The 71,135-nt window shown below is 46.9% G+C and overlaps 5 protein-coding genes across 5 annotated transcripts; 2 read left to right on the forward strand and 3 right to left on the reverse strand.

Annotated features, from left to right (window-relative positions):
- The first annotated feature begins 3,286 nt into the window (after positions 1-3,286).
- On the forward strand, positions 3,287-4,809 carry LOC142312813 (uncharacterized). Its single transcript, XM_075351798.1, has 3 exons — positions 3,287-3,424; positions 3,505-3,661; positions 3,792-4,809. The coding sequence occupies exons 1-3, from the start codon at positions 3,310-3,312 to the stop codon at positions 4,807-4,809; spliced, it is 1,290 nt and encodes a 429-aa protein (XP_075207913.1). The 5' UTR covers positions 3,287-3,309.
- Positions 4,810-9,305: 4,496 nt separating this feature from the next.
- Positions 9,306-11,571, reverse strand: LOC142311902 (uncharacterized). The gene is made up of 6 exons (XM_075350750.1): positions 11,417-11,571; positions 11,264-11,341; positions 11,106-11,183; positions 10,795-11,008; positions 10,558-10,714; positions 9,306-10,428 (listed from the first exon to the last, which is right to left on the reverse strand). The coding sequence occupies exons 1-6, from the start codon at positions 11,456-11,458 to the stop codon at positions 9,321-9,323; spliced, it is 1,677 nt and encodes a 558-aa protein (XP_075206865.1). The 5' UTR covers positions 11,459-11,571; the 3' UTR covers positions 9,306-9,320.
- Positions 11,572-25,594: 14,023 nt separating this feature from the next.
- On the reverse strand, positions 25,595-27,076 carry LOC142312814 (E3 ubiquitin-protein ligase TRIM39-like). The gene has a single exon (XM_075351799.1). It carries the CDS (start codon positions 27,074-27,076, stop codon positions 25,595-25,597), a length of 1,482 nt encoding a protein of 493 aa, XP_075207914.1.
- Positions 27,077-47,062: 19,986 nt separating this feature from the next.
- LOC142312815 (E3 ubiquitin/ISG15 ligase TRIM25-like) lies at positions 47,063-49,867 on the reverse strand. Its single transcript, XM_075351800.1, has 2 exons — positions 48,491-49,867; positions 47,063-47,250 (listed from the first exon to the last, which is right to left on the reverse strand). The coding sequence occupies exons 1-2, from the start codon at positions 49,863-49,865 to the stop codon at positions 47,063-47,065; spliced, it is 1,563 nt and encodes a 520-aa protein (XP_075207915.1). The 5' UTR covers positions 49,866-49,867.
- A 12,973-nt stretch (positions 49,868-62,840) lies between these two features.
- On the forward strand, positions 62,841-64,576 carry LOC142310402 (nuclear factor 7, brain-like). The gene has a single exon (XM_075347924.1). The coding sequence runs from the start codon at positions 62,901-62,903 to the stop codon at positions 64,452-64,454; it is 1,554 nt and encodes a 517-aa protein (XP_075204039.1). The 5' UTR covers positions 62,841-62,900; the 3' UTR covers positions 64,455-64,576.
- The last annotated feature ends 6,559 nt before the right edge of the window (positions 64,577-71,135 follow it).

The following is a 71,135-nucleotide window of genomic DNA, read 5'->3' on the forward strand; positions in this document are numbered from 1 at the left end:
ATGTCCACAGTACTGTCCACAGATCACTGTTGTGAGCTGCGTACATGTACTTAGACATTTTTTTTCCTTTTTTTACAGGTGCAGTGTTGCGGTCAGAGTTTGGGCCAGCCAGTTGCTGGGTACGTTCGGTTCTGTGCCAGTGTGAATTTCTTTGGAGGAGAGTGTTCCTGAGGTAATGTCCACAGTACTGTCCACAGATCACTGTTGTGAGCTGCGTACATGTACTTAGACATTTTTTTTTCCTTTTTTTACAGGTGCAGTGTTGCGGTCAGAGTTTGGGCCAGCCAGTTGCTGGGTACGTTCGGTTCTGTGCCAGTGTGAATTTCTTTGGAGGAGAGTGTTCCTGAGGTAATGTCCACAGTACTGTCCACAGATCACTGTTGTGAGCTGCGTACATGTACTTAGACATTTTTTTTTCTTTTTTTACAGGTGCAGTGTTGCGGTCAGAGTTTGGGCCAGCCAGTTGCTGGGTACGTTCGGTTCTGTGCCAGTGTGAATTTCTTTGGAGGAGAGTGTTCCTGAGGTAATGTCCACAGTACTGTCCACAGATCACTGTTGTGAGCTGCGTACATGTACTTAGACATTTTTTTTCCTTTTTTTACAGGTGCAGTGTTGCGGTCAGAGTTTGGGCCAGCCAGTTGCTGGGTACGTTCGGTTCTGTGCCAGTGTGAATTTCTTTGGAGGAGAGTGTTCCTGAGGTAATGTCCACAGTACTGTCCACAGATCACTGTTGTGAGCTGCGTACATGTACTTAGACATTTTTTTTCCTTTTTTTACAGGTGCAGTGTTGCGGTCAGAGTTTGGGCCAGCCAGTTGCTGGGTACGTTCGGTTCTGTGCCAGTGTGAATTTCTTTGGAGGAGAGTGTTCCTGAGGTAATGTCCACAGTACTGTCCACAGATCACTGTTGTGAGCTGCGTACATGTACTTAGACATTTTTTTTTCTTTTTTTACAGGTGCAGTGTTGCGGTCAGAGTTTGGGCCAGCCAGTTGCTGGGTACGTTCGGTTCTGTGCCAGTGTGAATTTCTTTGGAGGAGAGTGTTCCTGAGGTAATGTCCACAGTACTGTCCACAGATCACTGTTGTGAGCTGCGTACATGTACTTAGACATTTTTTTTCCTTTTTTTACAGGTGCAGTGTTGCGGTCAGAGTTTGGGCCAGCCAGTTGCTGGGTACGTTCGGTTCTGTGCCAGTGTGAATTTCTTTGGAGGAGAGTGTTCCTGAGGTAATGTCCACAGTACTGTCCACAGATCACTGTTGTGAGCTGCGTACATGTACTTAGACATTTTTTTTCCTTTTTTTACAGGTGCAGTGTTGCGGTCAGAGTTTGGGCCAGCCAGTTGCTGGGTACGTTCGGTTCTGTGCCAGTGTGAATTTCTTTGGAGGAGAGTGTTCCTGAGGTAATGTCCACAGTACTGTCCACAGATCACTGTTGTGAGCTGCGTACATGTACTTAGACATTTTTTTTTCTTTTTTTACAGGTGCAGTGTTGCGGTCAGAGTTTGGGCCAGCCAGTTGCTGGGTACGTTCGGTTCTGTGCCAGTGTGAATTTCTTTGGAGGAGAGTGTTCCTGAGGTAATGTCCACAGTACTGTCCACAGATCACTGTTGTGAGCTGCGTACATGTACTTAGACATTTTTTTTCCTTTTTTTACAGGTGCAGTGTTGCGGTCAGAGTTTGGGCCAGCCAGTTGCTGGGTACGTTCGGTTCTGTGCCAGTGTGAATTTCTTTGGAGGAGAGTGTTCCTGAGGTAATGTCCACAGTACTGTCCACAGATCACTGTTGTGAGCTGCGTACATGTACTTAGACATTTTTTTTTCTTTTTTTACAGGTGCAGTGTTGCGGTCAGAGTTTGGGCCAGCCAGTTGCTGGGTACGTTCGGTTCTGTGCCAGTGTGAATTTCTTTGGAGGAGAGTGTTCCTGAGGTAATGTCCACAGTACTGTCCACAGATCACTGTTGTGAGCTGCGTACATGTACTTAGACATTTTTTTTCCTTTTTTTACAGGTGCAGTGTTGCGGTCAGAGTTTGGGCCAGCCAGTTGCTGGGTACGTTCGGTTCTGTGCCAGTGTGAATTTCTTTGGAGGAGAGTGTTCCTGAGGTAATGTCCACAGTACTGTCCACAGATCACTGTTGTGAGCTGCGTACATGTACTTAGACATTTTTTTTTCTTTTTTTACAGGTGCAGTGTTGCGGTCAGAGTTTGGGCCAGCCAGTTGCTGGGTACGTTCGGTTCTGTGCCAGTGTGAATTTCTTTGGAGGAGAGTGTTCCTGAGGTAATGTCCACAGTACTGTCCACAGATCACTGTTGTGAGCTGCGTACATGTACTTAGACATTTTTTTTCCTTTTTTTACAGGTGCAGTGTTGCGGTCAGAGTTTGGGCCAGCCAGTTGCTGGGTACGTTCGGTTCTGTGCCAGTGTGAATTTCTTTGGAGGAGAGTGTTCCTGAGGTAATGTCCACAGTACTGTCCACAGATCACTGTTGTGAGCTGCGTACATGTACTTAGACATTTTTTTTCCTTTTTTTACAGGTGCAGTGTTGCGGTCAGAGTTTGGGCCAGCCAGTTGCTGGGTACGTTCGGTTCTGTGCCAGTGTGAATTTCTTTGGAGGAGAGTGTTCCTGAGGTAATGTCCACAGTACTGTCCACAGATCACTGTTGTGAGCTGCGTACATGTACTTAGACATTTTTTTTTCTTTTTTTACAGGTGCAGTGTTGCGGTCAGAGTTTGGTCCAGCCAGTTGGTGTGCGAGGCCTGTAATAAAAAAAGATATGTCGTCTTCTGGTAGCCCGCCCTCCGGTTCACAAACTGAGGTATATATTTTTTTTTGGGTGTTTTTTTTTAAAAAAAAAAAAAATTTTTTTAAATAAACGACATTTACACAGGTGGCCGAAACATCACAGGAGATGCTGCCAGAAGAGGACGGAAGGGGTGGAGAAATACACGGAGCGGGCGGTCATAGTGTAAGTTTCATACAGGAATTGTTTACCACAGCACACCAAACACATAAGTAAATAATGTTTTTTTTTTTTTCTTCACTAAAGGCTTCAACTTCTAGGGCTCACGATAGAGCTCCCCCAAGACCGTCCCAGGGTCGTCGTCGAGGTGGCGGTGGTCATAGTGTAAGATTTTTTTTTTTTTTTTATTCATGTCTGTGTGAATTTATGTCTAATTTTTTTTTTTTTTAATTTCTTTTTTCTTTCTTTGAACAGGCATCACAGCGTGCTCCAGATTCTGACGGTGAGGAGGCCGGATTTATCAACATTGACCTCCTCATCGATGAAGTTAGAGAGAGGGAGCCGCTGTGGAACATGGCTGACCGCCGCCACGCTGATTCTATCGTAACCCGTCGACTCTGGGACGAGGTATGCCACGCAGCGATAGAAGGTTGGGGGGAGCTCAATTCTCGTGGCCAGAAGAAAGCGCGTAAGTATTCACAGTTCAGTAGGTTATGCTGCAGGATGTAATGTGTTGTATACTAACCACTTTGTGCTTTCCACTTTCAGGTGACAAACTTCAGAAGCGGTGGCGGTCTATCAGGGATCGCTTCAAAAAGGAGTTGAATCAAGAGATGCAGGCCCCGAGTGGATCCGGAGGACGCAGATCGAAGTACCGTTACTTTAGAGCCTTGTCGTTCCTCCGGACAACTATGGTGTGCAGAAGGTAAATATTCCCCACAATATGTACAAAGTATAATATTTTATGTCTGTTTTTTTTTGCCTTTTTTTTTTTATTCAGTGGCACTGTATAGCAATTAAATTAATTATTGTTTTGTTTTTCCTCTTTTTACCAGCACCGTCTGCAGCACTCAGGAGCCTGCATCGAACCCGACAGGAGCGATCCCTGAACAGTCCGCCACTGGGGAACACAGGCACAGACCCCACCCATCTGAACCTTCCCTTTCATCTACATCTGTCCCATCCACCTGCGCTGGAGCTTCCGGTGAGACTTCATTACCTGAAGCTGCTGGTGACGAGATAGCTTTTCCCCTACCCCACCCCTCTGACACTGCTGCCCTCAGTAGAACACCTTTGGGTTCTGGGCGTCAGCGTCATAGGGGTCAGGAAAGGAACTATGCGCCCGAGTTCTTGCATCTAAATGCAGCCTTCCAGAACGCCATTAAATTATTAGCAGAACAAAATAGTTCTGGTTTTAGCTTCATAAAGGCCAATATGGATAAAAATACACACGAATTGTGCACGCGTCTGGACAGGCTGCATTTAGATGCAAGTAAATCACCCAATCATTGTTTTTTTCAAGCCGTACTCGAGCGCATGGAAAAGCTATCTCCTGACCAGCAGATGCATGTAATGCAAGCCACACGGCAGGCTCTGGCGCAGGTTTCCTCCCAACCACCTCCACCCACCCCTCCTCCAGCACCTGCCCCCCCTCCAGCCATTGTCCCTACTCCCCCTGCTGCCCAGTACCAGCCTGCTGCCCAGTACCAGCCTGCTGCCCAGTACCAGCCTGCTGCCCAGTACCAGCTCCCAACCACATCTGCCCCTACACTTCCTACCCACTACCACCTCTCGCCTTCCACACCCATCATGACCCCAACTCAAGCCTCTAATTCACCCGCCACCTCTTCTGTCTCCCAATCCCTCCACTCCACCCCTCAATCCTTACCAAATCCCATCCCATCTCCTGGTTTCCCTCTTGGTTTCTCAACCACACCTTCACCTTCTGTTACTTCCCCACCACCACCACCAACACCACTTTCCACCCTCAATACTCCAACTGTGCGTGTGTTCCCATCTGTCAGCCCCTCCAGTACTATCTCCACCCCAAGCCCAAGATATACAAATTTATAATTTATTTATGTATGTAATAAAAAATAAAAGATTTTTGTTGAAAAGTATTTATTTGTTCTTGTTTTTTTTGGGGGGGAATATTATTTTGCAAGTTAAGTTAATAATAAGGTAATACAAAAACATAACATGTTGTAATTTGCCGGTGTAAAAATTACAAATTTGTAAAGAGATTCAAAGACTAAAATTAACAAGGTTAACAAGATATTTTTAAATTTATTTTTAACTATTTTTATTTGTTATAAAACTAAAGAAAAATCTTATACCATTTGATCTTGCCAATCTACTCTACCTTCTGGGGACACAAAATAGTCAGCATATTTGTCACGTATTGTTGAACAGGCAACACTACTCCTAAATCCAGGACTGGTGTAGTCAGTCAAAGAGGTGGATTCCAAACTCTGGTCATCCAAGGACAAAGGTTCCTTTGTTAAAACAAAATTGTGTAGTACCACACATGCTTTCACTATTTCATCAACAGTTTCAATGTTTAAATTAATCGCTGTTAACAACACTCGCCATTTGCTGGTTAGTATCCCAAAGGAGCATTCCACCATTCTTCTGGCTCTGGATAATCGGTAATTATATATTTTTTGTGTTTGCGTCAATCCACGGCTTGCATATGGCTTTAATAGATGTTGGGAGAGTTGAAAGGCTTCGTCGGCCACAAAAACAAAGGGCATTGGGGGCTCACATGTGCCAGGAAGAGGTCTTGCAGGAGGGAAATCAAAAGTATTCCCATAGATTCGCCGCCCCATTGGGGACATTTTAAAGACCTGAGAGTCATTGGATCTCCCATATGCGCCAATGTCCACTGAGATAAATTTGTAGTCCGCATCCGTTATTGCCATTAGGACAATTTGAGAAATACTTTTTATAATTGTAGTATTCAGACCCCGAAGCAGCAGGTTTCACAATTCTTATATGTTTGCCGTCCACTGAGCCAAGGCAATTTGGAAACTGACAAATGTTGTAGTATTGTTCGGCAATTGCAAGCCATCTGTCCCTGGTGGGCTGGGGGATGAAATCCTCATGGAGGCAATCCCACAAGGCTTGGCAAGTGTCTCTAATGATTCCCGAGATGGTGGAAATTCCTAGTCGAAACTGGTAGTGGAGGGACGAAAGCGACTCTCCAGTTGCAAGGAATCTGTAAAGGAAAGACAATAATTATAAAAAATAATAGCAAACACATTACAGTTAAAAGTCAATTTACAGGAGGATACAATTTAAAAAAATAACTTACCTAAGCGTAACCAGCAAACGCTCCTCGGGTGTTATAGAGTAACGGCAGAAGGTGTCCGTTTTACGTATGTTGTCCGCAACAAGGCCAAGGAGGACGTCAAAATTATTCACTGCCATCCGGACATAGCTTGTGAATTTTTCATGGTTTCCACGGAGCTCCAGGTATAGGGTTGAAAACACCCCACGTGTCAGTCTCTGGGCAGTCAGGGGATGGATCCAAAAGCGTCGATGTCGCTGACGCCTCAGTCGCTGTCGCTCCTTTTCTCTGACGATGATAGCCAAGCGATTTGCCTCAAATATAAAATCTGCAGTGATCTTTGTGATATTTGCAAGAATAACATCCATGCTTTCTGCTTGTCTCTGTCTTCATTCTGTAATATATGCTTCAAAATACTGTATATATACTATATTTTCCCAATAGCCAATCAGAATACGGAACGCGTTAATTGTTTGTTTAGTGTTTAAAAAACGGATCCGTAAAAAAACGGACATAACGGATGCAAAACGGATGCAAACCGGACCCACCGGATCCGTTTTATTCCGGATCCGTCCCCAACGGATCCGCTTAAAACCGGATCCGGTGGGTCCGGTTTGCACAACAAAACCGGAATTGTTGGATACGGAAAAAAAAAGGACTGTACCTGAATACAGAAAACTGATGTGTGAAAGTAGCCTTAGAGGGAAACATGTTACAGACTATTGCACCATATAGCCACAAGACTCAGACTCTGCCACCTATAATGGCAATAAAACAGCAGGTTTATTTATTAGGCTACTTTCACACATCAGTTTTCTGTATTCAGGCACAGTCCTTTTTTTTCCTGATCCAACGGATCCTGAAAAAAAAGTGAAAACCTTATCCACCGGATCCGTTTTTTTAACGGATCCGTTATGCCGGATCCGTTAAAAAACGGATCCGGTGGATACGGTTTGCATCCGTTTTTGCATCCTTTCCGTCCGTTTTTTGGCTGGATCCGTTTTGTTAATTACATTGGAGCATGCTCAGTTTAGAAAAACGGATCCGGCGGCCGCATCCGTTTTTTACCGCATTACGCCGGATCCGGCGTCCATAGGCTTCTATTGTAAAACACGCCGTATCGCGCCGGATCCGGCGCGATGCGGTTTTTTTGCCGGACAAAAAAACGTTGCAAGCTACGTTGCCTCCGGCCGCCGCTTTCACTAATTTTGCCGCATCCGGAAAAAAAACGGATGCAACGCAAAGCCATCCGGTACAATCCGGTAACAATGCAAGTCTATGGGGAAAAAACGGATGCGGTACCGGATCCGTTTTACCCGTTTTTTTCCGGATTGAACCTGATGGCAAAAAACTGATGTGTGAAAGTAGCCTTAGGCTACTTTCACACATCAGTTTTCTGTATTCAGGCACAGTCCTTTTTTTTGCCGTATCCAACGTTTCCGTTTTTGTTGTGCAAACCGGAGCCAACCGGACCCACCGGATCCGTTTTTTAGCGGATCCGTTTAGGACGGATCCGTTAAAAAACGGATCCGGTGGGTCCGGTTTGCATCCGTTTTGCATCCGTTATGTCCGTTTTTAACGGATCCGTTTTTTAAACACTAAACAAACAATTAACGAGTTCCGTATTCTGATTGGCTATTGGGAACATATAGTATATATACAGTATTTTGAAGCATATATTACAGAATGAAGACAGAGACAAGCAGAAACCATGGATGCTATTCTTGCAAATTACACAAAGATCGCTGCAGATTTTATATTTGAGGCAAATCGCTTGGCTATCATCGTCAGAGAAAAGGAGCGACAGCGACTGAGGCGTCAGCGACATCGACGCTTTTGGATCCATCCCCTGACTGCCCAGAGACTGACACGTGGGGTGTTTTCAACCCTATACCTGGAGCTCCGTGGAAACCATGAAAAATTCACAAGCTATGTCCGGATGGCAGTGAATAATTTTGACGTCCTCCTTGGCCTTGTTGCGGACAACATCCGTAAAACGGACACCTACAGCCGGTTCTCTATAACACCCGAGGAGCGTTTGCTGGTTACGCTTAGGTAAGTTTTTTTTTTTAAATTGTATCCTCCTGTAAATTGACTTTTAACTGTAATGTGTTTGCTATTATTTTTTTATAATTATTGTCTTTCCTTTACAGATTCCTTGCAACTGGAGAGTCGCTTTCATCCCTCCACTACCAGTTTCGACTAGGAATTTCCACCATCTCGGGAATCATTAGAGACACTTGCCAAGCCTTGTGGGATTGCCTCCATGAGGATTTCATCCCCCAGCCCACCAGGGAAAGATGGCTTGCAATTGCTGAACAATACTATAACATTTGTCAGTTTCCAAATTGCCTTGGCTCAGTGGACGGCAAACATATCAGAATTGTGAAACCTGCTGCTTCGGGGTCAGAATACTACAATTATAAAAAGTATTTTTCAATTGTCCTAATGGCAATAACGGATGCGGAATACAAATTCATCTCAGTGGACATTGGCGCATATGGGAGATCCAATGACTCTCAGGTCTTTAAAATGTCCCCAATGGGGCGGCGAATCTATGGGAATACTTTTGATTTCCCTCCTGCAAGACCTCTTCCTGGCACATGTGAGCCCCCAATGCCCTTTGTTTTTGTGGCCGACGAAGCCTTTCAACTATCCCAACATCTATTGAAGCCATATGCAAGCCGTGGATTGACGCAAACACAAAAAATATATAATTACAGATTATCCAGAGCCAGAAGAATGGTGGAATGCTCCTTTGGGATACTAACCAGCAAATGGCGAGTCTTGTTAACAGCCATTAATTTAAACATTGAAACTGTTGATGAAATAGTGAAAGCATGTGTGGTACTGCACAATTTTGTTTTAACAAAGGAACCTTTGTCGTTGGATGACCAGAGTTTGGAATCCACCTCTTTGTCAGACTACACCAGTCCTGGATTTAGGAGTAGTGTTGCCTGTTCAACAATCCGTGACATATATGCTAACTATTTTGTGTCCCCAGAAGGTAGAGTAGATTGGCAAGATCAAATGGTGTAAGATTTTTCTTCAGTTTTATAACAAATAAAAATAATTATAAATAAATTAAATAATATCTTGTTAACCTTGTTAATTTTAATCTTTCACTCGCTTTAAAAATTTGTAATTTTTACCCCGTCAAATTACAACATGTTATGTTTTTGTATTACCTTATTATTAACTTAACTTGCTAAATAATATTCACACCAAAAAAAACAAGAACAAATAAATACTTTTCAACCAAAAACTTTTATTTTTTATTACATAGATAAATAAATTATAAATTTGTAAATCTTGGGCTTGGGGTGGAGATAGTACTGGAGGGGCTGACAGGTGTGAACACACGCACAGTTGGAGTATTGAGGGTGGAAAGTGGTGTTGGTGGTGGTGGTGGGGAAGTAACAGAAGATGAAGGTGTGGTAGAGAAACCAAGAGGGAAACCAGGAGATGGGATGGGATTTGGTAAGGATTGAGGGGTGGAGTGGAGGGATTGGGAGACAGAAGAGGTGGCGGGTGAATTAGTGGTTTGAGTTGGGGTCATGATGGTTGTGGAAGGCGAGATGTGGTAGTGGGTAGGAAGTGTAGGGGCAGATGTGGTTGGGAGCTGGTACTGGCCCGCAGGCTGGTACTGGGCCGCAGGCTGGTACTGGGCAGCAGGCTGGTACTGGGCAGCAGGCTGGTACTGGGCTGCAGGCTGGTACTGGGCTGCAGGCTGGTACTGGGCAGCAGGCTGGTACTGGGCAGCAGGCTGGTACTGGGCAGCAGGGGGAGTAGGGACAATGGCTGGAGGGGGGGCAGGTGGTCTTGTAGGGGTGGGTGGAGGTGGTTGGGAGTCAACCTGCCCCAGAGCCTTCCGTGTGGCTTGCATTACATGCATCTGATGGTCAAGAGATAGCTTTTCCATGCGCTCTAGTACGGCTTGAAAAAAACAATGATTGGGAGATTTACTTGCATCTAAATGCAGCCTGTCCAGACGCGTGCACAATTCGTGTGTATTTTTTTCCATATTTGCATTTAGGAAGCTAAAAGATGCACGATTTTGTTCGGATAATAATTGAATGGCGTTCTGGAAGGCTGCATTTAGATGCAAGAACTCTGGCGCATAGCTCTTTTCCTGACCCCTATGACGCTGACGCCCAGAACCCAAAGGTGTTCTACTGAGGGCAGCAGTGTCAGAGGGGTGGGGTAGGGGAAAAGCTATCTCATCACCAGCAGCTTCAGGTAATGAAGTCTCACGGGAAGCTCCAGCGCAGGTGGATGGGACAGATGTAGATGGAAGGGAAGGTTCAGATGGGTGGGGTCTGTGCGTGTGTTCACCAGTGGCGGACTGTTCAGGGATCGCTCCTGTCGGGTTCGATGCAGGCTCCTGAGTGCTGCAGACGGTGCTGTTAAAAAGAGGAAAAACAAAACAATAATTAATTTAATTGCTATACATTGGCCCTGACTAAAAAAAAAAAGCAAAAAAAAACAGACATAAAATATTATACTTTGTACATATTGTGTGGAATATTTACCTTCTGCACACCATAGTTGTCCGGAGGAACGACAACGCTCTAAAGTAACGGTACTTCGATCTGCGTCCTCCGGATCCACTCGGGGCCTGCATCTCTTGATTTAACTCCTTTTTGAAGCGATCCCTGATAGACCGCCACCGCTTCTGAAGTTTGTCACCTGAAAGTGGAAAGCAGAAAGTGGTTATTATACAACACATTACATCATGCAGCATAACCTACTGAACTGTGAATACTTACGCTGTTTCTTCTGGCCACGAGAATTGAGCTCCCCCCAACCTTCTACCGCTGCGTGGCATACCTCGTCCCAGAGTCGACGGGTTACGATCGAATCAGCGTGGCGGCGGTCAGCCATGTTCCACAGCGGCTCCCTCTCTCTAACTTCATCGATGAGGAGGTCGATGTTGATAAATCCGGCCTCCTCACCGTCAGAATCGGGAGCACGCTGGGATGCCTGTTCAAAGAAAGAAAAAAGAAATTAAAAAAAAAAATAGACAAAAATTCACACTGACATGAAAAAAAAAAAAAATAAAAAAAAAAAAAAACCTTACACTATGACCACCGCCACCTCGACGACGACCCTGGGACGGTCTTGGGGGAGCTCTATCATGAGCCCTAGAAGTTGAAGCCTTTAGTGAAGAAAACAAAAAAAAATTATTTACTTATATGTTTGGTGTGCTGTGGTAAACAATTCCTGTATGAAACTTACACTATGATCGCCCGCTCCGTGTCTTTCTCCACCCCTTCCGTCCTCTTCTGGCAGCATCTCCTGTGATGTTTCGGCCACCTGTGTAAATGTCGTTGATTTAAAAAAATGTTTTTTTTTGTATTTTTTAAAAAAAAACCAAAAAAAAAAAAATACCTCAGTTTGTGAACCGAAGGGCGGGCTACCAGAAGACGACATTTTTTTGATTACAGGCCACGCACAACAGGACCTCAACCTCAGGAACACTCTTGCACTGCCACGGAAGATAAAAGGACCCAGCAACAGGCTGCCCAGAAATGTACCGCAACACTGCACCTGCAAAAAAAGAAAAAAAAATGTCTAAGTACATGTACGCAGCTCACAGCAGTGATCTGTGGACAGTACTGTGGACATTACCTCAGGAACACTCTTGCACTGCCACGGAAGATAAAAGGACCCAGCAACAGGCTGCCCAGAAATGTACCGCAACACTGCACCTGCAAAAAAAGAAAAAAAAATGTCTAAGTACATGTACGCAGCTCACAGCAGTGATCTGTGGACAGTACTGTGGACATTACCTCAGGAACACTCTTGCACTGCCACGGAAGATAAAAGGACCCAGCAACAGGCTGCCCAGAAATGTACCGCAACACTGCACCTGCAAAAAAAGAAAAAAAAATGTCTAAGTACATGTACGCAGCTCACAGCAGTGATCTGTGGACAGTACTGTGGACATTACCTCAGGAACACTCTTGCACTGCCACGGAAGATAAAAGGACCCAGCAACAGGCTGCCCAGAAATGTACCGCAACACTGCACCTGCAAAAAAAGAAAAAAAAATGTCTAAGTACATGTACGCAGCTCACAGCAGTGATCTGTGGACAGTACTGTGGACATTACCTCAGGAACACTCTTGCACTGCCACGGAAGATAAAAGGACCCAGCAACAGGCTGCCCAGAAATGTACCGCAACACTGCACCTGCAAAAAAAGAAAAAAAAATGTCTAAGTACATGTACGCAGCTCACAGCAGTGATCTGTGGACAGTACTGTGGACATTACCTCAGGAACACTCTTGCACTGCCACGGAAGATAAAAGGACCCAGCAACAGGCTGCCCAGAAATGTACCGCAACACTGCACCTGCAAAAAAAGAAAAAAAAATGTCTAAGTACATGTACGCAGCTCACAGCAGTGATCTGTGGACAGTACTGTGGACATTACCTCAGGAACACTCTTGCACTGCCACGGAAGATAAAAGGACCCAGCAACAGGCTGCCCAGAAATGTACCGCAACACTGCAACTGCAAAAAAAGAAAAAAAAATGTCTAAGTACATGTACGCAGCTCACAGCAGTGATCTGTGGACAGTACTGTGGACATTACCTCAGGAACACTCTTGCACTGCCACGGAAGATAAAAGGACCCAGCAACAGGCTGCCCAGAAATGTACCGCAACACTGCACCTGCAAAAAAAGAAAAAAAAATGTCTAAGTACATGTACGCAGCTCACAGCAGTGATCTGTGGACAGTACTGTGGACATTACCTCAGGAACACTCTTGCACTGCCACGGAAGATAAAAGGACCCAGCAACAGGCTGCCCAGAAATGTACCGCAACACTGCACCTGCAAAAAAAGAAAAAAAAATGTCTAAGTACATGTACGCAGCTCACAGCAGTGATCTGTGGACAGTACTGTGGACATTACCTCAGGAACACTCTTGCACTGCCACGGAAGATAAAAGGACCCAGCAACAGGCTGCCCAGAAATGTACCGCAACACTGCACCTGCAAAAAAAGAAAAAAAAATGTCTAAGTACATGTACGCAGCTCACAGCAGTGATCTGTGGACAGTACTGTGGACATTACCTCAGGAACACTCTTGCACTGCCACGGAAGATAAAAGGACCCAGCAACAGGCTGCCCAGAAATGTACCGCAACACTGCACCTGCAAAAAAAGAAAAAAAAATGTCTAAGTACATGTACGCAGCTCACAGCAGTGATCTGTGGACAGTACTGTGGACATTACCTCAGGAACACTCTTGCACTGCCACGGAAGATAAAAGGACCCAGCAACAGGCTGCCCAGAAATGTACCGCAACACTGCACCTGCAAAAAAAGAAAAAAAAATGTCTAAGTACATGTACGCAGCTCACAGCAGTGATCTGTGGACAGTACTGTGGACATTACCTCAGGAACACTCTTGCACTGCCACGGAAGATAAAAGGACCCAGCAACAGGCTGCCCAGAAATGTACCGCAACACTGCACCTGCAAAAAAAGAAAAAAAAATGTCTAAGTACATGTACGCAGCTCACAGCAGTGATCTGTGGACAGTACTGTGGACATTACCTCAGGAACACTCTTGCACTGCCACGGAAGATAAAAGGACCCAGCAACAGGCTGCCCAGAAATGTACCGCAACACTGCACCTGCAAAAAAAGAAAAAAAAATGTCTAAGTACATGTACGCAGCTCACAGCAGTGATCTGTGGACAGTACTGTGGACATTACCTCAGGAACACTCTTGCACTGCCACGGAAGATAAAAGGACCCAGCAACAGGCTGCCCAGAAATGTACCGCAACACTGCACCTGCAAAAAGAAGAAAAAAAAATGTCTAAGTACATGTACGCAGCTCACAGCAGTGATCTGTGGACAGTACTGTGGACATTACCTCAGGAACACTCTTGCACTGCCACGGAAGATAAAAGGACCCAGCAACAGGCTGCCCAGAAATGTACCGCAACACTGCACCTGCAAAAAAAGAAAAAAAAATGTCTAAGTACATGTACGCAGCTCACAGCAGTGATCTGTGGACAGTACTGTGGACATTACCTCAGGAACACTCTTGCACTGCCACGGAAGATAAAAGGACCCAGCAACAGGCTGCCCAGAAATGTACCGCAACACTGCACCTGCAAAAAAAGAAAAAAAAATGTCTAAGTACATGTACGCAGCTCACAGCAGTGATCTGTGGACAGTACTGTGGACATTACCTCAGGAACACTCTTGCACTGCCACGGAAGATAAAAGGACCCAGCAACAGGCTGCCCAGAAATGTACCGCAACACTGCACCTGCAAAAAAAGAAAAAAAAATGTCTAAGTACATGTACGCAGCTCACAGCAGTGATCTGTGGACAGTACTGTGGACATTACCTCAGGAACACTCTTGCACTGCCACGGAAGATAAAAGGACCCAGCAACAGGCTGCCCAGAAATGTACCGCAACACTGCACCTGCAAAAAAAGAAAAAAAAATGTCTAAGTACATGTACGCAGCTCACAGCAGTGATCTGTGGACAGTACTGTGGACATTACCTCAGGAACACTCTTGCACTGCCACGGAAGATAAAAGGACCCAGCAACAGGCTGCCCAGAAATGTACCGCAACACTGCACCTGCAAAAAAAGAAAAAAAAATGTCTAAGTACATGTACGCAGCTCACAGCAGTGATCTGTGGACAGTACTGTGGACATTACCTCAGGAACACTCTTGCACTGCCACGGAAGATAAAAGGACCCAGCAACAGGCTGCCCAGAAATGTACCGCAACACTGCACCTGCAAAAAAAGAAAAAAAAATATCTAAGTACATGTACGCAGCTCACAGCAGTGATCTGTGGACAGTACTGTGGACATTACCTCAGGAACACTCTTGCACTGCCACGGAAGATAAAAGGACCCAGCAACAGGCTGCCCAGAAATGTACCGCAACACTGCACCTGCAAAAAAAGAAAAAAAAATGTCTAAGTACATGTACGCAGCTCACAGCAGTGATCTGTGGACAGTACTGTGGACATTACCTCAGGAACACTCTTGCACTGCCACGGAAGATAAAAGGACCCAGCAACAGGCTGCCCAGAAATGTACCGCAACACTGCACCTGCAAAAAAAGAAAAAAAAATGTCTAAGTACATGTACGCAGCTCACAGCAGTGATCTGTGGACAGTACTGTGGACATTACCTCAGGAACACTCTTGCACTGCCACGGAAGATAAAAGGACCCAGCAACAGGCTGCCCAGAAATGTACCGCAACACTGCACCTGCAAAAAAAGAAAAAAAAATGTCTAAGTACATGTACGCAGCTCACAGCAGTGATCTGTGGACAGTACTGTGGACATTACCTCAGGAACACTCTTGCACTGCCACGGAAGATAAAAGGACCCAGCAACAGGCTGCCCAGAAATGTACCGCAACACTGCACCTGCAAAAAAAGAAAAAAAAATGTCTAAGTACATGTACGCAGCTCACAGCAGTGATCTGTGGACAGTACTGTGGACATTACCTCAGGAACACTCTTGCACTGCCACGGAAGATAAAAGGACCCAGCAACAGGCTGCCCAGAAATGTACCGCAACACTGCACCTGCAAAAAAAGAAAAAAAAATGTCTAAGTACATGTACGCAGCTCACAGCAGTGATCTGTGGACAGTACTGTGGACATTACCTCAGGAACACTCTTGCACTGCCACGGAAGATAAAAGGACCCAGCAACAGGATGCCCAGAAATGTACCGCAACACTGCACCTGCAAAAAAAGAAAAAAAAATGTCTAAGTACATGTACGCAGCTCACAGCAGTGATCTGTGGACAGTACTGTGGACATTACCTCAGGAACACTCTTGCACTGCCACGGAAGATAAAAGGACCCAGCAACAGGCTGCCCAGAAATGTACCGCAACACTGCACCTGCAAAAAAAGAAAAAAAAATGTCTAAGTACATGTACGCAGCTCACAGCAGTGATCTGTGGACAGTACTGTGGACATTACCTCAGGAACACTCTTGCACTGCCACGGAAGATAAAAGGACCCAGCAACAGGATGCCCAGAAATGTACCGCAACACTGCACCTGCAAAAAAAGAAAAAAAAATGTCTAAGTACATGTACGCAGCTCACAGCAGTGATCTGTGGACAGTACTGTGGACATTACCTCAGGAACACTCTTGCACTGCCACGGAAGATAAAAGGACCCAGCAACAGGCTGCCCAGAAATGTACCGCAACACTGCACCTGCAAAAAAAGAAAAAAAAATGTCTAAGTACATGTACGCAGCTCACAGCAGTGATCTGTGGACAGTACTGTGGACATTACCTCAGGAACACTCTTGCACTGCCACGGAAGATAAAAGGACCCAGCAACAGGCTGCCCAGAAATGTACCGCAACACTGCACCTGCAAAAAAAGAAAAAAAAATGTCTAAGTACATGTACGCAGCTCACAGCAGTGATCTGTGGACAGTACTGTGGACATTACCTCAGGAACACTCTTGCACTGCCACGGAAGATAAAAGGACCCAGCAACAGGCTGCCCAGAAATGTACCGCAACACTGCACCTGCAAAAAAAGAAAAAAAAATGTCTAAGTACATGTACGCAGCTCACAGCAGTGATCTGTGGACAGTACTGTGGACATTACCTCAGGAACACTCTTGCACTGCCACGGAAGATAAAAGGACCCAGCAACAGGCTGCCCAGAAATGTACCGCAACACTGCACCTGCAAAAAAAGAAAAAAAAATGTCTAAGTACATGTACGCAGCTCACAGCAGTGATCTGTGGACAGTACTGTGGACATACCTCTTCCCTGGAGCACTGGACTGGAGGACAGCAGAAGTTGAAGTCAGGAGCCGGCAGGAAGTGTGTAGAATGTGCTGGATCCTTTTATAAGTTTTGTGATGAGGAAAAAAAAAAATTTGCGCATGCTCTGTTTAACAAACCGGATGCGGTCACCGCATCCGGTTTAAACCGCATTGCGCCGGATCCGGCATGCATAGACACCCATTGTATACAATGCCGTATTGCGCCGGATCCGGCAGAATGCGGTTTTTTTAAGGGGACAAAAAACGTTACATGATACGTTCTATCCGGCCGCCGCATTCAATTATTTTGCCGCATCCGGAAAAAAACGGATGCAACGCAAAGCCATCCGGTACAATCCGGTAACAATGCAAGTCTATGGGGAAAAAACGGATGCGGTACCGGATCCGTTTTACCCGTTTTTTTCCGGATTGAACCTGATGGCAAAAAACTGATGTGTGAAAGTAGCCTTAGCCAGCCACATTGATTGAGGCAACCAATCAGCTTGCAGCTTTCATGTTCTAGACTCTGGCTAAATAAATGAGACCTCGTATGTCATTGGTTGCCATGAGCAACTGTTTCACTTTGTCAGAAATGAGACCTCGTATGTCATTGGTTGCCATGAGCAACTGTTTCACTTTGTCAGGACCACTGTTTTATCATTATTAATGGCTCTCTAAGGCTACTTTCACACATCAGTTTTTTGCCATCAGGTTCAATCCGGAAAAAAACGGGTAAAACGGATCCGGTACCGCATCCGTTTTTTCCCCATAGACTTGCATTGTTACCGGATTGTACCGGATGGCTTTGCGTTGCATCCGTTTTTTTCCGGATGCGGCAAAATTAGTTAAAGCGGCGGCCGGAGGCAACGTAGCTTGCAACGTTTTTTTGTCCGGCAAAAAAAACGCATCGCGCCGGATCCGGCGCGATACGTCGTGTTTTACAATAGAAGCCTATGGACGCCGGATCCGGCGTAATGCGGTAAAAAACGGATGCGGCCGCCGGATCCGTTTTTCTAAACTGAGCATGCTCCAATGTAATTAACAAAACGGATCCAGCCAAAAAACGGACGGAAAGGATGCAAAAACGGATGCAAACCGTATCCACCGGATCCGTTTTTTAACGGATCCGGCATAACGGATCCGTTAAAAAAACGGATCTGGTGGATACGGTTTTCACTTTTTTTTCAGGATCCGTTGGATCAGGAAAAAAAGGACTGTGCCTGAATACAGAAAACTGATGTGTGAAAGTAGCCTAGGGGTACTTTCACACATCCGGATTTTTGCTCTGCGGCACAATACGGCGTTGTGCATAAAAACCGCAACCGGCTTTTGTAACGCCGATTGCGGTTTTTTTTGCATTGACTTACATTAGTGCCGCATTGTGCCGCAGGGGCTTGCGTTCGGTCCGGTTTTTGCCGCATGCGGCAGATTTAGCCGATGCGGCGGCCGGATCGAACGTACCCTGCAACGTTTTTTGCTCCGGCAAAAAACACCGCATCGCGCCGCATCCGGCCGCTGCGGCGCATTTTTCAATGCATCCCTATGGAGGCCGGATGCGGCGCGATGCGGAAAAAACCGCATCCGGTCGCCGCATGCGGTATTTTCCACTGCGCATGCTCAGTAGCATGCCGCAACCGGAAAAAACCGGACCGGCCGCATGTAAAAACGTATGCAAAGGATGCGGTGTTTTCACCGCATCCGTTGCATAGTTTTCACAGCCGGATTGAACCGCAGGGCTCAAACCGGATGTGTGAAAGTAGCCTAACACATTGCATGAAGGTGTGAGCTGATTGGTTGCTACAGCCAGAGTTTAGAACAATGAAAGCAGCCAACTGATTGTTTACTAAGGCCAATTTCTTGATCATGACAGCAGATTGGTTGCCATTGCTGCACATACCATGAGATATGTGAGCTGATTGGTCATGATGGCCAAGACACAAACATGAAAGCTGTGAGCTGATTGGTTGCTATGATCAAGGTGCAAAGAAGTTGTGATCTGATTGGTTAATTCTACATACACCTGCTCTCACGCAGATGAAGGCTGACTTGGCCACCTGAGGCCTAGCACCTGGTAGTGATTGTCTGCAGCCTGTGTGGTCAGGACAATTCCTAGAGAGGAGCACGGTAAGAAGCTTCTGGCTGCCATGTTGTACTTCTACTGCTTGTGTCCACCATTGTTTTCCCGCTTCTGTGAGGAAATACCTGAGGTAATGAGTTTGCAGTATATATACCGGTATTTGTGCACACTGCAACCTTCTAATACACTTGTGAGCTCTCTGCTTGCTGTCAGTGAATGGAAACCTTCATATTAATATCCATGTAAACTGTTTAATGGTAATACCTCTCACAGCGGAGGGTTTGTTACAATCGGCTGCAGCTGTGTATTCGTATTACTGCAGTGCTTGCCACGTCTGCCTGTATTATGCAGAGTGGCCACTGATGGCCATGTTGTGGCCGCACAATGGTCCAGTGTGTGGGACGGGGCTCTGGGCTATTCATGTCTGCCAGATGCCAGCGATGTGAGAATCTCGAGTTCTCCAGTCTCAAGATCTCTGAAACCTCCCATTGTGATCATGAGAGGACTATTGTCTGTGTGTGGGGACACGGCGACCCCCACATCAGTGTCATTACCGTCCTCATATCATATCGCCCTGTATTGTGCATCCAAAAGCGGTTATATTCTTGTATATAGGAGCAGTATTGTAGTGGTTATATCCTTGTACATAGGGGGGCAGTATTGCAGTGGTTATATCCCTGTACATAGGGGGGGGCAGTATTGCAGTGGTGTTATCCCTGTACATGGGGGGGGCAGTATTGCAGTGGTGTTATCCCTGTACATAGGGGGGGGGCAGTATTGCAGTGGTGTTATCCCTGTACATAGGGGGGGGCAGTATTGCAGTGGTGTTATCCCTGTACATAGGGGGGGGCAGTATTGCAGTGGTGTTATCCCTGTACATAGGGGGGGGCAGTATTGCAGTGGTGTTATCCCTGTACATAGGGGGGGGCAGTATTGCAGTGGTGTTATCCCTGTACATGGGGGGGGCAGTATTGCAGTGGTGTTATCCCTGTACATAGGGGGGGGCAGTATTGCAGTGGTGTTATCCCTGTACATAGGGGGGGGCAGTATTGCAGTGGTGTTATCCCTGTACATAGGGGGGGGCAGTATTGCAGTGGTGTTATCCCTGTACATAGGGGGGGGCAGTATTGCAGTGGTGTTATCCCTGTACATAGGGGGGGGCAGTATTGCAGTGGTGTTATCCCTGTACATAGGGGGGGGCAGTATTGCAGTGGTGTTATCCCTGTACATAGGGGGGGGCAGTATTGCAGTGGTGTTATCCCTGTACATAGGGGGGGGCAGTATTGCAGTGGTGTTATCCCTGTACATAGGGGGGGGCAGTATTGCAGTGGTGTTATCCCTGTACATAGGGGGGGGCAGTATTGCAGTGGTGTTATCCCTGTACATAGGGGGGGGCAGTATTGCAGTGGTGTTATCCCTGTACATAGGGGGGGGGCAGTATTGCAGTGGTGTTATCCCTGTACATAGGGGGGGGCAGTATTGCAGTGGTGTTATCCCTGTACATAGGGGGGGGCAGTATTGCAGTGGTGTTATCCCTGTACATAGGGGGGGGCAGTATTGCAGTGGTGTTATCCCTGTACATAGGGGGGGCAGTATTAGGCCTCGGTTCTACTTGCATTTTGCATGGACGCGTGCAATCTGATAAAACATCGGACTGCACTTGCACCAGTGCAAAAGTATGGGGCAATGTCCATCTGCGATTGATTTCTCATGCCATAGCGGAATGAATCACAGCATGCTGCGTTTGGCAGGGAGTCTCGGCTTGCATGCACCCAAACAAGTATATGGGAGCGTGTGAAACTTTGCAGTACACTCGGATGTCATCAGAGGGCAGTGCGATGCACGCAGAGACAGAAAGTGCTCCCTACCTCTTTTCTGTAGCTGTGGTCCGATTGCATCAGAGGGTCATTAGCATATCGCTTCTGATGCTCTTGCATGGGAAGCAATGTGCAAGTGGAACTGAGGCCTTATAGTAGTTATATTCTTGTACATTGAGGGCAGTATTAGGCTATGTTCACACAGTGTTTTTTACCTGCGTTTTTGGTCCGTTTTTGCTGCAGAATTTTCTTGAGAAATTCTTGTAACCTTTCTGCAGACATTCCCCAGCAAAACCTATGGCAAAAAAAATTAGCTGTGCACACACTGCGTTTTTTTCTTAAGAAAATTCTTTCAGTAGATTTTCTTAAGAAAAAGAATGAGCATGTCACTTCTTTTCTGCAGCTAACTGCGTTATTTGCCATAGATAATTGGCACAATAACGCAGGGAGCAATCAGCCAGCGGTAAAAACGCACCGAAAACGCGTCAAAAACGCAGGTGCGTTTTTGGTGCGTTTTTTTAATGCAGGTGCACTAATCCTTCACTCTTAAGAAATTTCTTAAGAAAAATCATTTTTCTAGTGTGAACATAGCCTTATAGTAGTTATATTCTTGTACATAGGGGGCAGTATTATAGTAGTTATATTCTTGTACATAGGGGGCAGTATTATAGTAGAAGTAGTTATATTACTCTAGTAAGTAGCAAATTGTAGAGTAAACTGTAAATTTATAGTGATTCTTTCATACCTGATCTGACAATATAAGTACATGATCAGACTTGACCTGTGATATAATGTATGCAGTCCCATCTTGGATATCTGCCGAGTTATAAGTAAATTTGCCAAAGAAAGAGCTTAAACCATAATGGCATGTCATACAATGCACACATCTGTCATTTCTGGATGTATAGCGCCATCTAGTGTTCATTTTATAAAAAGTACGCATGTGCACGTCTTGCAAGTTGAAATAAATTTTCATGTGTGTATCATAATATATATGTCCCTTTTGAAAATTACATTGCTCTCATAGCTGGGATGGTCACATTTCAGTCTGGTTATAGGAACATAAAAGTATGTCCAAAACACATCCATTGCTGTTTGGGTTGCATGTTGTCAGTTTCTAGAACAGATTGAGAAAAAAAAAAAATCTTCTATATCCCTTTTTGTATGTATGTATATATTTTTCACTCTGGTGCTTTAAATTTAAGTGTCCTGACCCCTGTCTTATACTCACCTGCTGCTGTCTTCATCTTTTTCCAGTCAGTCTCCTGTGATTTGTGACCTGCTGGCAGCCCAAGTGTTTTATAGAGAGCCGGAGGTAACAGCTCAATACAAGTCTATGCGAGCCTTAATCTGGCTCTCATAGACTTGTATTGGGAGTGTGTGATGGAACTTCTGACCAGTCAGAAGATGCAGGACCTGAGTGACCTCTCGAAAGGATGAAAACCTGGAAAGTGAGACTATAGCAGGGGGCTACATGTAAAGTTTGTCTCCAGTGTTGGGAAAAAAATATATGTGCGCGCGCGCTGGAGTGGTGCTTTAGGTCCAGACAGTCCCGCCCCCACCTTATAAACAAAGGGTTCCTTCTGCTTCAGTTATGCTACAGATCCATTTTGTTCCAATGACAGAACAAACGGAAATTCCTGGATCCTACCTGCTCATATATGTCTAGACTATTAGTCCAGTAGAGGCAAGCCGGTTGGATATGGTGCCATCAAGAAAAGTCGCCTTGCTGTGGTTGATGGGCTCACAAGAATTGGCCAGTTTTTGTGTGAAGAACCTCCATTTTTCTAAGTACAGTATATTCTACATATCATTAATGCAGTTTACATTTCATATATTGTATGGTTGCAGAAGTCTTGGCGCTTAGAGAGGTGTGTGTGTGTGTGTCCATGCTTGCGTGCTACCCATAGACAAGATTGGGCCATGGGGACCTTGTTCTCATGGTCAGTGGACTCTACCGATTTATACATTTGGAGTAGTGATGAGTGAGAGCTTCCACATCTGGGTGCTCAATACTTGTAACGAGTAGTGATGAGCGAGCACCACCATGCTCCATACTCGTCATGAGCAGTCGAACGATCCGTACCAGAGTATAATGGAAGTCAATGGAGAACTTAAGCATTTTTCTTGAAGATCTTTCCCATTGACTTTTATTATACACTGTACACGAGTTGTGCCCATCCGAGCTTCTGACCGGATTGTTACGAGAACATGGTAGTGCACGCTCATCACTAGTCCCACGTTTTTCCCTATCTATAGAATAGAGGTTAACTTGTTGGGGGTTCAACTGTTAGGAACATCGGAAGTAGCCTTGGTGCATTGCTACATAGCAATATTGAGTATACAGGGTGTCCACCCATATACTGTCCACCGCCATTAACTTGAGAATGGCGGCAGCTATAGGCATAGAAGTGGTGTCTAGGTATAGTAAAGTAGCCATGCGCTACGCAATGAAACCACCTATAGCGCCACCTGGTGGAAAACAGTTATCATTTTTATCTTGAAAACGGAACGAGATAGATAAAAAAATAGTGAATTACAAAGTTGTAGGGCATCATCAATTCAATACGAATCGACACCTTGCATACAGAAATGCTATGGTTAGAACGTGTAAAACTCACAAGGCTGCGGACGTGAAGCGATACCTCATGGAGACCTTCCTACAAGTCATTGGGTATGGTGGCTGCATGGAGTGGCCTCCACTCTCACCTGACCTGACCCCATTGGACTTCATTCTGTGAGGTCACATCAAACAGCAGGTGTATGCGACCCCTCCACCAACATTGCAGGACCTACGACGACGTATCACAGATGCTTGTGCAAACGTGTCACCTGCCATATTACACAACGTGCAGCAAGATACAGTATGCTGTCCAGAGTCCAGATGTGCATTGCAGCTGACGGTGGCAACTGTGAGCATCAAAGTTAAATGAGCGCCACATGTGTGACCAGCATTCAATGTTTTGGGGGGGGTCCTCTCTCGTTCCGTTTTTGAAATAAAAATGCTAACTGTTGTTTTCCACCAGGTGGCGCTATAGGTGGTTTCAATGCGTAGTGCATCGCTACTTTACTATACCTAGACCCCACTTCTATTCCTATAGCTGCCGCCGTTCTCAAGTTAATGGCGGTGGACAGGACATGGGTGGACACACTGTATTATGTAATAGAGGAGTATATTAGGAAAAATATTACCGGTATTGGGAAGCACTAGATCATATGAGAAGGGGTTTGATTAGTAGTGTGAAAACCTATTTAATGCAATAAGAAGATGAACAGACACATCCAGCACCACCAGTAGTCATTTATTTATTTTTCTTAGCATTATTATTCTAGAAAAACAGGACTTCAAAATGGCTATAGATCGTTTGTACACAGGCGTCCGTTGCACTGGCTCCCTGAAGATTTAGAGATCCAGAGAGAAGGGCGCTCTCTTAACACTAGAAGTCCCAGGAATTTCAAGCTCCATAGGTTCCAATGGTAGAAATGTTAAATGACCCCTCTCTGGGACTTCTAGTGTTAGTTTGTCTGAGTTTAGGAAAACATGACTGCTTTCTTTTTAATTTTCTTAAAAATAGCCCCATATCTGCCATGAGTTGTATTGTGTACTGCAATTGGTCTGTGTAGATGGATCCAAAATGACAACTCCTGTACAAGTAGCCGAATGTGCAGTTCTAAACCTATCTCCTATAGCAATGCTGGCCTTGTGTAACGCTGCAAAATAATTGGAATCAGAATGTGATACAACCTCTGTACCCCATATCTCTTGACACTAAAATAATCTTTTATCATATGGAACAGTCTTGGGCCAAGTTCAGATGTTTTATATTTCACGGTCCATTTACAGACCACTGTGCCCGGACTGACCACTGGTCTCATGACACTGCGAGTTCAGATCAGTTTGGACATTGGGGTCTGTGTATGGACCGTGAACCATATCCAGCCTACTGGACGATCCCTGCGTAAAATTATTTTGCCACTTCCTGAAATTTTAAAGGGGTTGTCCAACTCATTGGAAAAAAAAGTCATGAAAGAAGCTCTAACCCTGTTGCTTCTGCACGTGCCGCTCCTACAGTCCCAACTAGGACAAGAAACAACCATTTCCTATTGGTGATGAGCGAGCACTACCATGCTCAGGTGCTCTATAATCGTTAAGAGCAGTTGGATGCTTGGATGGCCACGACTCGAGTTCACGAGTACAATGAAAGTCAATGGGATCTCGCAAATTTTTCCTGGAAATATGCTTGTCTTACATTATATTCGAGCATCCAACTGCTCTTGAGTATCTTGCACCTGAGCATGGTAGTGATCACTCATCACTACTTTCTATTCTTCACTCTCTGGGATGCTGATGCCTGTAAATGGTTGTGGTAATCAGGTGCTCACAAAGCTACAACTTGCCTACTTTGGCTACATTTATACAAAGAGAGCAGAAGGACATAATTGTCGTAACAATAGAAGGAACAAGGCGAAGAAGACCAGCAACCTAATGGCTTGATACAATTAAGAATGGCAGAGAAGACCCTGGTGGACCTATCTAAGGCTTGTACAAGATCGATCTACCTACAGAGTGTTCTTCCATCAAATCTCCATGGTTTGTGATCTATCTATAGGCCATTAAAGTCAGATGACGAGCAAAATGTAATTAGGTGTGCATGAGCACTTTTCCACCAGGATTAGAGACAATATGTTCCTTATAGCTCTTACTTTGAAAGGCTGCAAATGATTTTGACAAGTATTGTGCAGTCTAGTTGCGATGGATGACCAGTCTCAAATTGCTCTGCTTGCTCAATACACCTTTTTGTACAAAAACATTTTAAAAACCTTTTGAAATATATATATATTTTTTTTTTACATGACTTCAAGCAGATTAAATGGGTCCTATTGGTATACCTAGCTTCTAATCCTTACCCAGCCTGTATACACACCAAGTATAAGATGAAGGCTTTCAATAAAGGTGGTGCTGTAGGTATACAGGTGTCTTATCGGCTCACACAACTCATAAAAGCTTATTTGTCCAGCCTCGTAATTGAGGAATATCCCCAACCTCTGAGATGATGGCTTGTGGAGAACAGGGATGACCTTTCTGTGGTGTATAACAAAATATTGATTCAAGTATCTGCACAGACCCCACGACTTGTCACTGTGTCCAATCAGCGAGTGGTAGCCTTTCCTGGCAACACTGGGATAGGTTATTCCCAACCTCCAATTCCCGGTGGGACAGGTCTCCAATTCCAAAAAATGTCGACCAGAAGAGAAACTCCTGGTGCTTAAAACCTGGTTGTACTGAAACCTCTGTGGTAGTTTTGGGTGGCTCTGCTTGGATTCTGAAGCATACACGCTTTTAAGGTCCCCAGTAATATGTAGATCATGAGATGCCGTGCTAAGGTCCAGCACAACATCCGGTGTCTGCTCAACATAGAAATCCTTTTTCGTACTGGTAACGATAGCTGAAAGGGCTGTGTGTAGTGTCGCTGAAATCACACCTACATCCAGAGCACTTCTGTCCTGATCAAGGACCTTCTCAATATCCCCCAAGTTATGTTTGACGGACTCCCATCTATGAAACACTGGCAAAGGCTCCATCATGGAACCCAGCTCCTCCATGTCCTTTATATCTCTGGACAGATTTAATATCTTGATCTCCAGCTCATGGATGAGATGACAGACTGACTCTTTGACCTGCTCCTCTTGGTTGGAGATGTCCTTTAGGATTTTGTGTTCCAGGGCATCTAGCTGTCTTCTGGTGTCTCTAAACAGTGCAACAACACTCCCGGTTAGTCCAGATGCTTTTTCTTGGGTTTCTGTTAGATGTTTCTGAAGGTCCTCGACTCTTTCCTCTGCAGCCTTTTTGTTTTCGGACAGTCTCTCAAGAACGTTTCTTAGGTTTTCTTTCCACTTTTCTGAGGCTTCAGTTAATGGCTCATCCTGGTGTCCTTCATGTTCCTCAGAGCAGATGAAAGCTGTGTCTTCTTCAGAGCCGTAATGTCTCACACACTTCTTGGGAGTGGAACATGTGAAGTTGAGTTTAGTGAAGACGTGCTCCTCAGACTTACTGTGGCCTCGCAAGTGGTTATCGCATAGAGAAGCGTTACAAGTCAAACAGGATATAACAGCTTGTAGAGGAGAAAAGGTGCAATCCGTACAGAAGATCTGATCTTCTTCACTCACAGGCTGTGCTGTCGGGAACACCTGATGTTCGGGAGACTCCACTCTGCACTCCGGACAGATAGAATCTCCAGATTCCTCCAGGGTGTCCTGCACATCGATACAATCCTGGCAGAAATTGTGTCCACATCTCAGCCTTATCGGATCCTTGCAGATACTGAGACAAACGGAGCAAATGAGCTTATCTGCCAGATCAGCAGACTCCATTCTCGAAAATATTGAAGACGAGTTAAAAACGTCTCAGAAATCTAGTGGAGTGTGTTTTACCTTATTCCTATTCGGGGCGAGTCTGAAATGTCAGACCTCACCTTTTATGAATTATTATTAACTGGTTCTGCCCCTGGCTATAGTAGACTATAAATGTTTAATTGAATACACAAGCAGAAGGAGAAAACTTTCATGTTCTCCTGTATAAACTTCCTATGTAGGATCTTTTTGGAATCCTATTAGCAATTGAGTTCAGAACAGTAGCAAGCAGAGAACGGAATAGTCCTGCAGACAAAGCTTGTGGGCCTTCTCCACAATCGTGATACATGTCAACAGTTACTCATGCTGTCCCTATAGATGTGTACCTGTACCGCCCCGCGCTCGGCGGCAGCCGAGCCGCTCGGATCCGGGCTCGTTGGTGGGTGGCTCAAGCGCCTTCTGACCCGAGGTTACTTTGCTCTGAAAGGGTGCTGGCGCTACTTAGGGGGGTGGTAGGTAGGTGTACGGCCGGAGCCGTGTTTAAGTTCGTGACGCCGCCCACGGGTTGTGGTGAAGGTAGACACCACTGCTGCAGTTGCCGGGCACCCGGGGTAGATGGTTATGCAGCAAGATGTTAACCCCCTCCATGGGCAGGGATGATGGCCCCCGGACCCGTTGGGGAGAGTAGCTGGGTGGTGCGTGGCCGGATGGCACTGTTGTACTCACTGTTATTGACACACAAGTCTCTGGTAAACAAAGTTGATGGTGGTCGGTGCCCACAGCCGGCTGCGTTTGGTCCCCAACCCGGTTCGGTGGTCTTGGCCTTTCTCCTGCACCGTGTATTGTATGTGTAGACTGCCTGCGCTTCAGCGACGGGAGTCTGCTCCCCGGCTGTGTGTATGTCTGGAGAGCCCGTTTGACCGCAGACGCTGGCCCATGGGATCTCTGTCTGTGCGGTGGCTTTCTATCCCCCTCGGTGGGCTGTTGTCTTCAGTTAGGACTTGGTTGTGGTCTGGACTTTAGGTTCTTTCCCAATCAGTCTATTAACTCCGTCCAGTTGGTTCTGGACCTCGTTTCAGGGTCTGAGTAAACACCACCCCCCCCCCCCCCTACTCCCCTCTGTGTGCTCCGGTTTCTGAGTCGGTTCCCCGGGTCGGTACCGGCGGGCCACTACCCTGTCCCGTTCCACCAAGCAGTCTTCCCGACTCCTGCAGGCTAGGCCACCGTCTGCCTCCTAGCCCAAGGCACCAGGGCTCCAACCCCGGCACCTGTCACTGTCACAGGCCTGTCCTACAGGCCTGACCTCCTCTACTGCTCAACGCTCAAACTCCACTCTACTCTCATCTGTGTTTCCTGCCTCAGGCCCTCTGGACTCCTCGGTGGGCGTGGCCAACCGCCTGGCTCTGCCCCCCCCCCCCTGGTGTGTCCATCAAGCTCTGAGGGAGGTGACTAGGTTTTATGGTTTGCCTGGTGCTACCTTATTGGGGGACATGTGTTGTGCGGGGGTCTCTGTGACTACCTGGCTAGTCCAGGGTGTCACATACCGCCCCCGTGTCAGCGGCCGAGCCGCTCTGATCCGGAGCCGCGGTGGCTCGAGGGGTCTCCAGACCCGGGACGGGAGGAGGGGGTCGCGCGGACACTCGAAGTGAAGAGGGGGCTATGTACAGGGGATTTGGAAGTTCGTGACGCCACCCACGGTGCATGGTAAGATGGAGTACCACAGCTGCTGTTGGGGTGCCTGGTGGCGGCGATATGGCAGCAAGGTGTTTAACCCCTCCATGGGTAGGGGATTGTGCCCCGGGGCCTGGTGATGGTAGCGAAGGGGTGCTGTTGGGGAGGAAAGGGTTTCTGCGTACTCGGTCCAAGAATACTGACACTGACAGCTTGTAAACCAGAATTCTGAGCACCGCTGCAGCCAGGAGGGAGCACGTTTTAGATCCGTGCCCTTGGTGTGGTTTGTTAGCCTGTGACCTTTTCCGTGGCACCTTCTTCTCTGTTTGGACCCTATAGTGTGGAACTAGTCAGGTCCCGCTCCCCTGCATGGCTAATGGAGTGAGCTTGCTCTCAGGGTTCACGCTTGGGATTTGATGGACTGTCTGGGGAAAGTCCTATCCCATCGGTGAGCTAGTACCCCGATTTTGGAGCGGGTGAGGGATGAATCTTGAAGACTTCACCCCCGTCGGGTAAATTACCAGGACGCTTGAAGCTACTTCCCGGCCTTGGGTCCACGTACCCCCGTCGTGCCCTGGGTCCTGCCCGGAGATGGCTCAAGGCCGCCGGCTACCCTCCTTGGTAATCCGTGCCCCTTGACACAATCCCCTGCGACCGGGGTTCCAGCTCCTACCAGGCCCAGACCAACGTCTGCCACCTAGTAGTCCAAAGGAGCCCTGCTCCAACATGGTGACCTCTCCCTCTGAGTCACCAGTCCACACTCCTACTCCTTCCACTCCTTTTCCACTTCTCCTCTCTACACTTTTCACTTTCCCCTTACCAACCCCAAAGTGGGCGGCCCTATTCCCTTCAGCCCCCCCCAATGGTGTCTGGTGGGTGTGGTGCAGAGTGTTCCTAGGGTTTTGACTGGCTCTGATCTTGGCAACACCAAATAACAGGGATCCGTAACCAAGGAGGATGCGGATACTGTCCAGAAGGGCAGATTGCACAATACCCTGTGACGACCTGATAGGCCAGGGCGTCACAGATGCCTTAGCTTGTGGCTTTGGCCAGTGATTGATCACCATTCTCACCATTGCAGAGGGTACAGGTATAGTGGTTATCCCGCTGCAGCTCAAGAGGAAAGGTTCGGGAATTGCCTAAACCTGCAGAAAGATCTTGTACATGGACTGTCGGCCATGTTATTTGGAAACAATTAGAACTCTTTTAACCACTGACAAAGCCGTACCTAAATCATTGAGCCCAACTACAAATAGCCGATTTAGCCCCCTCTCCCTCCCCAAAAAATTGTTGTTTGGAGTAGGTGGGCTCATGGCGCATGTGTAGGGCCCCTGAAGCAATCAGGGAGCTACAAGGTACTGCATCCCTCACCAGGATGCAGGGCCTACCCCCTAAGGACCCAGAAGCCCAGTGCCGGTAACACACAAACCAGGTAATCCCAGTTTTCCCCAACAATCCCCCATAGAATGGTACAAGGCTAGGGTTGGACCAATGGATGGCCGCCTAGAGCTGGAGCCAGTCCAGTCCACTAGTTGACTAGGTGGGAGGGGCAGACGGACAGTCAGGAAGACAGTAGTCAGTCTAGGGGAGACAGTGGAGTGTGAGCAGTGACTGAAAGTGAGCAGACGCACTGACTAGGAGTTAACAGTAACCTGGTGCCCACAGGGTTCACGCTACCGTTATACGGACTGCAGTGGAAGACCACCAGACGGGGACCCCAGCTGCTCTATGCCACGGGGACCCACCAACCAGAGACAGGTGCAGGGGAAGAAGCTACCAGGTTACTAAACTGGCACTGGGACTAAGGGGACCTGAAGGTGAAACCAGCCAGCCTCGGGTGACCAGTTACCACCAGAAAGTGAGTACAGAACCAGTTGCACTGAACCCCCTTGTGTGGACTATCTTCTTCTGATGCCTGTCACATGTCCTACCCTCTGGTGCCCGGCCCTGCTTGCGGAGGGCCTAACATCCAGGTTGCCGTTAACACCAGCCCCAGTAGTGGACATTGTGCAGCGGCAGCTCAATCTACGTAGCCACAAACCACAAGTGGCATCACGTGTTAATATTATTCTAATCCCCTGTAAATATTCCCCTTTTAAAAAAAAAAAAAAACCCAGGGCACAGGACCGGGAAACGGCCACCAAAGTGACATTCCCCAGTTGTACAACGTCCGGGACAGAGTACCCCATAACCCTGGGCGACACATATGCACAGTCCATCTTTTATGGCACGTGCCTACAATCAGTGTCGGCAGTATTTTGGAAACGGGTCTTTTTTGCTGCATCCAAAACGTTGCGGCGTACAGTACCAGCACAGTGGATAGGATGTATAGAATTCCCATGCCTAGTATGCTTCTTTTTAGTGCTTTGTAAACCGACCTGCAGTGCTGGTTTCCGAGCCACAGCATGTTAACTTATTCTTGTGGAGATGAGTGTTCTAGGCAGGAGAACACAGCGAAAACACGTGGCCAGTAATCTTGATCATGGGCACGTACAGCGTGTTCTCCCGCACAGGACAAGAGAGCAAGCATCCTGCATCCAGAACACCAGGAAGCCTGATGGTGGGGGCACAGCCTTAGGCCCCATTCACACGCATGTGAAAAACACGTGCGTGTCTTACGTTCCGTTTTTTGCGTCGGTGAACTGTATTTTATGTCCGTTTCTCCGGTACGTGTGACATCCGTGTGGTGGTGTATGCTAGCCGTGTGTGCGTGATACGTACGTGTAATGTCCGTGTGAAATGTTCCATGTGATGCACAATGACGTTGCTACATGCCCGCTGACAGCAGACAGACAGCGGCGCGTGATGAGAATGAACTCTGGTGAACTTCACCTGACTTTATTGTCATACTACGGCTCTGTCTGTGTCGCATACTGATTAGCGGCCACCCGTGAAGGACTCACCGGTGACCGCTAATCCCCTGAGTGACTGAAGTGAGCAGCCCGATTTAGCACTGCTGTCACTCAGGCTACCCACGGCCAGCTGGAGTCCGAGACCGCAACTCGCCTGTGACTTCATTGCTGATCGCGCAGCTCACTTCAGTTACTCGGGCGACTTGCTGTCACAGTTGGAGGATCCAGTGGTGGCCGCGAGTAACCTGACTGACGTCATAGCTGATCGTGCGACTCACTTCAGTTGCTGTGTGGTGCTGGCAGGAGCGGCGGTGTTCTACTGCAGCTCTTGTCAGCTTCACGTAGCTGTGCTGAGAGCGTCGCAGGACCTCTGTGGATTACACCGGACATGGAGGGGTTTTTGGGGCTTAATAAAGTGGTGAACAAGGGTGTGTGTTTTTTTTTTTTTTTGTTTTTTTTTTTGTTTCAAATAAAGGATTTTTTGACTGTGTTTATTTACTTTAACTTACAGGTTAATCATGGAAGGTGTCTCAGGGAGACGCCTGCCATGATTAATCTTGGACTTAGTGGCAGCTATGGGCTGCTGCCATTAACTCCTTTATTACCCCGATTGCCACCGCACCAGGGCAATTCGGGATGAGTCGGGTACAGTCCCGGAACTGTCGCATCTAATGGATGCGAAAATTCTGGGCGGCTGCTGGCTGATATTGTTAGGCTGGGGGGCTCCCCATAATGTGGAGCTCCCCATCCTGAGAATACCAGCCTTCAGCCGTATGGCTTTACCCTGGCTGGTATACAAATTGTGAGGAACCAAACGTCGTGGGTGTTTTGGTTTTTTTTTTTTTTTTTCTTAACTGCTCGATATTGACATGCCCACTGGCGGCTGTGATTAATTGCAGTGAGACAACTGTCACTCAGCGTGTGGGCGTGTCTCACTGCAACCAATCATAGGCGCCGGTGGGCGGGGAAAGCAGTGAATACGAGATTGAATAATGGGCGGCCGGCATTTTCAAAATAGTAAAAGCCGCCGGAGCTTTTTTTTAAGCAGCTGTGCAGTGGCGCGCCCGTGATCGGGGAATGGTGAGTATGAGAGGGGGGGGAGAGACAGACTGAGAGAGATTGACTGACATACACAGAAAAAAAGTGAGTGACATCGCTTCAAATAAGCACAAAACGGACCATACGGAGATGCATCCGTGTCACGTACGTGTGCTCACGGACCATTGAGTTAAATGGGTGCGTGTTCCGTGAGGAAAACTGACATGCCTCCATGTTTTACGGACAAACAAACGTATCATGCACACGGACACGTGCACCGTATAGAATAACGCACGTGTAATTCCATACATTGATTCACATTGGAGTACGTGCAGGAACGGACCTAACACGTACCGGAGACACGTGCGTGTGAAGGGGGCCTTAAAGACAGGGAGAGAAACATGTTGCACAGTAATTATGCCCCTTAATTTTCTCACATACTGCAAAACCCCTCTTATGGCACACACAGAGTATGATTTTCCCCACCCAAGTCCACACAACACAGTATGGTGCCTCCTACAAGTGCTGAGGGCTGAAATTAAAAACTACTCACCTAGCCCCATTTCCCCCCCCCCCACCCCCCCCCTCCCTTTCACCTGAGGGGTGACTAGTCGCAGATTGGATACTCACCAGAGCCTGATGGTGGGGTTGGGTTTGCCTGCCGATGGCTACCAGGTGCTGCTCGGTTAGACACTGTACCGCCACAGCTGGCCCCAGGGTCATGGGTACGGCTACGGACAGTCTTTATAAGCCCCCCTCCCCCCATTTTCTTAAGATGGTTGGATTGTCATTGTAAGTAAGCACTTGTACTTTGCACTTTGACACCCCATCCCATCTCATTGTAGATTGTAAGCTCTCATGAGCAGGGTTGTCTTTCTTTTTTTTTTTTTTTTTCCCCCCCCCCCCCTTTTAAATATTGTATTTTCTAGAACTGTTACTTGTTTGTATATGATCCTCATGAACTGTAAAGCGCTGCGGAATATGTTGGCGCTATCGCACTATACCCAGTGCTTCTCAGCCATAAGCTGAGACATCTCCAGGTCAAGGCACGCTGGCCCCTTTTTAGGGCATGCGCACCTATTCAGTGCTGGGAGTCGGTGGCACGAACCAGGGACAAAGGAGCTACCACTGAGCGACCGGTAAGGTGTGTGCTGGCGTGCTCTCCGGTTGGAGGAGACAGGACAGTGCGGGGACTCCGGTAACGGTATACATCATGTCATATAATAGAATTTTTTTTTTTTTTTTTTTTTTTTTTTTTTTTTCCCTCCCTCCCATCTTTACTGGCAGCCAGGGATGTAACAGGCGCAGAGCGATCAGGTCTGTGCTGGAGGGAGGCCTACCAGCGTCTATTTCAGCTGACTGTGTGTCCAAGGAAGCACATTCAGCTGAAATGCATTGCGGCACAGAGACCCACTGGATTCCTGCATTGGATTCCATATACTATACCCAGGTAAACCAGTAGACCTCAGCTGGACCTATGCAATTTGGCGTTTAGCCTTAGGCTATGGGCGCACTAGGCCGTTTTACCTGCGGTTTTTCTGCGGAAATTTCTTGAGAAATCTTTTAAATCTTTCTGCAGACATTTTCCAGCAAAACCTATGGGAAAAAAAATAGCTGTGCGCACACTGCGGTGTTTTTTTTTTGTTTTTTTTTTTTTTTGTTTTCCCCCCCCAAGAAAATTCTTTGAAGATTTTCTTGAGAAAATTTATTGAGAAAATGTGCATGTCACTACTTTTCCGCAGGTAGCTGCGGTATACCCCCGGTATTTTGTGATTTACATTACAGTGAATGGAGTGAAATACCGGGATGTAATCACGAAATACTGGGGGTATACCCCCGGTATAGCCGCGATTTACCTGCGGTAATGTTCATCGCTGCCTGCGGTTTTGCAGGGAGTGATGTCATTATGCCAGGAAGAGGAAGCGGAGCAGAGTAAACACAGACGTCACACTCCTCCCTGGACGCCGCACAGAAGCACTTCCGTGTGACCTCCAGGTGCCCGTGCAGTCTGTGTCCTGCTCTGGCCCCGCAGCTGCCTGCCCTGCAGTGTGTCAGTGTCTGCCCGCAGTATCAGCAGCTTGTCACCCTGCAGCGCAGGCAGACACTGACACACAGCAGTGCGTGCAGCCGCGGGGATGATGGGCGCTGCTGTCAGGAGATGAGATCATTCCCTGCTGTGACGATCTCCTCCCTCCTGACGTCACTGCTGTCTATGCCCGCAGCCCGAGACTGTCACTAGCGGTGACATCACGGGCTCTCGCGATACTGCTGACAACGCGGCGGGCATAGAAGTCAGTGACAGCACTGATGGCAGGACTGCAGGAGATCATCACAGCAGGTAATGATCTCATCTATCCTCCTGACAGCAGCGCTCGTCATCCCCTGCAGTGACCTGGGCTATTGATGTGAGCTCAGGTCACTGCACTGCTCTCCCAGACAATGGGGAACCTTCTGTTCTTCACTTACTGGGACAGTGCCAGCTTAGAATATGCAGGGAGGTGGTATATTATATAGGTCTTTCTCATCTATCTAATAATCTTTCACTCTATCCATTATCTATCTATTATTTATATTATTTATTGCAGTTACAGCATAAAAAACCCACAGGGACCAACCTGCGGCAAATCCACGGCAAAAACGCATGTGTTTTTCCCGTGGATTTGGTGCGGTTTTTTGGTTTTTTTTTTTTTACAGCAGGTGCGGTAATCTTCAACTCCCAGAAGTTTCTCAAGAAATTTTCTTGAGAAAAATCACTTTTCTAGTGCGCACATAGTCTCTTTAAGGCTATCACCAGGTGTCTGCTCCCCATCTGAGAGCAGCATAATATAGACAGAGAGATCCTGGTTCCAGTGATGTCACTTACTGAGCTATTTGCGGTAATTTTTATAAAATCAAATAAAAAATCAATCTATTTGTTTTCTGCTGCAGATATAGCAGTTATGAGTGTAGAGCAGGGTAATAACGAGCTCATGCATCTGCTGGACTACCTAGCAACATGCCAAGTAGTCCTCTGATCTCCTGCTGCATTGATTTCAAAAAGCACCACTACACAGCCTAGTAAGTGACACATTGCTGGAATCGGGGTCTCTTTCCTTCATCATGCTGCTATTAGATCAGGTGGCAAAAACCTGGTGACAGTCTCTTTTTGATCATGGTTAAGTTCTACACACATGAACATGCATATAACCAAATTACATAAGTCCTGCTGAGGTCTAGCGGTTTACTTGTGAATAGTTTTTATGAATTTCAAATAAAAATGATTATTCATTATTTCCCTGCCTTTCTGCAGGAGACTCCTTTGCCTGTACCAATCTTCTAAAGTACCGTAAATAGATTTCTAAAGGTCATCTACCGTGCTTTAAAGTGTAGAAATAGTACCAAAATATAATTAAAAACCAAATATATTGTATGTATGTAATATATATTATATATATTTTACACATTATATATATTTTACACATTATATATATTTTACACATTATATATATTTTACAGTGTGTGTGTGTGTAATTTTGCTTTAATCAGTTCTTTTAGCCTGTAAAATTACATGAATTGCACATTTGGTCTTACGGTAGCACAGTAACCTATTCTAGTTTGCTCATTAATCAGGTGTTCTATGAAGAACTGTGCTTTGTAATATCTTATAGCATTTTGCCTGCTGACATTTATGTAATATTTTGCTATTTAATTGACAGTCTTTATTTTCATTTGATTTTTAATTATATCTTGTTACTATTTCTACACTTTCAACTCGGTACATGTTCTATATTTCTATTTATGTAATCCTTGACAGGTTAGCACACAACTGGTCTTTCTACCAGCAGCTATACCATTTTAGAAGGAGCGCCAGTGTTTTATTGTTTGGGTTTTTTCTTTTTCATATCTCTAAAAGGTGCTATTGACAACTTTCTCGCCAAATGTCTCTAACAACCTTATCCAATCCACACAGACAAAGAAATAAAACCATAGATGTCCATAAATTTAAGTATAATTATAAAAAATTACACCAGGAAAGTATTGAACACATGAAGAAAGATGTAAAAACCCATGGAAAATTGACACCAGTTTAAATCTTCTAGTAAATTAGAAAGCAATCCTGCCACTTAGTGAAAAATATCAGCTGGCTCAATTGGTGGTCTATAAAAAGGTCTCATTACCAAGATGTCACACAAGAAACCTCTCATGATGGGTAAAACCAGTGAGCTGTCTCAAGACCTTCTCAATCTTATTGTTGCAAAACAAACTGATGGCATTGGCGACAGAAGAATTTTCTAAACTACTGAAGACTCCAGTGAGCACGGTTGGAGGCCATAATCCGGAAGTGGAAAGAACATGGTTTCACCATAAATGATCCACGACCAGGTGCTTTCCACAAGAATTCAGACAGCAGTGAAAAGAAATATCAGAATAGTTGTTAAAGAGCCAAGGATGTGGATAGCTACAGAAAGACCTGGAATCGGCAGGTACAATTGTTTCAAAGAAAACGATAAGTAATGCACTTATCCTCCATGACCCTTAGCATAGTTTTTGTATATATCGACAAGGGGGTAGGATAGGGGGGGAGGTAGGTTGGTTTATGTTTGATATAACTGTACTTTTAAAAAGTTATCTGATTTCGTAATTAAAAAAAAAAACAAAACAAAAAAACACAACAAGATTTAAACAAGCCATTGAAATACTGAGAATATAGTCTGGTCAGATGAGACCAAAATGTAACTCCATAATAAACGCCATGCTTGAAGGCCAAAAGGCCGTGCATATCACTATTTCCCCCCCCCCCCCCCCCCCCACCCCCCAAACACCATGCTAACTGTGAAGTTTGGAGTTGGGAACATCATGGTGTGGGGCTGTTTTCCAGCATACGGCATGGGCAAACTTCACATAAATGAAGAGGGGATGAATGGAAAAATGTACCATCTACCAGGATGATGAAGATAAAACGAGCGTGGACCTTTCAGCAAGACAATGATCCCAAACACAAAGCCAAGGAAACTCTCAATTGGGTTCAGAGAGACAAAAATTAAAGCTGCTAGAATGGTCCATCAGTCACCAGACCTGAATCCAATAGAAAATGTATGGAAGGAATTAATGCTTAGAGTTCATTGAAGGAGCTAATGAGACCTTCAGGATTTGAAGTGTGGTTGTGTGTAAGGCTATGTTCGCACGTTGCGTTTTTTACCGCGTTTCTGCAGCGTTTTTGGCAGCAGCGTTTTTGTGCAAAAACGCATGCGATTTGGATTTCCAGCAAAGTCTATGGGAAAAGCATCCTGTCTGCACTTTGCTTTTTTTTTCTGCAGCGTTTAATTTGCATATTTGTGGTCAAAAACCATGCTGAAAAAGAAGCAGCATGTCAGTTGTTTTTGCCATTTCTGCAGCGTTTCCTTAACATTGGAGTCAATGAGAAATGGCAAAAAGCAACCAAAATCACAATTCCTGCGTTTTTCATGCTTTTTACCTGCTTTTCAACTGCGTTTTTGGCTCCAAAAACGCATGCTTTTCTGGCCAAAAATTAATGGGTTCTAATGTTCCTTTACACACACACAATAACCGAAAATTAAAATGTAAAAAAATAATAAACTTTAGCTATTTTTCTGTTAAAATGTGCATAACCACTATTATTACATTAAAATTGATAATTTCCCATATAGTTTTATTAAAACTTAATTTTATACTTTTTTTCTCTTTTTTCATTCTTTTTGACTAATTCAACTTTATTTCTCAGTGTCTTGATCTCAAAAACGCATCTGCAGAAACGCAGGTGAAAACGCAGGTAAAAACACATGCGTTTTTAGCGCTAAAAAATGGTCAAAAGCCATTTGGTCAAAAACCAAGGGAAGAAAAACGTGCAGAATAAACTGCAGGTACTCCGACGCAACGTGCGGACATAGCCTAAGAATGACCCAAAGTCAAACTTGAGCAATGCATGCCACTAGTTTCTCAATACAGGAGGACTCTTGATGCTTCATCACCAACAAAGGCGCTTCTATGAAGTATTAAATTTTAGTTAGCGTGTTCAATACTTTTTTTCCCTGTCTCATTTCTTATAATTACACCACTGAATGTATGATGTATGGACATCTATGCTTTGATTTCTTTGCTTGTGTGGATTGGATTTGCTGTTACTGATATCTGGTGAAAAATTCAAGTCAACAGTACCTTTTTAAAAATATATATTTATTTAGAAAATAGATGTGTTTGACTATTTTACCCGCTGTGTAATAATAATAAAAAAAAAGTTAGCTGTAAGGCATCGAATGTTCTCATACTCTACTTTGAGATAGGCCTCGGTTCCTCTTGCATTTTGCATGGACAAGTGCAATCTGATAAAACATTGGACTGCATTCGTGCCAGTGCAAAACTATGGGACAGTGTCCATCTGCAATTGATTTCTCATACCCTATCAGCATGAGAAGAATTGCAGCATGCTGCATTTAGCAGCAATATCTCGGCTCACGTGCCCCTATACAAGTCTATGGGCGCGTGTGAAACCTCGCACTGCACTCACATGTCATCCAACCGCAGTGCAATGTACACAGACAGACCAGGGAGAAGAGGAAGAGAGTGTGTGTGTATATATATATATATATATATATATACACACACACACCCGCCGTCCCTTCAGTTGTAACCCGATCGCAAATGTTAAGTGTGCGAATAGACCTTGTTCACTGCCTAAAAAAGACAGACAAATATTCTTAGTGAACCTGTCAGGTCCAATATACACCCAGAACCACGAGCAGTTGTGGGTGGATATTGCTAATCCCTGCCTAACCCTCCCTGTATACACTAGCATAGATAAAGGGATCTTTAGAAAAGTATTTCCAGTATTTCTAAAGATCTTTTACCGTATGCTAATGAGCGAGGGGGCTTTAGTTCCCCTTGCCAGTCGGCTGCATTAGCATGTTAGCAAGCCCACAGGGGAGTACCAACATGCTACTGAAAACGCAGCGTCACAGGATTATCTCACTCACCTCTCCGCTACCATCGCGTTCGCTGGATTTCGGCTCAGTGTGCATGACCCCGGAGTTTGGGTCATGTGCACTACTTCAGTTTGAAGCCAGGATGTGTACACCCAGCTTCATAGTGCACATGACCCAAACTCCGGGGTCATGCGCACTGAGCCGAAATCCCCTGTCGGACGCGATGGCGACAGAGGGGATTGAGATTATCCTGACACTGCGCGTTCATTAGCATATTGGCATACTAGGGCATAAATTACATGCTAATGGAGCCGACTAGCCAGGGGAACTAACGCCCAGGGGACTAGTCCCCGCGCTCATTAAAGATCTTTAGAAATCCTTTTTCTAGAGATCCCTTTATGTATGCTAGTGTACACAGGCACAGTTAGGCAGGGATTAGCAATATGCACCCAAAACTGCTCCTGGTTCTGTGTGCATATTGGACCTGACAGGTTCCCTTTTAAGATTAAATGATACAAAGGGACAATGGAAAAACTGCAAATAATTGCACAAGATTGTTTAGTTCACATAAAAAGAAATGCATAGGAAAAAGCAAATATAGCCACATTGAAGTCAAAATCATAGATGATACTGGTTCATCAGATCAGCATGCAAAATACAGGAATAAGTTAACAATACATCGAGACATGACCCTTTTCCCACATTTGGGTCGCAGCCGGTGCTCCAATATTCTGAAGGGTGACCAGGTCACGCATCCACATACTGGCAAAATTTACTACATCAAGGAATTTCTATACATGTGATTCGTCATTTGTCGTATACGCTAAGTGTCCTTGTGGCCTCATGTATGTGGGTGAAACCACCCAACGAATACGTGATCGAATACACACAAGTATACCATTAGATGTAAAATGATGGAGTTACCCCATCATTTTAACGCCATTACGTTTTCAGATACTTAAACAAATATCATTGCCCAGACAAGGAGGTAATCTCATTAACAAATTCAGATCACAAGTGTTTCTCGATTTCATAAACTGCAAACTCGTTCAACAGAAGGTCTTAATCTTGAGTTTGACCTTCATTTTTAGGTTTTGAAACTCCATTCACAACTGCAGTATTATTCTATACTGGTGACACACCATTATGCGGCACTATTGCGGGAAACATTGTTTTCTTTAGTACTCTAAAGCTGTGGTGTGACTAGCGTTTGATGGGCCCCGATGCACAGTTTGGATCTAGGCACCCCCCAACCATGCACAGACACTCTGGGTACGGAATAATGATGCCGACACTCTGGGTACAGGACAGTCGCTGACACAGGGCTCTTTCCCTCAGCACTAATGTTTCCCATGATCTGAAATCCATCTTTCTATCAGCACCCAGATTTCCTATGTTCTGATATCCAGCTTGTCCTTAGCACGCACCTTCCTCACGCTCTGCCATACAGCTTTCCCTCAGCACACAGCTTTCCCATGATATCAGAGCAAGGGAAAGCTGAGTGCCGAGGGAAAGATGCTCTTTCTCTCAGCATATAACTTTCCCATCCCATGCTTTTATCTTTGTCCCCCCTCGTATATAGCTCTCCAAATACTGTAATGGCCCCACACTGCCTTCCATATAGTATAATGGGTCCCACATAACCCTTCATATGAGGGGGGACCAGCTCACGGGTCCCATGGCGGTCACGTGGTCTGCCACTGAGAGGAGCCAGCTGCTTCTCTGTAGGGTGCCCCTTCTGGTCACATGGGTATGACTTCACACAGGTCCTGCTAGTGAAAAAGTAAATCGATGGTATAATTAGAATTAGCATAACAGGGGAAGGGGATGACTATGCATACCCTCCCCCCAGCTATTATCTGATCCTCAGCTGCTGTCACTCAAGTAGCTGCTGATTTTTATAAACTTTACTTACTTGAATTTCAAAACTTAAACATCCGAGTTGACCACTACAGGTATGTATAGAATCAGCCTGATAGTGCCAGTATAGCACTGGCTTTAGGTTATATACAAAAATCCTGGTCACTTGATCCCTTTTAATCTGAAAATTGTGATAATATATATTTGTGGAAGAAGCAGGTGGTCTGTTCAGATGAGACCAATGTAGAACACTATGTGCGGCAGAAAACTAACCCTGCATGTCACTCTAAAAACCTCGTCCCTACTATTGCACATGGTAGTGGCAGAATCGTGCTGTGGGGAGGCTTTTCTTCAGCAGGGGCAGGGAAGCCGTTCAGAGTTGTTTGTGAAGATGTACAGAGCTAAATACAGGGAAATCCTGGTGGGGAAAACCTGTTTAGAGGCAGCAAAATACTTGAGACTGGGATATAGGTTCACCTTCCAGCACAACTTCAACCCTAAACTTCCTGCCAGTGCTACAATAAATGGTTTGGATCAAAGCGTATTCATTTGTGTGAATGGCCCAGTCACAGTCCACACTGAAATCCCAGTGAGAATCTGTGATCAGACTTGAAAATTGGTCAGACGTCTCATCCAATCTCATGGAGTTAAAGGGGTGGTTCATATTTTTTATTGTCTAGATCGATATTATATTGAGAAACAATGTTTCTCTCAAATACCTTGTGTTGTAAATAGTGCCTGTGAGAGGCGCTATTGCAGACCGCTGCTCCCCGTCCAGTGACGTACCCGTTCAATGCTGCCACGTCACATCCGTGCGGCCGGCTACAGTCTTCCAGACTCTGAGCTGTGAGCGGTGTTTCACTGCTGTCACAGCCCATTTGCTCCCCCCCCTCCTCCTTCCCCCTAGCACGGCTCGTCTCCTGCTCCCCCCTCTCTCCTCCCTCCTAGCACAGCACGGCGCGTCTCCTGCTGCCCCCCTCCCTCCTAGCACAGCATGGTGCGTCTCCTGCTGCCCCCCTCCCTCCTAGCACAGCACGGCGCGTCTCCTGCTGCCCCCCTCCCTCCTAGCACAGCACGGCGCGTCTCCTGCTGCCCCCCTCCCTCCTAGCACAGCACGGCGCGTCTCCTGCTGCCCCCCTCCCTCCTAGCACAGCACGGCGCGTCTCCTGCTGCCCCCCTCCCTCCTAGCACAGCACGGCGCGTCTCCTGCTGCCCCCCTCCCTCCTAGCACAGCACGGCGCGTCTCCTGCTGCCCCCCTCCCTCCTAGCACAGCACGGCGCGTCTCCTGCTACCCCCCTCCCTCCTAGCACAGCACGGCGCGTCTCCTGCTGCCCCCCTCCCTCCTAGCACAGCACGGCGCGTCTCCTGCTGCCCCCCCCTCCCTCCTAGCACGGCGCATCTCCTGCTGCCCCCCCTCCCTCCTAGCACGGCGCATCTCCTGCTGCCCCCCCTCCCTCCTAGCACGGCGCGTCTCCTGCTGCCCCCCCTCCCTCCTAGCACGGCGCGTCTCCTGCTGCCCCCCCCCTCCCTCCTAGCACGGCGCGTCTCCTGCTCCCCCTCCCCCCTCGCAGAATGCTGCAAGCAAGAGACGTGCTAGGAGGGAGGAGGAGCAGGGAGCAGATGGGCTCAGAATGTAGCCGGCTGCACGGATGTGACGTGTGCGGCACTTAACGGTGACGTCACTGGAGCGGGAACAGCGGTCTGCAATAGCGCCTCTCACAGGCACTATTGACACCACAAGGTATTTGAGAGAAACATTGTTTCTCAATATAATATCGATCATTCTAGACAATAAAAAATATGGGTGAACCACCCCTTTAAAGCTAGTGTACAAAGAATTAACAAACATTTCAGTCTCTGATATGCAAAACTAGTAGAGACATCCCCAAAAAGACAAGTATCCGTTATTGCAGCGAACGCTGGTCCTGCTAAGGATTGACTTGGTGTTGAACAATGGACATCACAATGTTCCTTTCACGACCGATGATGTACCTGTATGACCCTTAAATACGGTCTCTCGTATCGTCGCGTTCAGAAATGCCCAATCTATCAAAATCAATTAATTTGATCGGTACACTGTGTACCGAGGATAAAAAAATTTAAACGCCAAAATTAGATTATTTTTTTTTTTCTTTTAATTGTTTTGGTCGCCACAACATGACATTAAAATGCAATAACAGACAATCAAAACATAGCATCTATCCAAAAATTGTACAATTAAAAATACCAGCTCAAAACGCAAAAAATAAGCAGTCTCTGAGCCTCAGATCCTAAAAAAATAATAATGGAATAATGGAAAATGGCGACAAAAGCGCAATTCTTAGATGTGTGTATGTGTTTGGTATCTACCAACTCGTACTGAACTGGGAAATCCGAATGCCTGGTGAGTTTTTAAAAATACAGTACATAGCAAATTGTGCAATTGCAGGGGTTTGTTTTTGTTTGCGATTTCACAGCACTTGGAATATTTTTTGCTTGTTTTCTGGTACAATCTTGGGCAGAATGAATCATGTCATTCAAAATTATAACTCTTCCCTCAAAATAAAAAAAAGTCCTCATGGCTATATTGATTGGAAAATAAAGTTATGGCTCATGAAAGAAGGGGAGAAAAAACAAAAACGGGAAATCGCCAGGTTTTTGCTACCTCATCTGAGAGCAGCATAATGTAGAGCCAGAGACCGTGATTCCAAGGATGTATCTCTTATTGAGCGGTTTGCTGTCATTTTGATAAAATCAATGTTTTCTCTGCTGCAGATCTAGCAGTTATACAGAGCTGGACTACCTGACTGCACTCCTAGTAGTCCTGTTATGATCTACTGCTGATTAATCAGTGATTTTATCAAAACTACACTAAGCAGCCCATAAGTGACACATTGCTGTAGTAAGGAAATCTGCCCTCATGTTATACTGCTCTCAGATTAGGTGGCAAAAACCTGATGACAGATTCCCTTTAAGTGCTTTACTCAGACTTGTACTTTATCACAGATCCACAGCATGTGGCCAGTACTAAATGTAGGTGAAGGATAATTTGCTTGTGGAGTATAAGGCTAAGTTCACATTTCCGTTGATTTGTATCAGTCACATGCGTCCCTTGACGCATGTGACTGATGCGCTGTTCAACGCTGTACAACGGATGACAAAGAACAGAATTCTTTGTCGGATTCCGTTGTGTGCGGGGGGCGGAGTTCGGGGGCAGAGCCGAGCGGGGGGCGGGGCCAGGCGCTGAGGATGTCAGTGGAAGTGCTGCGGTCTGCATGGCTGGGGACAGGTGAGTGTATGTGTGAGTGAGTGAGTGTATGTGCATGTATGTATGTATGTATGTATGTGTGTGTGTGTGCACATGCAAAGTGCGGGAGGGGGCGGAGCAGAGCAGGGGGCGGGGCCAGACGAGGGTGTCAGTGGCAGTGCTTGTCTGCATGGCTGGGGACGTGTGTGTGTGTGTGTGTGTGTGTGTGTGTGTGTGTGTGTGTGTGTGTGTACATACATGTGCGGAGTGCGGGAGGGGGTGGGGCCGAGCGGGGAAGTGTCGGCCTCCCTGCACACGTAACCAGCCTAAATATCGGGTATAACAGCAAAGCACCCGATGTTTACCTTGGTTACCCGATATTTACCTTGGTTACGGGCCTACACCGCTTAGCGCTGGCTCCTTGCACCGTAACCAGGGTAAATATCGGGTAACCAACCAAAGCTGGTGACGTGTGCAGGGAGCCAGAGAGCATGCGCAGCGAAATCCGACGGATCTCGCTGCTCAAAAAACGTTACATGCTGCGTTCCCCCCGCCCGGCGGTCAGTCGTTCCACGACTGATCAGTCGGGCGGAGGGTGCAACGCAGCATCATCAGTCACAATCCACTGCTCATACAAGTCTATGGGAGCAGCGGAATCCGCTAAACGGATTCCGCTGTTTACAAGAGCAGCGGATTGTGACTGATAGATTTTAGCGGAAATGTGAACTTAGCCTAAGCGAAAGTAAACTATTGGATTATGGTTGTATCCAGTGATGAGCAAGCTCTAGTGCTCGGGTCCTCGGTACTCATAATGAGCAGACCAGCTGGATGGTCGGACAGGCTCGACTCTTCTACAAAGTATAATGGAAGTCAATGGGGAACTGGAGTATTTTTCCAGTCAGAGGAATGCGTGCGTTCCCCAAGGACTTCCACTATACACAGTAGAAGAGTTGCGGCTGTCCGAACAGTGTGTGTGTCTGTGTGTGTCTGTGTGTGTCTGTGTGTGTCTGTGTGTGTCTGTGTGTGTCTGTGTGTGTCTGTGTGTGTCTGTGTGTGTCTGTGTGTGTCTGTGTGTGTCTGTGTGTGTCTGTGTGTGTCTGTGTGTGTCTGTGTGTGTCTGTGTGTGTCTGTGTGTGTCTGTGTGTGTCTGTGTGTGTCTGTGTGTGTCTGTGTGTGTCTGTGTGTGTCTGTGTGTGTCTGTGTGTGTCTGTGTGTGTCTGTGTGTGTCTGTGTGTGTCTGTGTGTGTCTGTGTGTGTCTGTGTGTGTCTGTGTGTGTCTGTGTGTGTCTGTGTGTGTCTGTGTGTGTCTGTGTGTGTCTGTGTGTGTCTGTGTGTGTCTGTGTGTGTCTGTGTGTGTCTGTGTGTGTCTGTGTGTGTCTGTGTGTGTCTGTGTGTGTCTGTGTGTGTCTGTGTGTGTCTGTGTGTGTCTGTGTGTGTCTGTGTGTGTCTGTGTGTGTCTGTGTGTGTCTGTCTTATTTTTTGGATTATAAGACGCACTTTTCCTCCCAAAAATTTGGGAGGAAAGTGAGGGGTGGGTCTTAAAATCCAAATATATATAGCTTTACCAGGGAGGCTTCTGTGTGGGCGGCAGCCAGGTGCCTGTCGGTGCCAGCTGCCTCTCTGGGCGGGCGGCCTGCTGGCTGCCACTCTGTGCGTGCAGGTGGCTGTGCGGCAGGTCTGAGGTTTCCCAGTGTGTCCGCGGTTCCAGTTTCAAATGATGGCGCTGGGAGCGGGCGCGTGCGCAGATGGAGCACTTGGATGATGGCTCCATCTGCGCATCTGCCGCTCCAGGCGCCATCATTTGAACTAGTGATGGGCAGTCTCTTTTTGGTGGTCCGGTTCCCATGTCTCCGCTCACCAAAAAGAGCTGGCTCATTCGAATCGTTCTTGGCTCCCCATTAAATGTGTTCACCGCAAGTGAACACCTATTTAAAATTATAGTAACGCTGCTGAAACCCTGCCCACCCGTGGCTAAATCCCGCCCACTTACAAGGGACCAATTAGATTGAGTGGGCAGGAGTTAGCAGCGGGTGGGCGGGGTTTCCGTGGCGAAAAGAGCCATTTGGAAAGTTTAGTTTCTCACTGAGGATCCGGCTCCTGTCAGTCACAGCATGGAGCCGGATCTTTGCGTCGGATCATTCACGACCGACACATCACTAATTTGAACCAGGACCGCGGACACTGGGACACTCACTGCACCGGCCTGCTGCACCACTCGCCCGTCACGGACGCCGCCGCGCCTGCCACCTCCGTGCCTGCTGCCACTGACCCGTCGCACCTGCCAGCACGACCTCTGCCTCCTGTGACCCCCTGCTTCACCACCACTGATGCCCCCCTCTGGTAAGACAACACCGGACTATAAGACGGACCCCATTTTTATTTTTACCTTTTTTTTTTTCTCTAAATTTGGGGTGCATCTACGATATATTTTTCTTTCTCTTAATTGAGAATTCTTAGCCAGCAGTCCTCACAAATGAGAAAGGCAGGATACACTGGCTTGGTGAAGGTTGTTTTTACTGTGTGTATGTGTATAATGGGGTCACTCAAGTCATAAAAAGACAAGTGTCCAGCCTCATAATCCAGATATATGGCTATTGTCTGACTGGAGGGTATGTGAGTTATCATTATGTCGCGGGCGGGGAGGAGGGTGTCAGCACACCGCGCTCACCCCTTCTGCTCGGGTCCGGCAGTTGCTCCTGGTGGCTCGAGCTGCGGGCCGGATCCCGGGGTGTCTCGAGCGACACTCCTCGCCCGTGAGTGAAAGGGGGTTGTTTGTTGGGGTTATAGTTCGTGACGCCACCCACGGTTGTGGTGACTGCACCACCGCTGCTTCAGATGGGGATCCCGGGGATGGTGATGGGAGCAGCCGGGTGTTGTATTGCCCCTCCGTGGGTAGGGGTTGGTGATCCCGGGGCCCGGTGATGAGATGTGGAGTGTAGGGCCTGGAGGGCACAGGGACGCGGGGGCAGCGCTGTGCCTTGCGGCACTATGGTACTCACTCAGCCTGACACGGACACAGTTTGTACGGTAAACAAACGGCTGGTAGGACGGTCCCACAGACGGCTGCACCTGCACTCCCGGTAAGTGACGGTGACGGTTCTCTTCCTTGCACCTATGTTGTCTGATGGTATCGGTGGATTCCCTCCGGTTACCCGCTCCCCGACTGCAATCTGGGCCGGAGGAGCTCTACACTTTGCCCGCAGGCGCTGGCCCTGAGGAAACTGGTGCCTTGGCGGTGGCGGCGTCTCCTCGGTACTGGTCGGGCTGTTGCCGTCAATCGGGACTTTATTGCTGGGAGAATCTACGTCCCCTTCACTAACGGATTTAGCAGATCCGACGACTCCTAGCCCTGCTGGGGTCCGAAAAGCCCCTGTCCTGGTGCTGACTGTCCTTTGTATCCGCTCCAGACCACCGGGCACACAGCCAACGGGGTCCTTTCAGTAACCTCCAGACAGTCCCACTTCAGACCTTCACTGTCGTTGCCAACCTTGCTGGTTCCGTCCGGACACACAGTCACGGACCTTCAGGCTTCTCTGTCACTTTCACTCTGCTCTTTACTTTTACTGCTCTCCTCACACTTGCCCTGCCTGGGCTTCACTCCTCACTCCTGCTCCTCCCTGAGCTTTCTGCTGTTCACTCTTTCATGTCCCTCACTGGACTCTAACTGCCTGGTTACTTCCCGCCTCCAGAGTTGTGAGCTCCTTGGTGGGCGGAGCCAACCGCCTGGCCCACCCCCTGGTGTGCATCATCAACCTCTGGAGGAAGGCAACAAGGGTTTGTGTTTTGACTGAGGTGTTCCTACCTGGAGTGTGGGGTGTGGTGGTGTTGTTACCCGTGTCCCCTGGCTTGCCCAGGGCGACACAATTACACTTCTATTGTCATAATGAATGGAATACTTATTCTTAAACCTACGGAAACTCCAGGAATTCTTGTTATTTCCAATGAAAGATGTTTGGCCTTGTCTCTCTATAGTGGCGTAAGCCACTCCTAACCTATAGGTTCCAGTTTTTCCTGTTTCTACTTCCCAATAATGTTGCCCTGTAGAAAAACCTTTAGTACATAAAACTTGAGGTGACTGAAATCTTGTTGGTGTCTCGGGGAGATTGTTCTGAACTACACAAGATGCAAATCTTAAGTCTACAGAAACATCTAAAGAGTTTGCTGCTGTCTCAACATCCAGGAAAATGTGCGGGTCCACCGGGATATAGGATCTCCTCTTTATACTGGTCACAATTTCCGCTAAGCCCTTGTACAAGGTGGCCGCGATCAGACCTTCATCAAAACCTTTTATAGCCTGTAGGATGTCCATTTTCTCGCTCTTGTCACTTATCTCTCCTGTGGACGAACTTGAAGATCCTGCTTGTAAAAGAGATAGTGGATCAGTCATACGGCACAGCTCCTCAAGATGATGTATCTCTCTGGACAACTCGTCCTTCTTAATCTCCAGCTGACCAATCAAGTCAGAGACTGAGAGTGACGCTCGTTCCTCTTGACTGGAAATCTCACAAACTACTTTCTTCTCTATTAAATCTAACTGCCTTCTGACATCTCTGAACACAGTGGTGATTTTATCCTTTAAGCAAGCTGCTTTTTCAGACATATCTGTTTTTAGGTCTTTCAACGTCTCCAAACTTCTCTTCATCTCCTGTCTCTTTGAGGTCAAGTGTCCAAGATGTTGCTTCAGGCTTTCCTTCTTCTTTTTGGAGGCTTCTGTCAGGGATTCAATTTGGTGTCCCTTGTGTTCTCCAGCCAGGCCACAAGAGAAACAAACACAGGTGGCATCCTTAGTACAATAATACATGAGCACTTTCTCATGGGTGGAGCACTTTCGGTTCACCGTTGATGTGATGGGTTCTATCAGGATGTGGTCCGCTGACTTGCTGTGTACCTTAAGGTGGTCCTCACACAATGAAGCTTCGCACAGGAGGCATGACTTAACAGCTGCTACACTGGAATGAATGCAGTAAGTGCAAAAGATGTCCGCTGTCTTTCGTTCCTGCTGAGCGGAGAGGAAATGCTTGGATATGTTACTCAGACTCACATTCTTCTGCAGCGATGGTAATTCCTGAACCTCCTCTCTGCATTCAGGACATGTAAGACTTGAAGATCCAAGTTGTGCTTTACGCACATTCTCGATACACTCCCAGCAGAAGCTGTGTCCACATTTCAGACTTACAGGATCGGTATAGATGTTCAGACAGACGGAACAGGTCAACTCTTCTTTCATAGAAGCGGACGCCATATCCGAAGGTGTAGAAATGGGAATGTAGGGTACGACCTCTTTCACATATAGCTCCTCGAGGATAGAACTCCACCTCCTGTAAAGCATAAGTTTCGATTTCCTCCAAAAGGGTGTGGAGAGCTTAGACTACTTTCACACATCCGGATTTTTGCTCTGCAGCACAATACGGCGTTTTGCAGAAAAACCGCAACCGGCTTTTGTAACGCCGGTTGCGGGTTTTTTTGCATAGACTTACATTAGTGCCGTATTGTGCCGCAGGGGCTTGCGTTCGGTCCGGTTTTTGCCGCATGCGGCAGATTTAGCCGATGCCGCGGCCGGATCGAACGTTCCCTGCAACGTTTTTTGCTCCGGCAAAAAACACTGCATCGCGCCGCATCCGGCCGCTGCGGCGCATTTTTCAATGCATACCTATGGAGGCCGGATGCGGCGCGATGCGGAAAAAAACGCATCTGCTCGCCGCATGCGTTTTTTTCCACTGCGCATGCTCAGTAGCATGCCGCAACCGGAAAAAAACGGACGGGCCGCATATAAAAACTTATGCAAAGGATGCGGTGTTTTCGCCGCATCCGTTGCATAGTTTTCACAGCCGGATTGAGCCGCACTGCTCAAACCGGATGTGTGAAAGTAGCCTTAGGCAGTGTAATTTTTTTCTTTTAACTCTTTGTTACTTGTACCTGTGGCATAATGGCTGAAAAAAAAATAGAACAGGCAGTTTATGAATTTTATCTGTTGTATTTTGGTTACCGTAGTCAACAAGTACAATGTTGTGACTGGAGTCGGCAATATATCAGCGTTTGTGGCAAATATCTATCCTTTTGTAGTAAATATCGGTACTTGTATGGTTGTGACTGACTTAATGGTAACCTGTCACCAGGTTTTCCCCTATAAGCTGTGGCCACCACCATTGATCCCATATATACAGCATTCTAGAATGCTGTATAGAAGAGCCCAGGCCGCTCTGTATAATGTAGTGCCCCTGAAGCCAACAGGGAGCTACAAGGCACTGCATCCCCACCAGGATGCAGGACCTACCCCCAAGGACCCAGAAGACCAGTGCCAGTAACAGACATTCCAGTTAATCTGTTTTTCCCCAAATTCCCCATAGGCTATGTGCGCACAGTGCGTTTTTCGTGGCGTTTTTGCGCGTTTTTCGGGTGCGGTTTTGGCCTCAAAACTGCAGGACTTTGCTTCCCCAGCAAAGTCTGAGTTTTCATTTTTGCTGTCTGCACACAGCGTTTTTTTTCAGCTGCGTTTTTGTGGTGACCACAAAAGCGCAGCATGTCAATTATTCCCGCGTTTTTCACTGCGCTTTTCATCCATTGAGTTCAATGGGATGTTGAAAGACGCAATGAGAAACGCAAATAGCTGCGTTTTGGTGCGTTTCTAAGACCAAAAACGCAGGAGGTGGGTAGTAAAGTGACGTGTACAGGAAGAGGATTCCTTCTGTCAGTATATACAGAAGCGTGAATCCTCCCGATACCGTCACCGTCGCTTCCATCTCCCGTCCTGTGCATGTATGCTGCCGTGCGGCGCCATGTCTGGGCGGGAGGTGGAAGCGGCTGCGAAAACAAAAGTTAACAGTAGGAAAAAAAAAAAAGTTATACTCACCTGTCTGCAGACTCCCGGTGCCATGCCCGCTCCCATCTCCTCTCACGGTATCGCCACCCCCGCTCCGGCTGTGTGCAGACGGCCGGGAAAGCTCCGATGTATGCAGGACCTGGCGATGGATCACCTGATGCAGTCACCTGACGCATCAGGTGATCGTAAGTATCGCGGTGACGCGGGCGCCCGGCCGGTATCAGCGGATGCGTCAGGAGACTTCATCCCTGATTACCGGCAGCTGCTGCAGCGATCGGACGGGATCAGACTCCCGCCCCATCGCTGCAGGACCTGCCGGTAATCAGCACATAAGTGAGTATTTATTTATTTATTTTTTTTTTTGCACCGATGCATCTGCTGATTGTATAAACGGCTTTTATACAATCAGCTGATGTGTGATGGGATTCAGGCACTTGATCCTGACACATTATCTGATCGCTTTGCCTTCCAGCAAACCGATCAGATGATATTAGATCCGGATTGGATGGCGCGGGACCCTGACCCAGGATTACTGCGGAGGGGGGTTCTTTATTTCAATAAAGATGGAGTCACTAATTGTGTTGTGTTTTATTTCTAATAAAAATATTTTTCTGTGTTGTTTTTTTTTTTTATCATTACTAGAAATTCATGGTGGCCATGTCTAATATTGGCGTGACACCATGAATTTCGGGCTTAGGGCCAGCTATACAGCTAGCCCTAACCTCATTATTACCCGGCGAGCCACCCGGCATCAGGGCAGCTGGGAGAGTTGGATACAGCGCCAGAAGATGGCGCTTCTATGAAAGCGCCATTTTCTGGGGTGGCTGCGGGACTGCAATTCACAGCAGGGGTGCCCAGAAAGCTTGGGCACCCTGCATTGTGGATTCCAATCCCCAGCTGCCTAGTTGTACCCGGCTGGACTCAAAAATTGGGCGAAGCTCACGTCATTTTTTTTTTTTTTTTTTAAATTATTTCATGAAATTTATGAAATTTAAAAAAAAAAAAAGGGCTTCCCTATATTTTTGGTTCCCAGCCGGGTACAAATAGGCAGCTGGGGGTTGGGGGCAGCCCGTACCTGCCTGCTGTACCCGGCTAGCATACAAAAATATGGCGAAGCCCACGTCATTTTTTTTGTTTGGGGGGGGCAAAGAAATCCTGCATACAGTCCTGGAAGGAGGATGCTGAGCCTTGTAGTTCGACAGCTGCTGTCTGCTCTCCTGCATACACTATTGGATGGAGGATGCTGAGCCTTGTAGTTCTGCAGCTGTCTGCTCTTCTGCATACACTAGTGGAGAATGAAGAACACATTGAAGAAGGAAATGACATCAGACCTTTTTTTTTTTTTTTTGTTCACAGATAAACGCATAAGGACGCAGTGAGCAAAAACGCAGCAAAACACAGCAAAAAAACGCACCAAATCGCGGCAAAACGCGTGCGTTTTTGCCGCGTTTTTTCGACGCAGGTGCGTTTTTGTGCGTTTTTAGCGGCCAAAAACGCACAAACGCAGCGTCAAAAAAACGCACTGTGTGCACATAGCCATAGACTGGTACCATGCTAGGGTTGGACCAATGGATGTGTGACGCCCTGGGCAAGCCAGGGGTCACAGGTCATGCACCAACACACCCTACACCCCAGTTAGGAACACCAAAGCTAAACCAAAATCCTTGTTGCCTTCCTCCAGCGGCTGATGTTCACACCAGGGGGTGGGCCAGGCGGTTGGCTCCGCCCACCGAGGAGTTCACGGGAAGAACCAAGCAGTTTAGTTTAGGAGGAGGAAGTGGAAGGAGTAACAAGAAGTTAAGCTAGGGAAGTGAAGTGGTAAAGGAGGAGTAAGGGAAAGTGAAGGAAGGTGAAAGGTGACTGAAAGAAAGCCTGAAGTGAGTCCAGCTGTGTGCAGGACAGGGTCAGCAAGGTCAGCAACGGCGGTGACTGTCCAGAGGAGTGACTGTTCGGGAGTTCCTGGAAGGACCGCGGACGGGTGGTGACCCGGCGGTCTGGAGCAGTGTGCAAAGGACAGTCAGCACCAGGGCAGGGGCCTCTCGGACCCCGGCAAGGCTAGGAGTCGCCATAATTTGCCGAATCTGTCAGTGAAGGGGACGTAGATCCCCCCCAACAACAAAGTCCCGATTGAAGGCAACAGTCCAACCATTAAGGAGGAACACCGCCACCGCCAGGGCACCAGTTCCTCAGGGCCAGCGTCTGCGGGCGAAGGAGAGCTCCTCCGGTCCAGCTTGAAGCCGGGGAGCGGGTTACCGGTGGGGACCCATCGCTACCAACACAGAAACACTAGGTGCAGGTCAAAGGGACATCACCGTTACCTACTGGGAGAGCAAGTGCAGCCGTCCGTGGGAACAGTCTTTCCAGCCGTGTGGTTTATCGTAAAACTGTGTCAACGTCTCAGGCTGAGTGAGTACCACAGTGCCGCAAGGCACAGCGCTGCCCCCGCGTCCCTGCGCCCACCAGGCCAAGCATCTAACCCCGTTACCGGGCCCCGGGATCACCAACCCCTACCCACGGAGGGGCAACGCAGGGCAGATCAAAGTGCGCCTGCGCAAGACCGCAATACCGCCTGTGTGGATGACTTGGGGAAAAAGTCATCCACAGTGGACTGGGTAGAAGGAGAACGGCGATTGCCGCAGAGAGGAGGTGCCGGACCAGAGACTAGCGTCACCCATCAGACCGGACTGCCCCCACCAGGTATTATAAGTGATTTTTTTTTTTTTTTTTTACATTCTACAGTATGGCCTGGGCTCTTGTATACAGTATTCCAGAATACTGTATGTAAGAGCTCACTGGTGATGGCCGCAGTCTATAGTCGCCAAATCTGGTGACTGGTTCCCATTAAGGCGTTGTCTCATGCAGAATTGAGAAGTGAGGCGCAGCTTTGACGTCCTCTTAATTACTTATTAGTCTGAAGACTGGGATAGTGAAGCCGGCGGTGATTGGGATATATATATATATATATATATATATAATTATATATAAATAAATATAAATAAATATAAATAAATATAAATATATATATATAATATATTATAGAATATTTCTCCCAAAGTCCCCTAAATTTACTATGCAGCCTGTGCATGCTCTTGCACCAGCAGAGCGCTCCTGCTTGCTGAGCTATGTGCTTCCGAACAGTATCTTCGGTGTTTGAGGGTGGGGGGGGAGGGGGGGGGTAGAATATTGAAGTTTAAATTGATTGAGAAAGGGTTGTTCTAGTAGTGGACAATCCAATTAAAAGGAACCTGTCATGTCCTATTCCCTGCTACCCTGCAGCATTCAAAGCTGTATGCCCAAATTCCCTGCTTAACCAGCCCTGTATACTGTTATTCAATAATATGAATGTTTAAAAAAAACAAACTTGTAAAATTCGCTCTCTATGCTAATTATGCCCTTGACTAGTCAGAGGGGCGTTATTTCCCAGACTAGTCGACCCTCTTTCTGTGTTATCACGCCCTTGATTGTGAACATACACTGCTTTTGAACTTCTGGTTATGCGCAGAGCAGCTAATGAAGCCAGGTAGAGTCCACCCAGCTTCAAAGGTGCACTGGCGTGGCCGAAATTAGCTGTGTGTGTGCGCGATATGTCCGTGAGCTAGCGGTGATGCAGGTCGTGGAAATAATGTTATGCCCACAGGGTGTAGCATTCAACAGGGCTGGTTTGGGAAGGAAATTTGGGCATGTAGATACGAATGCTTCTGGGTTGGAGGCCATAGAGGACCTGGTAGATTCCCTTTTTAAAGTGTACCTGAGTGTTTGCCCCATTTAAAATGAAAACTCCTATACTTGCCTCCGGTGCCGGCGCAATTCCAGTGGTGTTGACACTTACTCTCATGGGGCTTATGCGAGGTTATGTCACGCGAGGCCTGCACCTACTCGGCACTAGCTTCCCTCTCCCAGTCTCCGTGTCACGGCTGGGTAACCAGCCGAGGAGGAAGTGGGTCCACTGATCCGTGATACAGTTTGCTGACCTAGAGGAGCAGACCCGAGTGGCTACCGAGACTTCACCACAACCACAGGAGGGTGGAATTAAACAGAATGCTGGTAAGTAACCGCCAGGAGGCAGCCCCAGCGGATCCTGATCCCACGGCAGCTGGCTCCAGAAGACGAAGACCAGGGAGCTGGAGTAAACTAGTAGACAGTAGTAGACAGAAACTGGTGCAGGCTGGTTCCAGAGGCCATTGGAGTACGGAAAGTGCAGGCAGGGTCTGGAGGACACAGGATATACACAGACTGGTGCATAGACCATGCCAAGCAGGAACAAAAAAAGGTCACGGGACAGTACAGAGAGGGGGTAAAGCACAGGAACCTGACTACTAGGACGAGCAGACTAGCTCCGGGGACACATTGAATAGGCATTTCCCAATAGCGGAGGATACTTTGTAGATGGATAATATACACTGTGCAAAACCGTTGGTTGGGAAGCACTTCTGAGTTAGGTCGTGCTGGCCCTTTTTAAAAAAAAAAAAGTGGCGCCGCTGTGCCGCAAGCACGCTCCCAAGAGCCCTACTGTGCGGGCTTCAGGAGCCAGGGGAAGGATCAGGAAGCGTGGAGGAGGAGGAACGTCTGCATCTCTGACACATGGCGGGCGGGCTGACGGAGGGACAGGGGGACCACGGGACTGGACAAAGGCTGCGGAGGTGAGCAGAGAAGAGCGTTGGCGCTCCTGGGCTGGGAGCACCAACGATGTGACACTCCGGACGTATCAAACATGAATAGGATGTTCCAGAAGGCGGGGACAGTGAAGCCAGCTCTGAGTGGGCACAGGATTCGCGTGACACCACCTCACATGAGCCCTGGGAGAGCAAGTGCTGACACCACTGGAACAGCGCTGGCACGGGAGGGGTTTTTATTTTAACTGAGGGCAAACAACCCCTTTTAAAGAGACAACCCCCTATAAAGGGAACCAATCACAAAGATTTTTGTATATATCAAAGCTGATACCAGGAAGCAACATTTTCTGTTGGTTGAGGCCCTGCCCCTTCTGGTCACATGGGCATGACCTCACCACAGGTCCTGCAAGTCAAAGTAAATCAATTGTATAATACTTATGCTGATTCTAATAGGAGGAGGGGGGGGATAACTATGCATACCCCCCCCCCCCCCCCATCCCTGATATTATCTGATCCTCAGCTGCTGTCACTCAAGAAGCTGATGATTTTATAAACTTTACTTTCTTGGATTTCATAACCTAAACATCCGATCTGACCACTAAAGGTATGTATATGTCGCACCCAGGGATATGGGGTACTCCGTTCCGGGCAGTGTATATCTTGAGAATGTCACTCTGGTGGCCGTTGCCTGGTTCAGTGCCCTGGGCCCTTTTTTGTAAAGGGGAATAGAGTAGTGTTCACACGTGACACCACTTGCGGTGTTGCGGCTATGTGGATGGAGCCGCCGCTGCACAATGTCCACTACTGGGGCTGGTGTTCATGGCAGCTTGGATGGTAGGCCCACCACATGCAGGGCCGGGCCCCAGAGGGTAGGTGTAATGATTGGTGCCGGAAGAAGGTAGTCCACACAAAGGTTCAGTGCAACTGGTCTCTACTCACTTTTGCTGGTGGTAACTGGTCACCTGAGGCCGGCTGGTTTCACCTTCAGGTCCCCTTTGTGCCAGTGTAGTAATCTGGTACCTTCTTTCCCTGCACCTGTCTCTGGTTAATGGGTCCCCGTGGCCTAAAGCAACTGGGGGTCCCCGTCCGGTGTTTCTTTCCACTTCTGTCCGTATGACGGTAGCGTGAACCCTGTGGGGTGGGAGTCTCTGGTCCTGTCCCCGGCTCTTTGCTACTGAGTTACGGATTTATAGGGTCAGCGAGGTCCTTGATGGTCCCCTCGCGGTGCAGGTGTTAACAGCTTCTGCCTGTCCTAGGGTCCTGTACCCCGTCGGTGCGTAGTTCCGAGAGTACTCCCCCAGCAACTACCCTCATGGGTACGAGGTTACGGTCAACCCCGTGTCAGTGCGTCTCCTCCTGTCAACTTTTTAACTACTCAACACTCAGACTATCTGACTCTGTCCTCAGTCCGCCCCTCCCCTGTCAACTAGTGGACTGGACTGGCTCCACCTCTAGGCGGCCATCCATGGGTCCGACCCTAGCCCTGTACTATTATATGGGGGATTGTTGGGGAAAACTGGGATTACCTGGATTTTTTTGAGAGACATTGGCCTTCCAGGCCCAAGGGGTAGGCCCTACATCCTGGTGGGGATGCAGAATCTTGTAGCTCCCTGATGGCTTCAGGGGGCGCTACATACAGAATCAGCCTGATAGTGCTACTATAGCACTGGCTATTTAGGTTATATATGAAAATCCTGGTGATTTAGTTCCCTTAAAGTCAAAATCGTTTCCTGGTATGTCAGATACAAGTGGTAAAAAAAAAAAAAATTGGATGTGGACTACCAGGCAGTGGCGTAGCTAGTGGTTCAGCTCGGGGGCGAAAGATCTGAATGGGCCCCCTAACCTGGTAACAACTATAGTATCACACCTTTAATAATGGGTATAGAGAAACCTCAGCAGATGACCGAGCTGTTACTGAAAATAAATATACACAAAGGCCAACACTGATATTACCGCCATATGGTGACCATATAGTGGTAGATATCAGTCCTGCAGTACATGTGAGAGATTATAGTACAGTTATAGGTGGTGACTTAAAGCTGATCTTTTTGATGGAGTCATTCACTTTTCTCGTCTTTTCTTTCTGGCCCAGACATGACGACTTCTCCAGCCAGGGCTCATCTGCAGAAATTACAACACTCATCTGACTTCTCACATTTCCAGCCCCGACCCCCATCTATTCCCGACCCGCACAAACCCCTCATCCTCCTGATACCCCAATACTGAGCCACTGCTGCCATGTGACCCTATTACTGCACCTGCTGTGTAGTACAATAACAGTGCTCCTCTTACCAACTCACATACTAATGCCCCCACTGTACCCCCACATAGTAATGCCTCATTTGTGCCCTCTAGATGGTAAAATTGCACCCTCAAAATTATTATTGCCCTTGGAAAGTGCCCTAGAAAAGTGTCCACATTTTGCCCCTATAATGTAATAATGCCCCCAGTGTGCCTGTGATGGTCACAATACCCTGAGTGCCCCTATAACAATAATGCTTAAGTGTCCACTACTTAACATTGAAAAATGTCTCCTGAGTCACTCTCCTAGGTACACATGATGGTCCCCATAGCTATCTATACAAAGTGTGATGTCCCCACAGTTCTCTATACAGCTCCCTATAAAGTATAATGGACCCACAACTTCCCTATACACTGTATAATGGGCCCATAGATCTCCTATACACAGTATGATGGGTCCACAGCTCCCTATACACTGATGAGCCCACAGCTCCCTATACACGGTATGATGAGCCCACAGCTCCCTATACACTGTATGATGAGCCCACAGCTCCCTATACACGGTATGATGAGCCCACAGCTCCCTATACACGGTATGATGAGCCCACAGCTCCCTATACACGGTATGATGAGCCCACAGCTCCCTATACACGGTATGATGAGCCCACAGCTCCCTATACACGGTATGATGAGCCCACAGCTCCCTATACACGGTATGATGAGCCCACAGCTCCCTATACACGGTATGATGAGCCCACAGCTCCCTATACACGGTATGATGAGCCCACAGCTCCCTATACACTGTATGATGAGCCCACAGCTCCCTATACACTGTATGATGAGCCCACAGCTCCCTATACACTGTATGATGAGCCCACAGCTCCCTATACACTGTATGATGAGCCCACAGCTCCCTATACACTGTATGATGAGCCCACAGCTCCCTATACACTGTATGATGAGCCCACAGCTCCCTATACACTGTATGATGAGCCCACAGCTCCCTATACACTGTATGATGAGCCCACAGCTCCCTATACACTGTATGATGAGCCCACAGCTCCCTATACACTGTATGATGAGCCCACAGCTCCCTATACACTGTATGATGAGCCCACAGCTCCCTATACACTGTATGATGAGCCCACAGCTCCCTATACACTGTATGATGAGCCCACAGCTCCCTATACACTGTATGATGAGCCCACAGCTCCCTATACACGGTATGATGAGCCCACAGCTCCCTATACACTGTATGATGAGCCCACAGCTCATGTTATCAGGCCCTTATAATATGTAACCCCCTCCCACACACACACACACACACACACACACACACACACACACACACACACACACACACACACACACACACACACACACACACACACACACACACACACACACACACACACACACACATCCCCTTATTATATGCATAGCATCAGGCCCCTACATTGCAGTGTAACACACACACACACATCCCCTCATTACATATATGGTATCGGGCCCAAACACTGCACAGTAATGAACTCTCTGCCACCTGTCACCACGGTAACTTACGTCCCTTCCTCACTGCACACAATCATAGATCTTCCCTGCGTCTTAACATCAGCCCAGAGTTCAGTGTGCAGAAGAGGAAGAGGGAGGCGGAGCCGGCACAGGTCCTGGAAGGGCAGCAGGGAATCCTCTGCACACAGTGTGCTGCTGTATGATGGGACCAGGGCCGTATTTACCATTAGGCACCCATGGTCCCGTGCCTGGGGCGGCACCTTCTAGCAGTAAAAAAAAATTTATTTATTTATTTTTATTTTTTTTTACATAACCATTAAATCCGCTGCATTTTCCGAGGGGGGAGAGGCGCACCTCCATTTATTTGTATCCGCATCAATTAAGACGTGAATGCAGACAAACTGCGGCGGCCGGGCACAGAGAGCTGATTGGCGCGCCTGCGACCCCGGAAGTGCAGGCGCCGGAACTGCCGGCGCCTATCAGCTCCTTCCTCTGTGCTGCGTCCAATGTTGTGTGGATTTCACATGCAGAGCTCACAGCAGGACGCCGCAGAGGACGCCGCGATGGAAGCCGGTGTCAGAAGAGGATACTCACGTGAGCCAGGAAGATGACAGCGGGCCCTGGAGCAGAGAGGCTGATGCTGGGAGGAGGGAGGCTGATGCTGGGAGGAGGGAGGCTGATGCTGGGAGGAGGGAGGCTGATGCTGGGAGGAGGGAGGCTGATGCTGGGAGGAGGGAGGCTGATGCTGGGAGGAGGGAGGCTGATGCTGGGAGAGGCTGGGAGGAGGGAGGCTGATGCTGGGGGAGGCTGGGAGGAGAGAGGCTGATGCTGGGGGAGGCTGGGAGGAGAGAGGCTGATGCTGGGGGAGGCTGGGAGGAGAGAGGCTGATGCTGGGGGAGGCTGGGAGGAGGGAGGCTGATGCTGGGGGAAGAGGTTGATGCTGCTGGGGGGGCTGGGGAAGAGGTTGATGCTGCTGGGGGGCTGGGGAAGAGGTTGATGCTGCTGGGGGGGCTGGGGAAGAGGTTGATGCTGCTGGGGGGGCTGGGGAAGAGGTTGATGCTGCTGAAGGCGGGGGAGAGAGGCTGCTGCTGGGGGAATGGGAGAGAGGGGCCAATGCTAGAGACAGAGGACAAGGGTTTAGGGATAGTGCAATGACAATCGATGGGGGGAGTGTAAGGACTCAGAATGAGAGGGGGGGCAGCATTGGGAGCTCATGGAGAGGGGCAGCATGCATGGGACATTGTGAGGAGGGGGCAGCATGCATGGGACATTGTGAGGAGGGGGCAGCATGCATGGGACATTGTGAGGAGGGGGCAGCATGCATGGGACATTGTGAGGAGGGGGCAACATGTGAGGTCAATGTACAGATCATATTTCATAATTGAGGAAGGTGTGGTGGGTATAATTTATAAGGGGGGGCAGTGTGACAGTCACAGTATATAAGTGGGGACGGTGTGGTGGGAATATTTTATACTCATGCTATCTTTTGATGTGCCTGTGGTGATCTCCATTGGGGGGGGGGGGGTTAGTGCCCTTCGTTTCTCATTGATACTTTTTCAAGTGTTTTACAGAGTAGATCTGCCTTAAACAGATGTCGTGTGCGAAAACTCAGTGTTACATTGTCACTAAGGGGCGCGACCACTTAAAGTGCCTAGGGCAGCACGAAGGCAAAATACAGCCCTGGATAGGACCCAAACCTCGTGACTCGGCCAAGCCGATACATTTAAAGGTGCAGTGTCACTGATATAGTTAGCTGTATTGTAGCTCCGAAAGGGCCCCCCCCCCCCGCTAGCTATGCTACTGCTACAAGGGTTAAGAACACCAAATTATTGGCCCAATCACAGTAGTGCTAACTCTAGAATCCAGAAAAACCAATGAAATAACCAGAGTAAATAGCAAGAATAAAATCCTAATTTTATTGAGAACATTATTTTTAAAAAAATTTTTTTAAAAAAAACATTATGAATATATAGAACAATACAGGGGATGTCTGCCAAAAAACAACCAATCCAATCACTGCTTCACTTTACGTATGTGTGTAACACAGATGAACCACTGATATTCACTTATAAATGTGCATCAAAAAAGAGGGGAATTAAATAACATGCTCCACGCAAGAAAATCTCCCATAATGTATTGCACTATCCCAGAGAAAGTTATTGCACAGCCCCAGGAAACGTGAATAACAGTGGTTTAAATAACCTCAGAATGACAATAAATGAATTAATATTGCACTCTCCCATCAATACAGCAAAAATTCACAAACCAGTGCATATTATCATTTCCGATGTAACTTCCTTTATGGACAGAAATTATAAGGATCATAGTTCACTTGCCCACATAAACAAAGATAAGAATGCCCAAAGGGGATATATAAATAAGAGGGTAGTGATAACACAATTCATAAAGAAATAATCCTGTCCAAAAAAGAAGTACCAAGTAGAAAAGTGTATGGAAAAAATACCAGCCAAGGATAAATGCAGAAAGGAGAGAGCAGGATACACAGTCAATATAGAACAGATGCCTGACTGCCATATACCATACTGGAAGCGGATGAAAAGGACAAATACCCTGCTACAAGGGTTAGACTTAATCACCAGGTCTGATGCCATAATGAGCGTTATGGTTTAGCAGTTTCCCAAACTCCAATCCTCATGGTACCGAACAGGTTGTTTTCTGGCTCTCCTTAGGATTACAGAGGTGATGGAATAATTCAAGGAATCACCTGTCCAATACTAAGAAAATCCTGAAAATGACCTGTTGGGGGAACCATCAGGATTGGAATTTGGGAACCACTGGGTTAGCAGAATAATCAGTTGTGATTGTTCTTCAACCTGCTGCAACAGTGGAACAACCAGTCTATTGGGCTCCAGAGTATGCTGGTGATAGTATTGCAACAGCTGAGTAACTGCAGATTGGAGACCACTACTGTGATAACCAGCTTGCTTGTTTTTCAGTGTTTTTACCTGTCTTCGTATCTGATAATAGAACAATTTTGTTTATTCTACTTCTAGAGTCACGGACAAAAAAACCATAGAGCACCCTCCTCCACGGAAGCTTTCAGTCTGCGCCCTCCCATCACCATACAACAATGGCTTCTACCAATGTGAGAAACGAAATGATTTGTTGCATCTGCCTGAACCTGTACACCGATCCTGTAACATTAATTTGTGGACACAACTTCTGCCGGGAGTGTATCGCTAATGTGCTCAATGCTGATTACAGGTGTCCTCAATGCAGAGCAAACTTTGGGCAACGTCCCGTGCTGCAGAGGAACATTACGCTGAATAACATAGCGGATCATCTCCGCTCTCGGGAAGGGAGTGAGATACTTTGCATGTACTGTATTGAAACATCGATGGTGGCTTCTAAAAGATGTCTTTTATGTGAAGTTTCCCTATGTGACAATCACGTCGCCGTACACAGCACGTCCCCAGAGCATATTTTAATCGAACCAACAATCTCCTTCAGTAAGAGAACATGTTCTCGCCATAACAAGACCTTCTTATATTACTGTACTGAGGATGCCGAGTGTTTATGTGCTTCTTGCATGCTGGCGGAGAAGCACCATGGACATCAAATTCACTTACTGTATGTGGCCTATAGGCAGCAAAAAGAAAATCTGAAGACTATTCAAGGACATGCCATCCGAGAAGAGGAGATTGAAAAGCGAATCCAGTATCTCCAGGCCCTTCTTAAGTGCATAACGGAAAAGGCAGCAAGTATTGTGGACAAAGTCAGTCTCCAGTTTAAAGACCTAAGGATGAAGCAGGATTGTGTGGAGAGCAGTGTCCTGAACGAGATCGGTAAGAAACAAGAGCAGGTGTCAATGCCGGTCATCAATCTGATCAACCAACTAGATATTAAAAAGGACAGTCTGTCCAAGAAACTAGCCACTATACAAGAGCTTGAACAGATGCTAGATCCTCTACTTTACCTACAGGCACACAAAGATGATTTGATGGGGGTTAGCGATCAAAACCTAAACGAGACGGAAGCTAGTCTGTATGAAGATCTGTATGAAGTTCTGTCTGAAGATCTGTCTGAAGAGCTCATCGGCACCGTGAACTCTGATATCGTGACCATAATGTCAGACCTACAGAAAGGTTATTGCGTTCAGGAGGCATCTGGCATAACGTTGGATGTCAACACTGCTGCGAACGACGTGCACATCTCGGATGACCTGACAACCGCCACCTGGTCAAACGTAAATCAGTGTCGTCTGGAAAACCCCCAGAGATTTGCCATTCTTGGAGTTTTGGGCACAAGTGGATTTTCTAAAACAAGACTTTACTGGAACGTAGAAGTCAGTAAGGAGGGAGGATGGAGAGTTGGGATGGCCTATGCCAGCATAAGCAGAAAAGGAAAGTATTCTCTCATTGGCAATAATAAGAAGTCGTGGGGTCTGCGCAGCTTCAATAAACACTATTCTGTAAAACATGACCAGAAAGAAATTCCATTAGCGTGTCGACCTTCGTGCTACAAAGTGAGGATACATCTGGATTATACGGCTGGGCTGCTTTCTTTTTATGAGCTGGGTGACTCCATGATGAGACATTTATATACTTACAATGCCACCTTCACAGAGGCGCTATACCCAGTGATTGTCGTGTGGGCGAATGCTTGGGTGAAGGTCTTAAATTAGGCTGGTAGTAAAATAGAATATAACCAGTGAGAACAATTTCCCTTACAAGTGGCAGGCATTAATACCTGTATACTTAAAGGGCTATGCTCATTTTACATCAGGCATAAAGGATGTGAGTAACATCGGGCAATGATCGCTCGCAAGAATAGTGTGCAGTCCCTCTAAATACTCCACGTGGCTGCAGAGCCGCAGTTGTTAAACGCCTATATCTAAAAAAAAAAAATGCCTTGATAAAAAAAGATTTAGGGAAACTTTAACCTTTTTGTTATATTAAAAAACCATTTTAGCGACAGAAGAAAACGTTTTTTTTTTTTTTTTTTTTTCTAGACTCCATTCTAATAATTCTAATTCTATTTATGATATTAAAAGTTATGTTTTAAGAGAATGAATATATAAACTGTACAGTGAGATCTGCATTAAAAGTTGCATAATACATCGCTTTGTTTTCCACTTTCATAGCCTGGAGCTGCATTTACAGTTCTGGTTGTAATTAGAAACAATCAGCAATCATCAGACACACTTCTTACTTCTTAGTAGAGCTGAGAGCTCATTTCTTTTACATGAGGCCACGGTGTGGTGCCAGTCAGCAGAACACACCGTGAAAGCAGAGTGATTTTTTAGATTTCAGCTCTGAGGCATGTAGAACAGTGAGTGCAGCTCTGGAGGTTAAAGGGAACCTGTCATCAGAAATTTAGCTTGAAACCTAAAAGTTTCCCCCTCTGCAGCTCCTGGGCTGCATTCTAGCAAGGTTCCTGTACTTTGTGGCCCCTTTTAAACCAAATTAAATACTTTATAAACTTGTACCTTTTTGCTATTTTGTAAATCGTCCATGGGGGCGGGCTCTCTGCTGACCGTTGGTGTTCCTCCAGCACATTGACGCCGCCCCCCCCCCCCCCACGCTCCATTTCATCCATCAGGACGCCGCCCACTGCGCCCGAGGTGCCGCCCACGCCAGGATCGCTGGTGACGTGTGTTACAAGCACGAGATTATGGGCGGCGCTGTGATTGCATCGCAAGTGCCTGCCCATAATCTCGTGGACGCGCTTTCCCCCACTGCCTCCAGCGTTCTGCGCAAGTGCTCGCCGGCCAAATGACCCGACGTCACCTCCTTCCCATCTTACCCTGCAGCAGGGAAAGAGGTGACGTCGGGTCATCTAGCCAGCAAGCGCTTGCGCAGAACGCTGGAGGAAGAGGGGAAAGTGCGGTCACGAGGTTATGGGCGGCACTTGCTGATGACACTCTCACAGTGCCGCCCATAACCTCGTGCCTGCGCAAAACGTCACCAGCGGTCACACGTGCACACAGTGCACAGTCCCGCTACAGTCGCACAGTGCATGCGCAAGACCACGGTCGCCCAGGGGCGGCGTCCTGAGATATGAAATTCAGCATTGGGGGGCGGCGTAAATCTGCTGGGGGAACAGCAACGGTCAGCAGAGAGCCCGCCCCCATGGACGATTTACAAAATTAACATAGCAAAAGGTACAAGTTTATAAAGTATTTAATTTGGTTTAAAAGGGGCCACAAAAAGTACAGGAACCTTGCTAGAATACAGCCCACGAGCTGCAGAGGGGGAAACTTTTAGGTTTCAAGCTAAATTTCTGATGACAGGTTCCCTTTAACACAGGATTTACTTATCCTGGGTTATATCTTAATGTAATCTCTGAAAACCAGTAGAATAGTGAGTGCAGCTCTGAAGTATTGTACAGAATATAACTAAGAATCCATGCAATATTTACAAAGTGACTCAGCATTTTATTGACCAAGCTTCTATTAATAATTTATAACTGTAAAATAATGGTCATGGGTAAATTATTGAAGAATGAAAAATGCTTTTGAGTTGTAGTTCGGCAGATGAAGGAACAAATATTCTTACACCTGCTATTCAGTTCATGTAGGTACATAGTGGTTGGGAACTGTGATTTACGGCAGGGACAAGAACTGTATAATGTGTCCAATAATTTAATCTAATATACTTGTACTTGTCACACAAACGTTTCAATAAACTTGTCTGACAATTTCTTGACAATTTCTTGATTTCTAAGTCTACGTGATCTTTATTGTACAGTCCGCTGTTATGAACTGGTAACCGTGGACGATCACAAAAAATCCCATTAATCAGGAAAAAAACAAAACCACTAGAGTAGTTGTAAATTAAGATGACCGCAATTCCCTATCTATCGGACAACTCTAGAAGTAGCAGTGGGATGTTCCTAACACACCTCGTCACTGCCGGAGAAACTTGCTACACCTCAAAGATAGAAATGAGGAATCTTAACTTGCCTCGGCGCAGTTGCCAAAGAAATAGCAAGCCCCCAACATGTAAACGACGGTGATGTAAAAAACACAATACACAGAAAATGTAGATTAGCAAAGGTGAGGCACGACTTACTAGATACAACAGGACAGGAAAGATATCTGATTGCGGCCAGCAAAAAAACCCTGCAAAAAAATACCATACTCCTGATTAGAAAAAAGATCTGAGACCACACTGTCTCTCCCCCACTATATCAGGTACTCTTGTGCCAGGCACTTTAAACAGAACTGCAGATATAATGGGAAGAAACAAAATCACAGAACAAATAATATTCTAAAGTGCAAATAATCTAAATATGAACAGGGAGCAAGCTCCATTTCTTGCTGGAGGAACTTCCCTGCTCACAAAAGCAGAGACAGATTCTCACATACAAGAAATCCAAATGGAATAAGCAGAAACACCCTTAAGTGCAATTTCAGCAATTAAGCAGAAACTAGCAAACTTATCTGGAGTAGATTCAGGCGCAGAATAAATGGAAGAAACTGCTGGGAGCTTTCCCTTCAATCTTCCAAAGCAGCAGGAAAACATCTAGCATCAGGGCCGCCAGGCAGAAAATGCTCTTGTAAATACACTAGGCTGATCTGTAATAGGACTTCTTGAATTCCCAATTAACTCCAAAACCTGTCTGAGTCTCAGATTCAGACTCAGCTTTACCATTCCTGGCCACCAGAGGGAGCTCCACACCAGCAGTCACTCGGATGACATTCACAACAGTCCACAATATGGCAGAGAACCTTAACTCATTTCATTTTTTTATTCATCAATCTGTGCTATTATGTGCCACTCATTGCATCCATACTTTTTATAGTAGTAATATAATCTTTAATCATGCAGACCGCATCACTTGATGTCTGTCATTGCTTCCTCCCCAGAGGCTTGCTGTGCTATTACTGCAAGTTTCTATCATGCAATTCAGTGGCCTGTGATCCAGCACCTGGCATCCCCACCCTCCCTCCATTCTCTACCCTGTGCTGCTGAAGATATTGGGTGATACAAAGTGTCAGAGCAGCCCAGGGTAGATAACAGCCCATCTGGCGACTGCCAGATAGCCAATACAGCCCTGTCAGTGTTTGTTATGCAATTTTTGGCGCTTTTCAGCTGTCCATGTCAGTTATTGAATTACCTAAACCCTTTGCTAGTGAAGTGCTGCAATCTACATTTCAAAAGCAAGTCTCTGCCCCTGCTGTTACTGCTGAATGAAACTGTTAGCTCAGTTTGTGAGGAAGACTTATTTTCCTTCACTCCAAAACATCTACACCCACAATCAGGCACCCAGTGACCCCCCCCCCCCCCCCTCCCTTCTCCATATGGTCTGATTTCTGTGCCAGAAAAGGGAGTTTCAGACATTAACAGAGGAGGAAGAAGAATCTGCATAACACTCCAGTACTACCCTGTTTCCCCGAGAATAAGACACTGTGATATTATTTATAATATTATTTTATTATACTCTATGTATCTATCATCATAGTTAAAAACACAAAAAACCTGAGCTGAAACAATGTTCAGTAAACATGCAACATTAAGCATGTGAATTGCAGCCTTAAGACTAGAAAAAAACCAAGGAGAAAATTGCATGAAAAATACTGACTATAAATAAATAAATTGCAAGTGCTTAATAACAGGGTACTTAGTATATACATTTTTGCAAAAAGGTAAAAAGCTGTCTCACCTCGTCAAGGTGTACCCATCTGAGACAGTCCCTATCTATCATCATAGTTGCCAGACCCTGGGCGTACTGCATGGCTCCCAGGTCCTCTTTGCAGGTATGCTGCACGGTTATCCCGTCCTTCTGGCCGATACATATCAGATCGCATACAAACCCACACATGAATTTGCACATAGTCTCTTGCACACATTCATACCACATCCGGTGATGCCACTTGCTTCCATCCAGGAGGGGACTCTCTGCTCTCTTGTCTCTGATGCATTCCACTGCTGGGTCCTCCATGTGTTCTACCCGCAGGTCCTGGCACTCCACTGCACAGTGTCACAGGTCCTTATGCCGTCGAAAAGCGATATCGCCGAATGTGGTGAGCAATCTGTGTGATTGTGTGTATGTGCGTTCCGCCGCATGTCCTTGATGCGCTCCACTGCTCCCAGTCGGCATCTGGTGAGTATGATCACAGGGTCCTCCTTTTTTTTTTTTTTTCTCTTTTGGGGATGTCTGCTCTCTATAATGAAGTGTCCTGCAGAATTCTTTAATTTTTTTAGCTGCCTGGGCACTTCATCATTGAACCGCGACTAAGGTTTATTCTCAGGGTAGGTCTTATATTTGAGCCTTGCTGAAAACTCCTGCTAGGACTTATTTTTGGGGTAGGTCTTATTTTCGGGGAAACACGGTATGTGCTCCCCGCTGAGATGCTCTTATAGAAGCTATACATCCAATATAAGTATATAGCAAAACAGTATTTTTCAGCCCCTTGCCATATATCATAGCTCTTCAAAAGCAGTAGAAAACCTTTTTAAGATTTAGGATCAATCTAATCAGTGTGGTACCGTAATGTCCATCCTAAGCATTGGTCTTGGGTTCAGTCTTAGATCCAGAAATTCTCCTTTTTAAATTTACCTTTTGCCAGTCAGAATTCTTTCTTATGGAATGCACTGCTGTACAGAGTCTATGAAGTACGACGTCATAAAAAGTAGGGTCTCCACCTAAAATGTCTGTTTTTGTGAGGATCACGATTGAAGACAGTGGTAGGCACTCTATGAACGGAGTCCAAACAAAGAGCCACATGGTCATAGCTTGGAGTCTCATATGGGTCACTCCGGATAGGGCATGATTAGAGCCTCCCAGTGTGACCCCGAGACGGCACACTCCAACAAGCATATAATAAAACGAGCACTAGGAGTACTGGTGCAAATAGTATAAATTTTATTTTATATTTATAAATAACAAGTAGAAAATAGAAGGACGTTTACAAGCAGAAGTTACGGGGAATAAAAATCTGGATCCCTTGGACCACAATGAAAAACTCAGTGGTAGATAAGTATAATAGGGCTTAAGCTCAGGCCAGTCACAGTATGAATATAGCAGATCAGACAGAGCCCTATAAAATCACATATGAGCACCCCTGGTCAAGATTGCAATGTAGCAATAAATAATTTTGCCTATTCACGGTGGTAGTGCAGGGGAGCCAGGCACAAGGGACAGTCACCAGGAGCCTGAGTCCCGTGGACCACAACCGTGATCTCTGTAGTTCATATATGGGTATTTACAAAGATGCCCGTGTGGATACACAAGAAAAATGGTTATTTGAATGTCAGATTAGGGACTGGTATGCAAAAAGGGTCTGAAACCCTTATAATATCAGTGGAAAAGGGCTATGTATAAATAATATCACAACTGTATCCGTATCGGAAGAAGCTGGTATATCCCGCGAAACGGCTGTCGGAGGTCCCCTCTGGGTTGGCCTGGTTCCCCTGCACCACCTTTGATTAGGTAAGCGTTATGTCCAATTGTGGATATGGGCTATGTTTGACTTGCTACTATTTGCTGTGATACTGTTGTGATATTGTTTATACATAGCCCTTTTCCACTGATGTAAGGCTATGTGCCCACGGGGACATTGTCCTGCGGATATATCCGCAAGACATTCCGCAGGTGCTCCCAGAAATCCGCAACAGAACTTTCTGTTTCAATGCTGCGGATATACAGCGGAATGTCGTGCGGATATGGTGCGGGAATTCTGCATTGAGGATACAGTACCATGGCTTCGGCACTGCATCCTCAATGCAGAAGTGGTGCTGCAGTTATCGGGGTGCTCATACTTACCTCCATCATGCAGCACCTCGCTTTCCGGCGGCCGGGTCACTGTCAGGCAGCGTCTGGTTCACTGTGCTGGAGGTGGGCGGGCCTGAACTAGCTCCTGCTGTCACATGACCGGAGCTCGTGCAGGCCCCGCCCACCTCTTCCTTCCTGTACCTGGCTGGATCCACCGCGCTGCTGCCGCTGCCGCTACACCGGACGGAGAAAGTGACTCGGGTCTCTATCAAGGCAGGTAAGTATATGGGACCCTGCGGAGAAATCCGCAACAATAATTGACATGCTGCAGATTTTTCCGCACGAAAATCCGCACGATTTCCGCTGCGGAAAAATCCGCAGTGTGGGCACAGCATTTCCCAAATGCCATAGAAATGGCTGGGGAGTAGCTGTGCTGCAGATTTCTGGAAAATCCGCGAGAAATCCGCGGCAAAATCCGCGCATTTTCCACAGCGTGGGCACATAGCCTAAGGGTTTCAGACCCTTTTTGCATACCAGTCCCTAATCTGACATTCAAATAACCATTTTTCTTGTGTATCCACACGGGCATCTCTTTGTAAATAATACGGTACCTATATATGAACTACAGAGATCACGGTTGTGGTCC

Source organism: Anomaloglossus baeobatrachus, chromosome 5 (genome assembly GCF_048569485.1).
Source record: "Anomaloglossus baeobatrachus isolate aAnoBae1 chromosome 5, aAnoBae1.hap1, whole genome shotgun sequence".
Classification (NCBI taxonomy): domain Eukaryota; kingdom Metazoa; phylum Chordata; class Amphibia; order Anura; family Aromobatidae; genus Anomaloglossus; species Anomaloglossus baeobatrachus.

Excerpts from the sequence above, each read along its gene's own strand:
- LOC142310402 (XM_075347924.1), top strand. The coding sequence starts at position 62,901 with ATGGCTTCTACCAATGTGAGAAACGAAATGATTTGTTGCATCTGCCTG.
- LOC142312814 (XM_075351799.1), bottom strand. The coding sequence starts at position 27,076 with ATGGAGTCTGCTGATCTGGCAGATAAGCTCATTTGCTCCGTTTGTCTC.
- LOC142311902 (XM_075350750.1), bottom strand. The coding sequence starts at position 11,458 with ATGTCGTCTTCTGGTAGCCCGCCCTTCGGTTCACAAACTGAG. Across the intron at positions 11,184-11,263 it reads ACGGAGCGGGCGATCATAGT|GCTTCAACTTCTAGGGCTCA; the intron begins GTAAGTTTCATA and ends TCTTCACTAAAG. Across the intron at positions 10,429-10,557 it reads ACAACTATGGTGTGCAGAAG|CACCGTCTGCAGCACTCAGG; the intron begins GTAAATATTCCA and ends TCTTTTTAACAG.
- LOC142312815 (XM_075351800.1), bottom strand. The coding sequence starts at position 49,865 with ATGGCGTCCGCTTCTATGAAAGAAGAGTTGACCTGTTCCGTCTGTCTG. Across the intron at positions 47,251-48,490 it reads TCATTATGACAATAGAAGTG|TAATGATAACTCACATACCC; the intron begins TAATTGTGTCGC and ends CCGCCCGCGACA.
- LOC142312813 (XM_075351798.1), top strand. The coding sequence starts at position 3,310 with ATGGCTGACCGCCGCCACGCTGATTCTATCGTAACCCGTCGACTCTGG. Across the intron at positions 3,425-3,504 it reads TCGTGGCCAGAAGAAAGCGC|GTGACAAACTTCAGAAGCGG; the intron begins GTAAGTATTCAC and ends TTCCACTTTCAG. Across the intron at positions 3,662-3,791 it reads ACAACTATGGTGTGCAGAAG|CACCGTCTGCAGCACTCAGG; the intron begins GTAAATATTCCC and ends TCTTTTTACCAG.